Source organism: Benincasa hispida, chromosome 11 (assembly GCF_027475165.1).
Source record: "Benincasa hispida cultivar pf3 chromosome 11, pf3_genome.v1.1, whole genome shotgun sequence".
Lineage (NCBI taxonomy): Eukaryota > Viridiplantae > Streptophyta > Magnoliopsida > Cucurbitales > Cucurbitaceae > Benincasa > Benincasa hispida.
The window spans coordinates 68,489,232-68,560,257 of record NC_143488.1 but is presented as its reverse complement, the minus strand read 5'-3'; the positions used below and the strand labels follow the sequence as shown (position 1 = coordinate 68,560,257).

Sequence of the window (71,026 nt, the reverse complement as noted above, 5' to 3'; positions counted from 1 at the left end):
TATCAAACAAGTTCGTTTCTTAAAAAATGAAAAACAAAAATAGAAAACAGAAAAAAAAAAAAAACGTTATCAAATGGATCATAAATTTGTAGATGAATTTGAATTCTTTATTGATGCTATTAGAGACAAATATCGTCTCATTATGAGATTTGTGCTCATACTCTAGAATTGAATACTATTGTGAATGAGTTAGACCATTCCAACTCGAAGAAACGTATTGAAAGAAGTTTAAATAGATAACCCCCTCCTCGAGGTTTTAATACTCCGATATTTGATGCTTCTATTGCTTAATTCTTTCAATTGTCACATCTTTTCATTTTGTGTACTATATAAAAAAAAAAAGATATAGTTTTCCTACGTTTAATTATAATTTGACATGCAAATATAAATTTTTGTTAACAGGTTAGACATTTTAATTGACCTTTTTACATGTTCATGAATTTAAAATCTTCCTAAAGGATAAATTGATATTTTCGTTATACCATAATCATTGTTACAAAACTAGAAGTAATTGAACCGAGTCTTTTTTTTTTCAAAAAAAAAAATGTTTTTGAACTAAGTTGTTACATGCTAAAGTTTTGAGAAAGTAAATTGTTATAATTATGATAATGTATGAATTGTATATTAGAAAATAAATTTACAAAAAAAAATACACTTTTGATCTCAAAATTTGAGTTTAATTGCATTTGAGTCTCTTAATTAAGTCGTATATAGTAACCATTTTGTTTCTAGTTTTCTTTTCTATGATTTTCACTTTTCTTAATGAAACATTTGAACTCTTATTTAAAATCTAAGAATTAAAGACGTTTTCAAAAATAACTCTCTTTCCGTTTTTAAATTTTGGTTTGGTTTTTGAAAATATGAATAAAAAATAACCTACACAACATAGATATTTAAGTGAAAGTAGAGAAAAACTATAAAAAGAAAAAACAAAAAAAAAAAACAAAGCCCTGTTTGCAACCATTCAGTTTTTTTGTTTTTGGTTTTTAAAATTAAGTTTATTTCATTCACATTTTTTACAATAATTTGCATCTTTCTTGACTACAATTGTTGAATTCTTAACCAAATTTCAAAAATAAAAATAACTTTTTGAAAGTTACTTTTTTTCTTCCAAATTTGATTTGATTTTTCAAAACCATTAATGAGAAGTAGATAATAAAAAAAAAAAATTGAAAGCGAAAATAATATCCATATACTTAATTTTTAAAAACAAAATCATCACTAAACGGGTACAAAATAATTGAATCTTACTTTTTAAACTTGACATTTTGATAAGATAGTTCTTTCAATCTTTGTGTATGTTTTAGTCAACAGAAAGTTGGTTGGTTTTTTTCCCCTAAAGCTAACGTAACATTTCTTTATTAATAAATATTTTCAAACTATTAAAAAAAAAAATTCAGTATAATTTTTTATTTATTTATTGTCTCTTCTTTCTCTCTCATCTCCACTCTTCAAGTTTCTTTCTCATCTTCCACCGAGCAATCTTGACGTTGGTCGTTGCGGTCGCCATCGCCAATACCCAACGTTGTCGCCCATTAAAACACCTTAAATTTTTAGATTTCTCACTTGTTCGATCTTCCTTGCTTCAAATTTAAAATGAAGCCAAAGAATGGAAGGAGACGATGATGAGACGATGATACAAACGATGGTGATAGCGACGCCAACAACGAGGTTGGTCATGGTGGAGAGAAGGATGAAGATGAGAGAGAAGGAGAGATAAAATTAAATAAATAAAACATTATTTTTAAAATTGGGCAATAGGCTAAACCTAATATATGCTTATTGCTTACTTTTCTTCCCTTATTTTAAATAATAAAATTATTGAAAATAATGAAAATATTTATAAATAATGGGCTGTGCACATATAAATATATATAGTCTATCTATCACGTGTTAGATAGACAATAAAATTTTGTTATATTTTATAAATATTTTAATTTATTTTTCTAGATTTGAACACGGTCCTATTTTATAAATATTATTTATTTTTAAAAAATAAAATAAGGTCACGATGATGAAAGTTTAGCACGAAACTTGTTTTCTAATTCTTGTTAATATTAAAGTCAAAACGGTCCCAACCGTCCAGCGTCCGGCCTTCAGTATCTTTTGATTGTGATTCAATGGCGCTTCCTGTCCGAAGAAAACTTCCTGCCGCCTTCTCTGAAGTGGTTCAGAGCTTGAGACCCAGAGCGAAGCTTTGTATATGTCGCTGCTTGCTTTTGATTCCTCCGATTCCCTCTATATATCCGGCCATAGTCTCACTGTAGAATCTCCCTGCACATTATCGCTTTCGAAGAACAGCTATGGCGTCCGCCCAGTGAGTGATTTTGATTCTGGAAGTGAAAATTTCTTACCTCGCTCGTTCTTCTCCTCTTTCATATTCTCAATTTGATTTTCGTTTCGTTTCAGCGTGGAAGAAATTCCACCTCCGTCGTTGGATGCCACCGCCGAACAACCTCCCCTGTTTGATGGAACTACCAGGTTTGTATTGTTTTGCGCTAATGATCTAGGATTTCACTCGCGCTTACGATTTTGCTTCTTGATTCAACTTTTCTTTCTTTAATTCTAATTGTTCTTTTTTTTCTTCTCTGTTGTTTGAAGGTTGTATACTGCTTACATTTGCCCTTATGCACACCGTGTTTGGATCATCCGGAATTACAAGGTTGTTGCATATTCATTTTTTGGTTGCGAAGCTTTTATACTCTTGCCTAATTGCCATGCCTGTTTCATTATCTTTTCTTAATTATACTTTGGAATGAGGATCGTAGGAATATGCATAATAGGTTAAGTATACCATAATCTATCCGCTTAATGTGATTATCCAAATTAACATCGATTCCAATGTCAATATTAGATCAATTTGGAGTTCCATGGAAATTCTAAGATTGAGGGAAGAGTTGGTGTATGTATAAATTAGTAAATATACCATGATTCATCATTGGAAAAATTATAGCACTATGGTTGTACATACGTCTTCCATTCAATATTTGACACGTTATTTGATGAAATATTATTATTTTTGGTAGTGCTTTAATATTCATCTTCCATTTCAGCTTTTTTGTTTCCCCCTTCCCATGGATCTACTATTCACAGGCATTCGTTTTTGTATTTTATGTAATTTGCTGCCATCAATTGTCATTTTCTGATTCTTTATTGGGTGCAGGGACTACAACTTAAAATTAAGCTAGTTCCTCTCGATCTTCATAATAGGCCTGACTGGTATAAGGAGAAAGTATACCCTTTAAACAAGGTGATTAATTTGAAGAAAATCATATTCTGGTTCCTTTGTCTCATTTGTCCATTCTTTGTTGGTTAAAGATCACAGTTGGGTTTCTGGTAATCTGTAGGTGCCATCTCTGGAACATAATGGGAAAGTCATTGGAGAAAGTCTTGATCTGCTCAAATATATTGATAGCAACTTTGAAGGACCTTCTCTTCTCCCAGCTGTAAGAAGACAGTTTTGTTGGCTCATTTTGTCATCGAGCATCTGCTTGGTGCTCTAATTACTCTATTTATCATTTTGGGTTATCCCAATCAAAATGTAGGATTCTGCTAAAAGAGAGTATGCCGAAGAGTTGCTATCCTATAGCGAAACGTTTAACGGCGCAATAATCTATTCGCTTAGAGGTGACACCGCAAAGGAAGCAGGTAAGACTTTTCAACTTGATCGCTCTCTTCAAACATAATTTTGGTTATGAATATCGGCTGATTAGTTCACAAATTCTGTTAGGTGCTCAATTCGATTACTTGGAAAATGCTTTGGGAAAATTTGATGGCCCGTTCCTTCTTGGAGAAATCAGTCAGGTAACTCGACCTTTCATAAGCCATTTCTTGGTACTGTTTTTCTTTTTTTTTTTTTTCTTTTTTTTTTGTATTTTCAATCTAAAAAGTCATCATGCCCTATGAATTTTATGTAAATTAGTTTGTTTGCTGTGTTTTCACTTTTAAGCAAGTTGTGAATAAGTTCATGACGGGATTTTCTGTTCTTCAGGTGGATATAGCATACATTCCATTTGTTGAAAGGTTCCACATTTTCTTATTAGAGGCTCTAAAGATTGACATCACAGAAGGAAGGCCTAAATTAGTTGCATGGATTGAGGTGCGTTGTATGTTCATTTTGCATTTTAGCTCGCTGTCGATAATTCTGAATCTCTGATAAGCTATGTCGTGAACCAACTTACTTATGATTAAAATCGCAAAAATAACAAATCGAACAAACATCAAGTGTTTTAATTGAACCTTTTTTAAAAAAATGGTTTAAGAAAAAAAATATTTTTTTTAAAGAAGGTATACCATAAGTATTCTAAAATTTGTACTCTTTCATCTTATATTTGCTCTATTACCGCACTTTCTCTTCAAAAAACTTGAACATCTTGCGGAAGAAAGAAACTTTTATTAAAAAAGTATAAAGATGGACACTTTTAAGATAATACTCACATTTTAACCTACAGTTGGGGACACAAGTCCTATTTATAGGTGTGAGATGTTTGGACATCAAACAAGAAGATTTTTTTAGGCTTTTCTTGGATCTAAACTATTTTAGATATTTATATGAGATTATCCTTATCTAATGGAATTTCATAATTCCTTGGAATATAAATAGAGACTAAGATATTTCTAGGTCTTTCTTGATAGATATTTGTCTACATCTTCAACGTAATTTTAGAGAAGTCTATTATTGTTACTTTAAGAAGCTTCTAGAATAGTTAGTGTTGTCTGCTGTAACACATCTTTCATATTACCTTTAAAGTATCGACACTTTTAAACTGGCGAACTGTCAGCCAACAAGTTAGCTGACATGTCCATTATTATTATTTGCTTTCTAAGACGTTGTCCAACGACGTGCCAAGGACACTCAATATGCAGAAAAAAGAACCAAAATAATGAAACAAGACCTATTATAGACAGCCTATTTAAGCAGTTGATTAAAATTAACTATTCAGCTCAATTTTTTCAAAATTCTAGAGAATTTCCACACCTTCTCCCTACCTAACACACATTTCACCTTCAAGACTTAACTCACCGCCTGTTTCAAAAGAGAGAAAAGAGAGAGAGAGGAGAAAAAAAAAAAAAAAAAAAAAAACCACCATGCTACCTAATTCTTCTTTATACCATAGTTCACAATGTGTCAAATTATGCACTCATATATTTATTTTTGTTTAAAATAATAATAATGAATATTATGCCCCAACGTGTCATGTTTTACTTTTTTGTAAATTGACATGCGTCGTGTCATGTGTCAGTGTATGTACTTCCGAACATATTACTATATTAAACTTTAATGGCGTCATGAGTCTTGTATTCTCTTGCATAATTATTTTTTCCAACTCTTTCAAATAAATCATATCTAGTTTGGTTCATGTTGGTCACATAATAAACAAAGTAGTCATATATTTGCTTCTACTTGGTTGTTTATCTTTCAAAACTCAGACATTGTCATGGTTGTAAAAATACTTTGCTGCAGGAGTTCAATAAAATTGAAGCGTACAAGCAAACAAAAGTCGATCCCAAGCTGGTCGTTGAAATTTATACAATGCGATTCTTGGGAAGATTTGATTTACAACGTATCTATCTTGCATATAAATGCCATTTTCTAAAACAATTTATTGTAGGGCAAATTGCAAAAACCATTTTTAAGTATGTGGTAGTTGCAATTATGTCTTCAAACTTTCAATTACAAAAATTGAGCCCTCCAATTTCTACAAGTGTTGATATTAGACTCTCAAATTTATATAATTGTATAAAAAGTAACCATTGTCCAAATTTGAGGGTTTAATTTTTATCATTTGGGGATTCAATTTCTACCACAATTATTGTAAGTTTGAAAATCCAATTTTAACACTCGTGGAAGTTTGAAGACTTAATTTTTACAATTGACAGCGTGAAGGTGTAATTGGAACTACGACCATACTTCATGAATGGTTTTGGCAATTTATCGTTTTATTGTATATGCTCTTTTGTTAATTTTATATATTTGTGTGAATTTTCTTATCAGAGTTAAAAGAATGAATGCTGGAGAGGTCGTGTATTGCCTTGACAAATAAGCAGTGCAACATGTTGACACAGAAGTTTTGATGTTTGTACTTCTCATCTCCTTTCTATGTATTTTGGTAGAATCTAAATGTGACTAGTTCGTGTAAGTTTATGTCTTATGAATAAGATTTGAGGGCCATTAGTTCAAAATGTTCATTCATATTTCTACTCGTTGTTAATACTCAATATCATTCTTTTGACTTCGTTCCTTTCTGTTTATTAGTAATGAACATAGTAAAATGATCACATGCAATATACTTATCATGATTTTAGGGACAATTGCAAATATAAAAATCAGACTTAAAATATTTGCAGATATAATATAATGTAAAAAAATTTGTGCTAACAATTTCTAAATTGTATTTTAGAAATTTACTTATAACTTAAAAAATGAATTCGAAAACTCAATTCTTATTTGTTCTACTGAATTTAAACTTTACCTTTAAAGTTTTGGCTCTCTTAAACTTTGGTTGTTTTCTTTAAACTTGGATCATATGAATATTTTAAGATTGTAAATAACCGTATGCTTTTTTTTTTAATTATTATTATCATACATGCATCTCATTCATAAGTAAAAGAATGCACATTCGATGTTTAATCACCTTCACCTGAAAAGCAACTCATTGCTATTAGTTGTATCTATTAAACTCAATACACATACATTTAAATAATCACACCTCATCTTGCAGAGTTGCATCGGTTGCATTTATTAGACTTAATAAATACCTACAAAAGAGTTATGTCCCATCTAGAAAGGGCAAAATATAAAGTTATTTTAAAAAATAGGTGCAAAAGAGGGGGGGAAATGGTCCCATATATATATCAACACAAATTAATAATTGTATACCTTTTTTTAATTATTTGCAAATTTAAATGTATTAAGGGGTTGTTTGAGATGCTGAGTTGAGATATGATATCTGAAGTTCATATATTTGTGGAGTTCATATATCTATGTTTAGGGTGTAGAGTTATTTGGTCTGAGTTTATATATTTGTGTTTTGGGTGTATAGTTGAGTTCATTTGTTTGAAATATCTTATATAGTTTTTTCAATTTTAAATAATATGTTTTTATTATCACTATTTTTGTTTTGAAATTTTTTTTATTCAATAATTCTACTTGTCTTTGTGTTGAATTAAATATAGATTGTAATTTTTGTTGTTTTAATTTTTAAAGTTTTTCTTTCTTTCTTTCTTTCTTTCTTTCTTTTTTTTTTTTTTTTTTATATATATATATGATGAACAACAATTAACCCACTACATTTTTTTGCATGAATATAGTTAAATAAAATGGAAATCAAAGATAAATCAAAATTTTTTATTCTTAATTTTTAAACATTAATTTTATTATTATCTTCTTCTCATTCTTCTTTTTCTATTGTTACTTAGTATTTCTATTTTGTCATGAATTTTTTAATTGAATCTCTCCCATCATCTTAGCAACCAATGGAATGTCACCACATTTCTTCAACAATTTTACTTTTAATTACTCTAAATTTGGAGGATCATCAGATAACAAATCTCCGTTTTTTTCTATTTCTTACCATAAATTTTTTCAGGAAAAAAAATCTTTATTTTATGGGGTTTTTTTGGTTATGTATTATATATTATTCAACTACATACATACTTTTCCAAATATTATTAACTACATACATACTTTTCCAAATATTATTAACACTCATTTGACACATGAATTTAATTAAATAAAAATATACTTTACAAATTTTTACATATAAATGTTTCACTTATTGTAGACATCAACCACCCTATAACATACTTTAATAGTCATCGGTCTTATAATAGTCGAAAGTGTTTGTCGAAGTTGATTGTCCAAGATGATATTCGTTGGAGTTTGTAGTTGGAGGTGATTGTTGGAGCTTGAAGTTGATCAGTAGTATTGAAGTTGGTAGCTAGAGTTTTGTAGTTGGAGGTGGTTTGTAGAGCCTGAAGTTGGTTGTCGGAGTTGGTCACGCGAAGGTGGTCATTGAAGTTGATCATTGAAGATGATTTTTGCTAGACATTTGTAGTCAGAGGTGGTTGTCGAAACTTGAATTGGTCACATGAAGGTGGTATTGGAATTGATTGTTAGAGTTTTGTTGCTAGAGGTAGTTGTCGAAGCCCAGAATTGGTCGTCGAAGATGGTCATTGAAGATGATTTTTGTTAGATTTTTGTAGTCGAAAGTGATTGTCGGAGCCTACGAAGGTAGTTGTCGAAGTTAGTCATCGGATTTTGTTGTCAGATGTGGTTGTTGAAGCCCAGAATGGATTTTCGAAGTTGGTCACACAAGGTGATCGTTGGAGTTGGGTCACCGGGTTATCATCGGTAGTGGCTATCGAAGTCTAGACTTGGTGGTCAGAGTTGGTCGTTGGAGTTATCGTCGAAGGTGGTTGTCAAAGCCCAAAGTTAGTTCTTGGAGTGTAGAAGCGATAGTCAACAACAGTGGTCGATGGGTAGAGTCATTGGAAGTAGGGAGAGTTGGGGTGAGTTGGTAAAATATACCAACTCAACTCCACCAATATTTTTAAATTGGTGGGTCGAAATTGAGTTCGTATATTATACTAACTCAACTCAACTCAACTCATGTCAGTGAGCCAAATACCCCCTCATAGTCTAATCAAATTGGTTGAACAAAAAAATGGCAATAAAAAACACCTGGTAGCTAAAAACATCTACATTGTACATAAAGCGTTAGAGGATCAGAAGTCTTCAATCCTCTCTACTCCTTATCCTGAATGGTTTTCATTGGCTATGTCTCGTGATATACTTGTATAATTTGTTTGGCTTTGGTTGTTTCGTCTCTGTTCCTTAAAAAAAAATATGTTAGATTAGAGGTCTAAAAATAAAACTAGGAGTAGACATGCCAAAATAAATCAACCAATGAAACTAAAACTCATCCAATATATATATATATATATTAACTACTTTCTAGAAAAAAAAATCATTTATACCTCTAAACCATTTTTTTAAGGTGAGGAGTCGAACCTCTAACTCTGAACTTATAATACGGGCATTATATATCTATAAACTTTATAATTAAAACTTCAAAATAATACTATCATTTTTTTCTATTCAAATCATATACTTAGTAAACTACGAGGTTGATAATATGAACACTATACCAGTTGAGCTACGCTTTTGTTGGCTCTTTCTTCCTTCTCTTTATATTATTAATTTTATAAATTAATAAAAACGGCTTTGTTAAAAGAAGAAGAAAGAATAATGATAAAAAGGGGAGCAACACGAGGACTTCCCAAGTGGTCACCCAATTTAGTACTACTCTCGCCCAAGCACACTTAACTGCTTGTATGTTAGTTAAGTTATGCTTATTTTGGCCTAATAATATTAACCTAACCAATAAACTTTTTTAAGTGAATCAGTATAGATTGTTCATCAAAATTAAAATAGTTAATCCATAACTTTGGTATAAGATGTTTTTATTCATTGAAAAAAAAAAAAGAGATTTTTTTTAATGCAAATATTAGTTTAAATTAGAGAGAAATGGAAGAATGAGAAAGTAGTAACGTTTTCCATTATATTTAAGGATGTTATGAATTTGAGGAGTACAACGGAACCTGGATATAAAGAAAATATAATATAATAATAAAATATATTTAAACTAAAATAAAATAACTAACTAATTAAATTAAATAAAGAAAATTATAGGAAGTGGAAAAGTATGGAAATTTCCTCCAAGCCTTTTGGATTTTTTACTAATATGTGTCTTACAAAACCTACCAAATGCCACTATTTATAGGCAATTTGACAAGTAGAAGGTGGATTACATGGACACTAATAGTGTTTAATCTTGAGACACATGGAAAACACTCGGGAAATGGGGGTATGACACATGACTAATGGACACTAAGCATGAATATCTAATGGGCATCTATTATCATAATATTTATAATACCCCTTTAGATGTCCATTATGTATATGAAATATGTCTCCTTAAAACCTTACTAGAAAAACCCAATGGGAAAAAACTCTGGTGAAGGAAAAAGAGTACATATTTCATATAATATATACTCCAAAAAAAAATACAATATATTTACTCCCCCTCATGAAAACATCACTTAAGATCTTTGAGTCGTCGCATTCCAATATTATACACCGATTTTTCAAAGGTGTGGTTGATAATGATTTTGTAAATAAGTCTGTCAGTTTATCCTTCGAATAATTTGTTGTACAGTAATGTCGCCATTTTCTTCAAGATCATGAGTGTAGAAAAGCTTCGGTGAAATATACTTAGTTCTATATATTTATGTTTTGTTCTATCTCCTTTAATATATCCTTCTTTGATTTGAGCTATGCAGGCTATATTGTCTTCGTATAATATTGTTGGAAGATTTTTATTAGAAGACAAGTCACATATTTCACGAATATGTTGAGTGAGTGATCTTAATCATACACAATCTCGACTAGCCTCGTGAATTGCAAAAATTTCAGCATGATTTAAGGAAGTGACTGTTATGGTATGTTTCACCGATCGCCATGATATAGCAGTTCTTCCACATGTGAATAGATAACATGCTTGAGATATAGCTTTGTGTGAATCAGATAAATATCCAGAATTTTCATAACCAACTAGATCAAAATTAGATTTATAAATAAAATAAACTTATATCAATCGTTCCTTAGAGACAATGGAGTATATGCTTAGTTCCGTTCCCATATCTTTTTGTTGGAGAAGAACTATATCTAGCTAATAACTTTACCAAATATGCAATATATGGTCTTGTATTATTAGCAAGATACATAAGTGGACCAATTGAACTAAAATAGGGTACTTCAGAACCAAGAAGTTCTTCGTTATTATCTTAAAGTTGAAATATATCTTTATTCACATCTAGTGAACGAATTTCCATGGGAATATTCAATGGATGTGCTTTGTCCATATAAAATATTTTTCAAAATTTTTTCTGTATAAGTAGACTGGTGAACAAATATCTCATCTGCTGAATGCTCAATTTGCAAGCCAAGGCAAAATTTTGTTTTTCCGAGATTTTTCATCTCAAATTATTTCTTAAGATATTTCATTGCTTTGAAAGTTCTTTAGGAGTTCCAATAATATTTAAATCATCAACATATACAGTTATAATAGCAAATTCTGACTGTGATTTCTTTATAAAAACACACGGACATATTAGATTATTTTGATATCCTTTTTTCAACAAATATCCACTCAAGAGATTGTACCACCATATAATGATCTCTGTAACTTTATTGAATACAATTTTCGGGAATTTATATGTTTCAGGTACCTTAAATCCTTATGGGATTCTCATATAAATATAATTATCAAAAGATTCATATAAATATGTTCTTACTACACCCATAAGATGCATGTCCATATTTTCATACACGATCATACCAATTAAATATCTTGATATAATTGCATCCACCACCGGAGAATACGTCTCCTCATAATCAACACCAGGTTTTTACGAAAAACCTTGTGCAACTAGTCTTGCTTTGTATCTTATGACCTCATTATTTTCATTTCTTTTCCTCACAAATACCCACTTGTATCCCACAGGTTTGACACCTTCTGATGTTCGGACTACGGTTCAAAAACCTAATATTTTGAAAATGAATTTAATTTTGCCTCGATTTCTTCTTTCCACTGAAGCTTTTCTATGTTGACATTCTTCAACAAAAACCTAAGTTGTCTGTTTTTGTTGGGGTTGATGCCCTAAATCTCGTAGGGAATTATAGTTTGTAAACATTTGTTGAACAAACTCGTACTGTTTTAATAAAATATATGATATTTTATTCATTGTCTATAAAATATATGATAACCTAAATGGTCTATAGTAGATAGATAAGGTTGTACCTTATCCTGGTAACACTATGAGTATGGCCCGCTTTGTAGATGTTACAATTGTTGTAAAGTGCTACAAATGTTCTGATCCTGATCATTTATATATAAACATGTGAGCGGGAATATTTTATACAAAGAAGTTTGTATAAGACTGGACCATGAAATGTTTAATCTCATTATATAACGTCGTTCATAATAGAGATTTACATTTCACCAGGATGACCATAGATAACATGAACTAAATCCCGAGTGAGTTGTGAAGTCCTGCCTATAAGAACAGTCCTTTGATTTGTATGGGTGAGAGTGGCCAGATCGCTGACTCGACAAGTCTACCATTTTGGGGATTCTTTTGATTAGGGAGATGGGAACACAGCTACACAAGATGAAATTCATTTCTTCCCCGAGGCTGGGGTAAGTAGATAAATTGCTCCCTCAAGGGCTGATTCTGGGTCTTGAACAATAGACACCACACCCCCTCCTGGCCCGAGAGGGGTTTAGTCATAATCTGACTATGATCTATTATTCATTAGAGGGATTAGTGGTATTTAAGAAGTTAGATGTAACTATAGGGGCAGAATGGTAATTTCGCCTAGTTATACTTACGAGAAATTTGTGAAGAGTTATCGTACTATTGATTAGTTATATCCAATGGACACAAAAATATATATGTAATGTGAAGAGTGCAGCTATCGGTCTTTAGTGGAGTGTCCGACAGTTAATGAATGGTGAATAATGTAATTAAAGAATTTAATTAATTATTCATGTACCGCTGGAGCTTCAAGTTACAGGTCCATGAGGTTCCCTTAGTAGCTCAATATGATTAATTGAGAACTAATTTTTGGATTAATTTAAATTATTCAAATTAATAGAGAGATTTAATTATATATGATATAATTAAGTTGATTCGATTATATGTGATATAATTGTTATAATGTGTTTGATACATTATAGCTTAATAGGAGGAAATAAATATTTGAATGAAATTTAAATATATTCTCTATGAATTGGATTCATAGTTGTTAAATTTAACATAAATATAATTTATATTAAATGTTATATAATAGAGAAAAGAAATTATAGCTTATATTGTATGTGATACAATATTAAAACTATAGGATATATGTTATATTTGATATAACATATAATTTTATATATATATATATATATATATATATATATATATATAACTTATCGTATTTATATTTATATTATTATTATTTTAATAATAAGGAAGGGAGTTACAACTTCCTTCCCCTTATTTTCTCTCCACCCAAGTGGTGGTTATTTTTGGCAAGTAGAAAAGAAAAAGTTTCTTCTTCTTCTTGCAAGTGTTGTTGAACAATTGAGATAGTGAAGAGAAAACAACATAAGTATTCTAGTGGTTTTTTTTTTTTTTTTGTTGTAGAGAGTTCTTAATCTTTCCTCCATCCCCGTTAAGTTTTCACTCATAACCAAAATAGCCAGAGCCCATCACTCCTGGATTCTCACCCTGAGAATATCGAGGAAACATTTGTGGTATTGTTCAATCTTGTTCAAGGTTAATCTTGAAGAAAGTCTTCAAGTTGTTTGTGATCTGTTCGAGGGAAAACGTGAAAAAAGGTTTTCAAATGTGAGGTTTCTTGAAACCCATTTTAAAGCATGTTGTATTTTATAGTTAAATGTGAAGGAAATTAAACTCGAGATTTCCATGAGCAGCGGAAAATAGATCTTCAAATTATAATCATGAATGAACATTACAAATTACAGTCGTACACAAAACATACAGTTATGTAATCAATACAGAAGTTACAGCTTGAACAACTATAAATAAACAAGGCGAAAGCTACAAACATTTGTAGACTTGTCTCTACGCTCTTTGCTCTCGAACACAGCAACCTCGAACGCTAAAAAAAAACGACTGCAATGCTGCACGAACACTTCGCACTCGTCCTCAGCAATCGTCTTGGTCACGAACTCCCCAGCAATATGAACGGTCTCCACAGAACCTCAACGGTGTCAAGTTAAGTATGACACCACCACAAAGGTTACCTTGGTATTCTCGGTGTGAGAATCCAAAGGGTGGGCTCTGTGTGGACTTGGTATGAGGCAGACGAAATAGGATTCAACAATCATGTACATGATTAGGCAAGTAGGAGAAGATAAAAATATATCGCATAGGTCGATGCCCAATCGTTTAGCTCATCGTTTAGCTCAGTGTCTGTCCCCTATAAAACACTACACGATCGTTTACTAAAACACATTGCTGCTTAGTAAATTGGTATTTACTTGACAAGTGCCCGTGAGTTTCTTTTTGCGAGAGAGGAAAAAAAAACTCAAAATCAATTTTCAACATTTTGTAAAAACTTACTAAAATTAGGAAAAACAATTTTTCTTTTAACTTACGGTTACCATGAATTATCAATAACCACCCACTTAATTGGTTATTAAAGAAAAAGAATTAATTATCCAATAATAATTATTATTATGAATATAAATGAAACCAACTTATCATATTATATTTATAACCTATAGTTTTAATATTTCATCTCATGAAACATATAAACCATAATTCTTTTTCTATTCCATGGTACTTAATGTAAATCTCATTTACATCAATCCTCTACTAGATGTATCTCATACATCATACCGATTATATCATATACAATCAAAATATCTCTTGTCAATTTGAACATTTCAAATCAACACCAAGAACTAATCCTCAACTGAATCCATTGAGCTACAAAGGGGACCTCATGAACCTGTAGCTGAATCTCCAACGGTACGTGAATAACTGACTAAACTCTTTAGTCACGAGATCCACCATCCGTTAACTACCAGGTACTCCACTAAAGACCGACAGTTGAAATCTCCTTACCACAGATATATTATGTATCCTTCTTAACCAATCAGAAGTACGACAACTCTTTACAGATCGTTCGTAAGTACAGTTGGGCCAATAACCGTTATATCCCTATAGTTATATCTAACTCTTTAAGTACCACTGATCCCTCTAATGAACATAAGTCATAGTCCTACTATGACTAAGTCCTCTCTTCTAAAGAGAAGTTGTAGCCACTATGTTCAATCCCCTGAATAAGCCCTTAAGGGAGTAATCTCTTTACTTATCCCTGCTTCGGGAAATGAGTGAATTCCATCTTGTGGATTGAGTTCCCAGCTTCCAGATCAGACAAGTCCCCAAAAAGGTAGGCATGTTGAGTTGGAAATCTGGTCACTTTCACCCATACTAATCAAAGGACTGCCCTCAAAGGCAGGAGTTCCGAAAACACTTAGGATTGAGGTCATGTCATCTATGGTCGTTTAGGTGAGATGTAAGTCTCTAGTATCAACGACGTTATATACAGAGTCTAATCATCTCGTGGTTCAGGTCTTATACAAATTCTTTGTATAGGACATCCCGCTCGCACGTCTCCACATGAATGGTCAGGACCTACCATCTGTAGTAGTTTACAATACTTGCAAACCTTTACAAAGCGGGCTGTATCCGTAGAGTCACCAGGATCAGGTATCCCACCTTAATCCTTATACTACAGACCTATTTAGGTTATCACTTAAGGCATGAATCACATATACATGCTTAAGTTCATATAAGATAACCGAGGAGCTTTGTTTATTGGATATGAGTAAATGCCAGAATTAAATAACACTTATTTTATTTATTAAACAATGTGTATCTTTACAAAAAACGAGACTCTGGGAGAATTAGGACACCAATCCCAACAAAATGCATATCTTGTTTATTGTTTACTGTAAAATTTGATATTCAATGAAAATGGAATTTGGTCGATTCGCTTCCGCTCAAGGTTCTCTTCCCCATAGAGTTCCTTCAATTGGAATATATATTCAACATCTAAAAAATTCTTAGATGGAAAATATTTTCCTCGTGGCCATAAGCTAATTGTGATGGCAAATACTTATGATAAGCTACTAATCTAATGCGTACAAGTGACGCAGATGCAAAATAGCACGTCCCTCATATAGATATAGGAAGCTTAGCTCTCATAAGCAATGGTCTAGCAATTAACTGCAAATGTTTTATGAATGATTCTGCTAAACCATTTTGTGTATAAATATGAGCTATAAGATGTTCAAAACTTATCCCAATTGATATACAATAATTACCAAAAGCTTGGGATGTAAATTCACCAGCAATATCAAGATGAATGGTCTTAATTATATAATCAAAAAAATGTGTTTTAACTTAATTATTTGAGCAAATAATCTTACAAATGCAAGATTTCGACATGATAATAAGCACACGTATGACCATCTGTTGGAAGCGTCTATTAATACCATAAAATATCTAAATGGTCTACTTAGTAGGTCAATAGGTTCACATATAACCATGAATTTGTTCCAATAATGCGGAGGGTTCAATTCCCATTTTGGCTAGTGATGGTCTAACTATTAATTTGCCTTGAAAGCAAGTTGTTGAGGTTGATGCCCTAAATCTCGTAGGTCCTGTAGTTTGTAATTGTAATGTACAAACAATTTATTTATTTAATAAAATATGAGATGTTTTATTCGACATCCAGTAGCATTAATCCACAAACCAATAAACTAACATCCAAGGTTATCTTCTGTAGCTTAAACATGTAGGTAAAGACATACATGTGGATCATGTTTAAGTGATAATCTAAATAAACTGTAGTAGATGGATAAGGTTGGATGTCTTATTCTAGTGATACTGTGAATACGAGTAGCTTTGTAGATGTTACAATTATTGTAAGTGCTACAGATGATCTGATCATGATCATTCATGTAGAGACATATGAATGAGGGTGTTCTATACAAAGAAGTTTATATAAGATCGGACCACGAAATGACTAGTCTCATTATATAACACCTTTAATAATAGAAACTTACATTTCACCAAGATGACCATAGGTGACATGACCCTGAATCCTGAGTGAGTTGTGAACTTCTGCCTATGAAGGTAGTAATTTAATTTGTATGAGTGATAGTGGCCAGATCGTCGACTCAATAAGCCTACCATTTTGAGGATTCGTCTGATTGGGGAGCCGAAAACACAACTACACAAGATAAATTCACTCCTTCCCCAATGTTAAAGTAAGTAGATAGATTGCTCCCTTAAGGGTTGATTTCATGGCTTGAACAATGTGGCACTACACCCTCTCTTGGTCCGAGAGGGATTTGGTCATAGTGGGACTATGACTTATTGTTCATTAGAGGGATCAGTGGTACTTAAGGAGTTAGATGTAACTATAGGGGCAAAATGGTAATTTTGGCCTAATTGTACTTACGAACAATTTGTGAAGGGTCATTGAACTGTTGACTGGTTATATTCAATAGACACAGAAATATATCTGTAGTACGAAGAGTGTAGTTGTCGGTCTTTAGTGGAGTGACCAACAGTTAATAAATGTTGGATCATTTAATTAAAGGAGTTTAATTAATTATTCAAGTACCATTGGAGCTTCAATCTACATGTTCATAAGGTCCCCTTTGTAACTCAACATGAATTATTGAGAATCAATTTTGGACTAATTTGAATTGTTCAAATTAATTGAGGGAATTAATTATATGTGATATAATCAATTTAACTTAATTATATATGATAAAATTAATATAATGTATTGATACATTATAATATAAAGTTTATTTTTAGAGGAAATAAATATTTGAATATGATTCAAATACGAGTTATATGGATGAGATTCATGTAATCAATTTAATATAAATGTGATCTATATTAAATACCACAAATGATTGAGAGAGTTAAAACTATAGGTTATATTGTATTTAATACAATATAAAAACTACAAGTTATGTATTATATTTGGTATAACATATATAGATATATATAATAATTTATTAAATAATTTGTTATTTATTAAATTGTTTTTTATATTGTTACATTAATTTTTTAAAATCAATATGGGAGGGAGTTCCATCCCCCTCTGTTCTCTCTCAGTATTATGTGGGTGGTATGGGTGGTTTTTTTTAGTAGACCTATCATCTTCTTCACAAGGAAGATTTTACAAAAGTAATCGATCTCTTTGTATTAACCAACATTCACATAGAAGAAAATTTCCCCTTTATAATCTTTCCTCCCTCTCCCAAAACTCAGAGTCCACACAACTCTTGAGAATTCTCTTCCCTATTGAGAATATTGAGGAAGATTTTGTGGTTGTGGCCATCTTGGATCGTGATTGTTCGTGATCATTTTGGCTAGACATGAGGCTTTCGTGAAGAACAGTTCTTCAAGGCACTACAAGGAAAAAAAAAATAGTGACATTTTTTTTAGTGACATAACAATTTTCATTGGTAAAAGTTGATTTATAGCGACGTATTAAAAAAATGCCACAAAATATTATTATCGGCGACGCGACTTAAAATTGTGTCACTAAAAGATTCTGCAACGTGTCAATTCATGCCATTAAATATTTATAACTTTTAGCAACATAGTATAGTGTTACTAAAAATGCACAAAATTTTATAAACTAGGGCAAATTTTCAGCCCTTTTGTTTCCCTCCACCGTTCACCCCCTATTTTTTAGCTCCCTCCCTTTCCCATTTTGTTCTCCCCTCTCCCTTTTCATTTTCCCCTTCCTTGAAACCTTTCCCCTTTCCATTTTCTCCAACCTCCTCCCTCGCTTAGCGCATGCAGGCTCCCCTCCGAACCCATCTCCTTCTGTTTTCACGTGGGAACCCATCATTGCCTGGGAACCACCATGGCCACCTCCGAACCCATCTCCCCCTTTCCATTCTCGAGTGGTGATGCTCGTATTTATGAAGGGAAAATATGGATGATATGCACTGATGGATTTTTGTTGTGCACTCAAGTTTCCCCAGTGGAATTCAAGTGTAAATTCCTCTAAGTTTCCTCGTAAGTCCAGGGTCGAACACAGGGAATTGTGAAAATAGATTGCGTTGGTGATTTTTATGTCGGTAACCAGTTAAATAAATAAATTGTTGGGTTTGTTGTTTACGTTGATGAAAAATAAATAACAAATGCGGCGGAGTTTGAAAAGAGTTGATAAACGGGAAATACGATGAATATGCGGTGAACGGGTTGAGAAGGGTTTAATACTCCCTAGAATGCGTTCATGCTTGCGATCATGCAACATGCACACAATAGTGGTGATTGTCTAAAAATTGATAGCGACATCAAATTTATGCTGGCTCCCAAATCACACAGGGCTTGCCCAATATAAAGTCATCCTATGGAGCAAGGAATAGTAAAGCTCCCAGGATCGCTCATCTCCGGTGGAATTATGGATTTGGAACTTTGCGTTAATGCCACCGTGGCAAATTTTCCAGCTCTCCTCTTCTTAGTTACCATATCCTTTAGAAACTTGGCATAGGCAGACATTTCCTCAATCGTTTCACTGAAAGGAATGTTAACATGTAATTGTTTTAACATAGATAAGAAGTGTTGGTACTGTACCTCTTCGTTTTTCTCCTTCCTTAGTCTATGAAGGAAAGGTGATAACTGAACTTTCACGGTTCCTGTTTCATTAGGCTTCAAGGTCGATGCAACCTCCGGTTCTACTACTTATTCTTCTTTTTCTTCTTTTCGTGTTACCGCAATCTCAGGTTCAGCTGTAATGGAAGTTGTTCTACTATGCTCCTTCTTTTCTCCCTCCACAATCTTTCCACTGCGCAATGTCACAACCTGGCATTGCTCCTTCCTTATCCCCCCGAGTTGCGTGGAAGTTCGGTTGAACTTGGCAACACCCTTGCGGTCTACTTTTCAGCTTATTCGCAATTTGGCCCATCTGTAATTCAAGATTGTGGATGGAGGTGGCCTAACTTTGAAGCACCGTCTCGTTTTTCTCTATATATTGCTTCAATAGGCTCTCCAAAGAAGAAGATTGCGGTGGTTGTTGTGAGCTACTTGCTTGATTGCTTGGTTGACCATTGTTGCGTTGAAAGAATCCTGATGGCCCTTCTTTTTGCGCAACAGGTTGAAAATTTTATTATTGATTCTTCCAAGCAAAATTGGGGTGGTTTCTCCACCTGGGGTTGTAGGTATTTGAAAAGGGATTATTTTTCACAAAGTAGACAAATATTGGATTTTGTGGGCAATCTTCCATCGCATGCCCATCACCACAAGTCGCACACCTTGCGGTGTTCTAACCGATTGTGTTGATTTGCCCACCTTGCAGTGTTGGGCTGCTGATCGCCATTCCTTGGATCAAATTCATCATTGCGGTCATTTGGTTTTATAATGAAGTAATAATACCATTCTTTGCGTCAGAGTCTTTAAGTCTCAATATCTGGTCACTCTCTCTCAGTCTTCATGGTTCTTGGAGATGCGATTCAGGATATTCTTCGCCTCATCATAAGTTTTGTCTAGCAGACCACCAACGGCTACCCTGTTGGTAGTGGTCTGCGAAGCGGGATTCAAACCATGATAGAAAATCTCCATTTGAAAGCAGTCTGGTAACCCATTATACGGACAATCCTGGACCAACCTTTTAAACCTCGTCTAAGCATCGCTTAGCGATTCGCCCATATCTTGTTCAAAATTTGTAATCAGTTTCCTTCGTCTTGCGTTCTCGGTAGGTGGAAAATACTTCTTCATAAATTTCTCCACTACCTGCTCCCAAGAAGTGATCTCTTCTGGTTCGAGTGAATATGCCCATTTCCTAGCCTAATCACAGAGAGAAAATGGGAACAACATTAAACGAACTTCTTCAGCAGAGATGTTCGGGAACACAAAAGTATTGCAAATTTCAATAAAACTTCGGAGGTGAGCGTGCGGGTCCTCGCTACGCCTTCCTCTAAATTGACCTGCAGTTTGGATCATCTATAGTATCATCAGTTTCATTTCGAATCTGCTTCCGTCGAGGGCAGGCCTCATGATTCCCAGAGAGAAATCATAGAGGTTTGGCAATGCATAGTCCCTAATGAGCCTATTGCGATCGTTTTCCTACAGAATCGGATTCACCATGATATTATTATCATTTGGTGCTCCATTTCCAGGCTGCTCCGCCATCTCTTCTTTGTCTGATTGTGGTTGCTGTTGGGTCGTAATTCGCCAGAGATTGAGAGTTCTGCAAAGAAATAAAAAAAATTACCGTTAGCAAACTATCTTGCCGAAGTCCCCGGCAACGACGCCAAAAACTTAATGCTCGTATTTATGAAGTGGAAATATGGATGATATGCGTTGATGGATTTGCATTGTGCACTCAAGTTCCCCAACGGAATTCAAGTCTAAATTCCTCTGAGTTTCCTGATAAGTTCAGGGTTGAACACATGGGCTTGTGAAAATAAATTGCGTTGGTGATTTTTATGAAGATTTTGCGGTAACCGGTTAAATAAATAAATTGTTGGATTTGTTGTTTGCGTTGATGAAAAATAAATAACAAATGCGACGGAGTTTGAAAAGAGTTGGTAAACAGGAAATGTGATGAATATGCGATGAACGGGTTGAGAAGGGTTTCGGCTAACACTCCCTAGAATGCGTTCATGCTTGCGATCATGCAACATGCATACAATAGTAAACCACCTCTCGGTGCGAATACCATGGCTTCTAAGGCTAGAACGCATGCGATATATGCGATAAGTCTACAGGGTTTTCACATAAACCTCTGTTTCTATTTATGCGATGACAACATGACGTCCACACAAATATGCGACCACATAATATCATTCCCATCTCTAGAATGCATGCAATGCAAGTTGACAAACAGAGTTTATCTCTAAGTCCCCATCTCTTGTTTATTAAGCATAATCTTGCTCTCTCTCGAATCCAGATTCTAACCTAGCTCTCTCGAGACATTAGGTTCTTTCTTTAGGCTCTCTCTCGAGTAGCTCTAAAGGGTATTTTGCACAACATAAAACAAGAAAATCGCAAGCAAAGAACTTCCTAGGTCATGTTAGCTTAGTTCTTCTCAACCCATTCGACTAGTTTAGCTACTCATGCGTATTACGAGAGTGAGCAGATGTAGAAATAGAACTTCCATTGAATAGATATGAAGATGAAGTACAAAATAACAATGCAAGTATAATAAAGAGCCTGGTAGCAATTTCTTGCTGTCAGGCGTTTATACTGTTTCTACTCGTGCTCTAAAGATAATCTCGCTCTCTGCTCTTACGCCCCAAGGTTCTCTCTCGAGTTGCCCTGAACGATCTCCGGCACCACCACTCTTCTCTTGCTCCACCTTAAAATAGAAAGGAAAACTATGGACAGAGGCGTGAACTAATCAACTGGTTAACTCGCCAACCCCTTCTCTGAAGAATGCCCTTGGTATTTATAGAGTATCCATGGTGAAAGGCGACTTTTCTCTCCTGGTTGTATTGATGGGACAACTTTAATTCCTGACTGATGCGCCGGATAATTGTTACCGATAAAGCTGAATGTATTTTGTGACCGTTATCGACTGTCAACTTAATTTGAATTCGACTGTCATCAGCTTTCTGTCTCATCGCTCTTAATTATCCTTTCACCCGGATGCGCCCACCATGTTGCGCTGAACAAGTTGCGGCGATCCTTCTCGGGCAAATGTTTGCGAGCACGGGCTTTGCGTTGAAGTTGCGCTCGACCAATGAATTCCTATGATCACAATCTTTGCATTGCGTTAACGCATATTCTGCACAAAAATACAAAAATAAATTGTTTTAATGCGTTGAACGCACGCGACCGCAATATTATAGAATTTATGCTTAATGGACGCAATTTAGCATATTTCATCAACGCAATCCAATATTGTTTAAGAACTTAGCACTATGATAACGTGCATTTCTACCCGTTATCAAGTGCCAACCACCGCCTCTGATTGTCGCAACCGCCATGACCGTCCAGTTGAAGCTCCGCCAATCATCGTTGGTCACCGACATTCAGGCATGGAAGAAAATTTGTTGGTCTTCATGATGGCTGTTGCAGATCATGCCACTGTTAATCTATTTGTGATTACTCTCGCCACTCTGTTCACGCCCAGATCTAGTCACATCATCGCTGTTTTCATCATGTGTTGTCGTTGATCTGTGGGTTTTTAAGTAAGGTATGGTTGTTTTAGGTGAGTTTTAAGGATTTCTTTGGAAAATCTTGGATGCCCATGGAATTTTGGCATTACTTGGTTATTACCCATTGAATTTCGATTTGTAAAATGGGGTTTTAAGGGTGTTTTAGGTCGCTGTCTAACAAGACTCGAAGTGTTTTGGCACGTTCCTAGTAAGTATTTAAAATTTTGAAACTCTTTAGATTCAATTTGGTTGCTAGAAATTTAGCTTTGGAACCTTTAATTATGGTTATGTTTAGGTTGGAAGCTTATTTCAAGTTTGGAGTTGAATTTGGATCCACCACTAATTTTCAGGAGATTTTTGGGCACAGAAGCGGGTTGTCCGACACCTGTAAAGGTTAACTTCCATGGATTTTGGTAAGATTTAAGGCTTTACAACTCTTACGAGTTGAGAGTAATTTCTACAAATTAAGTTATTAAGTTTTGTTGGTGATTTTTGGCATGCATGATTGAGTATCTAGGAGTTTGAACCCAAAGATTAAAATTAATTTTGGTTATTGTCGTAGGATCTAATTAAAAAATTGTGGAAACTAGAAGGGTTCAATTGATTGGATTGTGATCAACCAAAACATGTTATGTTATGGTTAACATTGATATTTAGTGTATGCTTTTATAATTGTTTGTTGAAATCACTTTAATGCCTTCAAGTTTGTAGGAGTAAGTTTATTCTCACAACTACCATAATGGTATCAGGGCTATTTGGTTATGCTTAATAAGTATCAGTTCATTTGGAACTCATTCCAACTTGTTTAAAATATTTTAAATTGTCCCAAAAATTTGAAAATCTTTGCTGTAGGTGCAGTCTAGTTCCAAACTTTGGATTCATTTCAAACTTATTCATACTTTTTAGCAAGGTCTCAAATCATTTTTGGTAAGTTTTCCAAGTAAATTTGTTGTTAAGTTTGTTTGTGGTTTCCATTGAGTTGTATGTGTTTATAAGTCTTTTTTGTTTATGTTTATATATTTTGCCAAATTCTAGTTTGTTGTGTTTTCTATTAAGTTCATGAGTATCATTAACTTATTGAGTTTATGTTGAATCATTTATGTGTATTGTTGTGTTTATGTTTATGTTTATGCATTTTGTCAAATGAATTTGGGATTTATTAGTCTTTCCTCTTATTTTGAAAACATTTAGGATGGAAGGAAGAAGACACTTGAGTTCAAGTTGGGTGTGGTGATGCTAACGCCTTCCTTGGAAAAAAACTAAGTGTGGTGAAACTGACGATGAGACTTCATGAAGTATTTAAGCTCAAAAAGATAATTATTTATGGTTAATTTTAAGGTTTTAGAGTCTTGTGCTTATTATAGTTACCAATTTTGTTTATCTTTATAAGTTGAATATAGTTTGTGATGGGACGAATAATTATATTACTTTTGTTAAAGTAAATTAGTTAATTATTATATTTGTTGAAAGTTGTGTATATAAATATCTTATATTAAATTGAATATTATTTTTAAATTAAAAAAATACCTTTAACGACATTTACATATGTTGCAAAATATACTTGCAATGACCATTGATCCACATTTAGCAACAATCTTATATGTTGCTAAAACTTAACTTTTAAAGATGAATTTTCAATATCGTTGTATAACACAAATAGCGACAAAACGAGTGTTGCTAAAAGTACGCTTTTAGTAATGCGATAACATTAGTAAAAGTCACGTTTTAGCGGCGCGTAGTAAGTATGTCACTGAAACTTTCGACTACACGGCTACCGCGACATTCACAGCGACATGCCTCTATGCGTTTCTAATACTTTTAGCGACATTTTTTTTTCTACTTTTAGCAACACGTTTTACTCGCCACTGAAAGCTATTTTTCTTGTAGTGAGGGTAAGTCACGGTTTTAACCCTTCTCCTTGTTTTTTCTATGCATGTTGTAAATTATTTTTTGTTGTGCTGCATAATTTTGGTTTTATAAAATTTGCTATTCTGTGAAAATATTTTTGGGACCAATCCTCGCTTCTATAGTGGACCTTAAGGTTCTTTCACAAGCATCATATTATAATTAATTAGATTGAAGAATCTTCTGGCTTTTCAATGGATATCCATGTGAATTCTCAATAATTCTCCTCATCATTATAGATCATAGATGACCTAATCGGTCATTCCAAATTGTAAATATTTCTGGATTCATGAACTTCAAATTCATTGTTGCATATATTTCAATTACTCGTATATGAGTATAATATAATCCAGAAGATAAAACATGCAACTTTTCTAATATATGTTTTTCATTTGAGACAGTAGAGATAATATATAGATATTCCACATTATTTTTATTATCAGTCTCGATATGATAACCATTGCAAAGTATATCTTTAAAACCAAATAGATTTATCTTTGATTGACTAAAGAACAATGTACTGTCAATTGTAAATTTTGTTTTTTTGGGCAAAAAATTATTTGTTTTTCCAAATTCTTCAACCACGTTTGCATAACCTAATTTTGTATTTACTTTTGCTTTCAGCATTGTTAATTTGAAAAAAATATTTTTTACTTAGAAGTATGGTGTGTGTAGTTCCACTGTTTGCAAAACATAGATCTACTTTGCTTATTTTTTAATCACCCAACATATGAAAATGATACAGGTTTCTTCATTAAAAAAAATTACAATAAGAAAAACAATATTTGGATTATACAAAAATTAATATTTATTAAGAGGAAAAAAACATTAATATGGATAAGAAAAACAACAACATCAAGTCATATTTTCAAAATCAAAAGAAACACTTGATGTTCCATCAACTGTGTCGATTTTCTCTTCAGGAGATTCAAAGAAGTTCGTCACAACCAAATTTATCATATGAGATGAGTCAAATATGTCATTATCTTGAAATGCAAAATTTGCTTCCATATTTTTCCCTTTTTCCTTCGGGGAGGCTTGATAGAGATCAACTAAGTGTTTTGATGTATAACAAGTATATGACCAATGCTTAGTCATTCCGCATCAGAAGCATTTGTTTTTAACATTTTTTGAACTCTTATCTTGTGGAATTTTTCCTTTATGATCATCATTTTGTGTGGTTCTTTTGAAATTTGAATGATTATAACAACTACCATGAAAATAATAATTATTTCTTCCTCTGCCACGACCACGACCTCAACCACGATTATTAACATTCGTAGCATTCACTTGAAAGAATGGTATTGTTTCAATTGGTCGAGGTTCGTAGTTCTTCATCAATAACTCATTATTTTGTTCGACCACGAGAAGACATGAAATTAGTTTAGAATATTGTTTAAAACCTTTCTCTCGATATTGCTGCTGCGTGAGCATATTCGAGACATGAAATGTTGAAAATGTCTCATCTAACATATCAACATCAATAATTTTCTCTCGCATAACAATAATTTCGATCTGATTTTAAATTATGTAGAATTGTAATAACTTAGGAGGTGTTTAGGGCAAAAAAATTGTTATTACAGTCTTGGGTTATTATAGTTGGATTATAATAATTTGTGTTTGGTGCGTATATTATTTTAGTTTAGGTTATAATAGTATATGTTTTAGGTGTAAACTATTTTAGTTGATAATAAAATAGTAAACGTTGTAGCAAAGAATAAAAAAAAATTATGAATGTTAAATAGTAAAAACTACATTAAATAGTAAATACGGTAGCAAATGGATGTTTTGAAATAGTGTTGACTGTAGTTAATTGGAGGTTTTGAATTAGTATTTAGTCCCAAACACGCCTGATTTAAAATATTGTAGCCTCAAATGCATTCACTCATAACGAGCTTTGGGAAGAATAACTGCTTTTTGATGATTATATCTTTCTTTCAAATTTTTTCACAAGATATATGGATATTTTATTGTAAAATACTCAATTTTCAATTCCTCGTGAAGATGATGACGAAGGGAAATCATAGCTTTTGCTTTGTCCTGACTAGATGTCATATTTCCTTCTTTAATTGTTTCCTTAAGTTCATAGCATCTAGGTGAATTTTGGTATCGAGCACCCATGACAAATAACTATTGTCATTAATGTCAAGGACTACGAATCCTAATTTTGTAAGGTTTGTTATAGTAATTTTGCCACAAAATATTGTATTTATATTAAAAATTTAATAAATATTAAATATGCAAAATAACATTAAACATTAATTATAATGAAGAGGAGAAAAACAATATACCTTTAGGACCTACCTTCAACGGGGAAACGACAAGAGCTCGTGTTGATAACGTGTTGTGAATTTGAGGAGCACAATGAAAATCCAGATATGGAGAAAATATAATATATTTAAAATAAAATAAATAACTAAATAATTAAATTAAATAAAGAAATGATATGAAATGTGAAAATATGGAAATTTCCTTCCAGCCTTTTGGATTTCTTAGCAATATGCGTGTCTTATAAAACCTACTAAATACGGATAATTTGACAAGTAAGAGGTGGATCACATTAACCGTGTATAATCTTGATACACGTAGATAACACTTGCAAAAATGAAGATATGGCACATGATATATGAATGCTAAGTATGAACATATAACAGGTATTTATTATCGTAATATTTATGATAAAAGGATTTATAACCTACCCTTTTCATATAACATCCATAATTAATGCCCAGATATCGAAATAAAGTTTAAACCGGTTAATTAATTAAACATATACTATTATTCGGTCAAAGATTTTCAAGGCACTAGAACCCGACACGTGGCATTCTATAAAAGTTCAAGCTTTTGATTTGTCTGTTTTATGTCTCGTATAAGGGCACAGTGTAACGTTAGCAAAACCCTCCGTACAGTAACGCATCTCCTGATGAACGCTGTAACGCCGTCCATTTCCATCTTCGCGCCATGAATTTTTTTCAGAGCTTTAGAGAGAGAAAGAAGAAGAGACCGAAGAAACCGATCTGTTAGCGAAGATCAAGTTCCATTTGAGGATCCTCCATATTCGTAGAGAAAATCCCGAAATCTTGCCGACCTTCTCCACCCGCTAATGGCGGAGAGGAGCATTCACATGCTCCACATTCTCGAGCCGAGAAGGTAATATTGAAATTAAATTAAAAAAGAAAGAAAAAATGAAGCGAATATGTTACTTGTCGACGGTTTAATTCCTTTCATTTTCATGCTCTGCCTCTACGTGTCCTCGATTGCTGAAGTTTCGTACAATTGAACTTTGACGAATTCTAGTTCTTACCGTCTTAGATTCTATTGTTTATGTTCAATGACATTGCTGGTAAAGATGGATTAGGATTGTGTGTGTTTTCTGGTTCGAATTTATTGATACTTCAGTTAGGAGTAGTTACTAGTGACGTTAGATTCAGCGAGAATGCACATTGTTGAGTAAATGCTAGTGTTAGGGATGCACTGAGGAATGGAATAGAATGATTCCGAGTCCGGCGTGATGCATCCTATAACTATGGGTAGTAGAACTGCAAGTTTTTTTGAAGCATGTTGTTGTCCTTGTTGAGCAAGCGCTTATTGGAGGTAGATTCCAGGTGGGTCGGTATATTGGGTAGGCTTTTGGTAACGATCCTTCAGACTTAATTGTGCATTTTGTAAATATTTTACAAATTCAGTTTCGGCGATCTTTAATTTTCTATTTTTCTTTTTTGAAAAAAAAAGTTGTCTGTATTCCTTGAGATTTGAATCGGGTGTATTATTTACATCTGCTCACTCGTAATCAACAAATTTTCTATGGGAGCAGGGATGCCTATGGATTTGCTCTGAGACCTCAACACACTCATAGATATAGAGAGTATGCTAACATTTACAAGGTATTGTTTTAACATCTTAGTTCTTTCCTTTGATCTTTTGGTTAAAAGAGGCATGTGGTATGTAAATTTTGATATTAAAGGACTTATTATTATGATTAATTGGTTTCTGCAAGAAGTTATGGTCTACGAAATTGAGTTTGGGAATGCAGCAATAGGCAGCTAGCTAAATCCATGTCTTGTTTGGGTCTGGGAGACTGCAGCATGTGCTAGAAAGTTTACCCTTTATATATGTATATATATATGTATACAAGAAGTCATGGTCTACGAAATTGAGTTTGGGGATGTAGTAATAGGCAGCTAGCTAAATCCATGTCTTGTTTGGGTCTGGGAGACTGCAGCACGTGCTAGAAAGTTTACCCTTTATATATATATATATGTATACAAGAAGTTATGGTCTACGAAATTGAGTTTGGGGATGCAGTAATAGGCAGCTAGCTAAATCCATGTCTTGTTTGGGTCTGGGAGACTAACATGTGCTAGAAAGTTTACCCTTTTTTAAAATATTTATCTATCTATCTATCTATCTATATATGTATATATATCTTTTATGGTGGACACAACCTAAGCTCAAGAAGTTCTCCAATAATTTTATCTAAGCTCGCAATTTTAACATTTATGGTATCAGGAGGAGGAAGAGGAAAGGTGTGATAAGTGGAAGAACTTTCTTGATCGAGTAGCTATATCATTTCAAGTTTGTCCTCTCGAGGAAAATACACTGCAGTCTGAACCTACCGAGCATCAAGAAGAAACCAAATCGGGGAGGAGTAGCACAGGGAATGACTCAACTGGCTCAAAATCTGATTCTGTTGACACAACAGATAGTGGTCCTACAAAACTATTAGAGCCTCCAATTGAAACACAAAAACGTGTTGTTCAGACTTGGTGTCAAACTAGGCCATCTCTAAATGCCATTGAGATTATGATGAGCTCTCGTGTTAAAAAGAAGATTATGAAAGATGAAAAGACAATTAATGGTGGAGATCATCTTCCACCGCTAGAGGAGGCAGAATCTTTAGAAGGAACATCTGTGGCAAACTCTGAAGATGAGGAAGCTTGCTTTAGTGGATCACTGAATCGTAGCCCATCTGCTACTGGGGCAGAAAGTAGGGTGGATGAATGCATTTCTAACAGCATGAAGCCCTCCCGGAGAGATGGCATTGTGGGTGATGGAGTTTCACAAGCTCACTTGTTTACATGGAAGGAAGAATTAGAATGCCTTGTTCGTGGGGGGTTGCCTAAAGATCTGAGGGGAGAGGTAAAGTTGGAATTTTGACTTATCTCAAGCTCCTTTCTTAGAAAGATTTTTGTAGCTCTAATAATACCTTACAGGTGTGGCAAGCCTTTGTAGGTGTAAAGACCCGTCGAATCGAGAAATATTACCAGGATTTGTTGGATCAAGAAACTAATTGTAGTGCAGATAATGAGAACAATATCCCATCTGGTGTACCAATAAAATTGAAAAAACAGATTGAGAAGGTCATTAGATGCATGCGCCTTGGACTTTATCATTCAATCTTTTTAATTTGTAGGTGCTACTTCTTTTTCCTTATTTTGCATTTTGGCAAAGACGGTGCTGTAATTCTTGCTTTTTGCTTGCAGGATATACCACGAACATTTCCTGGTCATCCTGCCCTGGATGAGAATGGTAGAGACTCCTTGAGGCGTTTACTTTTAGCATACGCTCTTCACAATCCCTCTGTTGGTTACTGTCAGGTAATTCATGTGTTACAAGTCCCACTTGGCAAGCAAAGAGAAACTTAACATATTGATATTCATCAGTGTACGTTTATGAAATAAAATAAAAAATATCCACAAGATACGACTAGTCTTTGTGAGTGTTATCATTAAGCTTTTGGTGACACATTGCAATGCTTGAACACGATAGAAAAATGTTAAGCAATAACCGAAACAATTTGCATTCTGTTGACATTATATATTGTTTGACCAATTTAGGTGTTTTGGATGTTTGTTTGTACATTTTTCTATTGCTGTATATATTGGGAAGTTTATTCTTTAATTTTTTATTTCTTGAATGAAATTTGTTTGTAGCCTTATTTTATTCCTTTACTATTATTATTTTATTATTAGTAGTAGTAGGTGTTAGCATTATGATTAATTTTTTTTTACTTAATATTTTCTTCTTTCCAAAATGATGCAGGCAATGAATTTCTTTGCGGGCATATTACTACTTCTCATGCCCGAGGAGAATGCCTTTTGGTAATTGATACCAGAAACTTTCTTCTCACATTACTTTTTAAATGATGTGCTCTAAATAGATTCTCGTTTACCTGTTTGAGCGTACTTGTTTGAGGTGTTTCAGATGCATAATCTTTATTCTTCTCTGTTTATAACTTTATTTACTTATTTTTGTTAGGTAGACTCTAGAGTTCTTAATCAACTGATGTAAACCAATGCTTTTTAAATGTAAATCCGATATTATATATGTTCTTTTATTACATGGAACTTGCAAGTTGCAAATGAATGCACCTGAGAGGTAGTTTTAAGCAAAAGCACAAGTTCTCAATCTGATTTTAGGAGGCAACTACAATTGAATGTCTGTGTCCCTCTAAGATCATCTCTTCATTTACATGCTAATGTGATTTGGTGCCTAAAGATATCATGGGTGAACTAATTACAAAAAATTTTCAGGACTCTGGTTGGAATAATAGATGACTATTTTGATGGATATTACACCGAGGAAATGATAGAATCACAGGTATTGCTTAAGAATTCATAATTGTTTCATTATTTTGCTTTTTTAAGCTATTGCTTCGAAGTCTTTAGGCTTTAGTTAGCATTGGTGTGATTATCAGCTATAATTTTCAGTTGTTTAATACGTGACTTAAGTGTAGAGTGAAACCTTTTTTTGTGTGTGTTTTTCACTTAGTTTTGGGGACAATAAGTATAAACGTGATTGAGCCAATGTATTTGAATATGGATCATGAAGTTGGCAATTCATGTATTTGACAAGAGATTCATCCTCATCTCACACACGAAATTAGATGTTAGCATTTCATTGTAACCTTGAAATATTCTCAAATCTTCTATGCTCAGTGGTAAAATCGGGTCATGGGTTGCCAACCTAAGCTTACTTTAACAGGTTCAAGAAAACATAGACATGTGTTGGACACGGATACCTTTGAACATTCTCCAGACTCATGTCTAACACGTGAATTACGTGTCACCTTTTTTCATTATTATTATTTAGTCTCAAACACGTGGTGGACACGCTATGGACACGACATATGTCATAGTAACATTTAAATGGTACATCAAAAACTCAAATCCTTCAATCAGTTGGTGGTGGCAAAGTCTATTGGAGGTATAGGGAGGGAATCGAATGAAGGGAGAGGTGGAGGGAAAGGAGAATTGGGGGGTTGAGCTTAGTCTTTTTTCAGTTTTCATTACATCAATGAAAGTTTCATTTTTTCGTGTGTTTGACTTCTGTTTTTGGGGGTTTAGGCTCATGTGGCTTACTGGGTTTTATGTGTACCATTTAAATTTTAAACTAAATTCAATAGCTATTTAAATCTTTATTCACGTTTTTTTTTTATTTTAATTATTTTCAATAGTTGGTAATAAAAGATCAAGTATTTTGTGTTTGGTCTTTTAATATTATCTAATAAAACAAAAAAAATAATGTTTCCTCAACGTGACTCTGTCCTACATTTTCAGAAAATGGCATGCAGTTGTGTCTATGACGTGTTGTGTTCGTGTTTTGCTACTTAAGTTTAGGCATATTGCCTGAATCAAGAGCTTAGATTTGAAGCCTCCCACAGGCAATTCTTGTTGAACTTAAGAAAGAAAAGGCCGTGTGTTGAAAACACCTCGGTGGCCAGAATGGTTGAATTTTAAATATTTCACAAGTTTCAATAAACATTTGGGAGTTCAGAGTTTTGATGTTATAAAAATAAGAGTAACATTATGGCACCCAACCAAAGGCATCTTCTACTGTTTTCCAGACTTTTACTTCATACATAATTATGTGGTTTTTAACTTCATTTAATCATGTACTTATGTAGTATATAAGGCATGGCGTTATAGTTTGGTAATCTAAAATTTATACATATACAATATAACCCGACATATATTCTACTTTTTTTAAGAAGCTACATTTTTTTTTTCTGTAATATATCCTATATCCAAGCTCGTGCTTCCTATGTAGGTTACAATTGAAATAAAATAGCCAAGATCTTCATTTCACGTGTAGAAAATCTGCTCTGCTAATTTGTACCTCATTTGAATTGTGCTGGCCTACTTGGTTTTTATATTAATCTCTTCAATATTGTTTCTCTTGTCAGGTGGACCAGCTTGTTTTCGAGGAATTAATGCGTGAAAGATTTCCTAAATTGGGTCATGCATTTTATCTTTTTCCACATCTTTCATTTTTCTCTGGCATGTATTTTCACTACGAGACGTCAGGGTCAGTTTGCTCATTTGTTGATATTTCTGATGCAGTTAAACATTTGGATTACTTGGGAGTTCAAGTGGCATGGATCACAGGACCTTGGTTCCTTTCCATTTTTGTAAATATGCTTCCGTGGGAGAGTGGTGGGTTTCTTTTATTATTGTTTTTGAGATTGCTGTTTATTTTCTATTAATATTTGGATTCTAGGTTGACCAGATGATTTCATGGTTTTGCATAACTTATTTTCAAAGTGTTGCTCTTGACAGTACTCCGAGTTTGGGATGTGCTTCTGTTTGAAGGCAACAGGGTCATGCTGTTCCGGACAGCACTTGCATTGATGGAATTATATGGTACTTTGGTATTGTAAAAAAATATTGACTGCAATTTTTATCAATTCGCAGATGCATGAGAAGAGGGTGTAGTATAATACTTCTATTATATTTCTCTTCCTTCAGGTCCTGCACTAGTTACTACAAAAGATGCGGGGGATGCCATAACTCTGTTACAATCCCTTGCTGGTTCCACATTCGATAGTAGCCAGCTTGTGTTGACTGCTTGCATGGGCTTTCTGACTGTAACTGAAGTAAGACTAGTAGAGTTGAGAGAAAAGCTCCGGCCATCTGTACTAGCTGTAATTGAAGAAAGAACAAAGAAGGGTCGGGTTTGGAAGGACTCCAAAGGGCTAGCTTCCAAGCTTTATAGTTTCAAGCATGATCCTGGATCACCTGTAGAGAGGAAAAAGACAGCTGCAGGAGCCGATGTAGAACCCTGCACCCCTAATCTTGATGACTTCCTTAATGGATTAGCCGGTGATTCAGAAACAGAGTCAGTCCCAGACCTTCAAGAACAAGTAACTATCTTTCTCATTGGTAATTTGGTGTCCCCAAATATCTGTTTGCTGATATTTATTTCAAGCTTCCTTCATTCTGAAGGTTAATGATACAACAAAAAGGATGTGTGCTTCAATAAATAACTTGATTGTGATTGTTAGCGATTAGCTTCAATCTGCACTTGAGGAGAGTCTCGTCCCTTGTAATTTTAGAATGTGGATCCTTTAGGAACATTTGTAGGAGCTCTTAGAGATTTGATATTTCTTGTGTCATGATATTTATTTCACAAGGACTTGTCAAGTTAAAATGTTATCCATTTATCTTTGGTGCATCTCCTTTCCATGTAGGATTTATATTTATCTGGAGGTTATTTGCCAATTGACTAATAATCTACACCCATCACATATGGTCTGCTTCAAGTCCATGTTATAGGTGTATTTTTCAATTTGGAAGGCCTTCTTTAATTTCCCCCCCCCCCCCCTATAATCATAAACCAAGAAGTTCATCATCGTTTATTGCGTTTAATTCACTGAGTGTAATTTCCAATTGCAATGCTTATAAAATGGTACTAGAAATTTAAGGGTTTCCCTCGTTTGAGTTAATTTTAATCACAAGCGGCTTTTGTGCAGGTAGTATGGTTGAAGGTTGAGTTGTGCAGGTTGCTCGAGGAGAAAAGATCTGCGGTTCTAAGGTTATAATACTATGTTTATTGGACTTGGCTTTTCTTCTTATCTGAGGATTTATATTGGTTCCTGGGTGATCACCACAGATTCCATGAGGGAGTGACCGATATTCACTTTAGGAAAAAATATGTAAAAAAAAAAAAGAAAAAAGATCCAATGATTCTGATTTCTTGAGAGTTTGCATCACCTTCTCTTATTGAGTTCCAGCCATGTTTATTCGCCTCCTACTCATTATATCCGATCAGCACGATTACTTCAATATTGCTTCCTTGAGGGCTTTTCAAGATATTTTCCATTTTTAATGTGTATTGCATGGATTATGGCTTATTAGCAAAACAAGCCTACCTCTTCTGTAGAACTAACTCTATATATGATTTTTTAAAGAAGATGGTTATTGAAGCTTCTGTTTCTTTTGCTAATCTTTCCCAGAGCTGAGGAGCTAGAAACGGCACTCATGGAAATGGTTACCCAAGATAATCGACGACTATTAAGTGCCAGGGTATAAATTTCTTGTTTGTGAGGAAAGCTTCCTAATGCTTGTTGTTGTCGTGATTGCATTTTGAAAACTACAATCAAGATGAACCAATTCTAGTTACAATGAAAAAGAAAACCTGAGTCATCTTGTGTCTAAATTTTGAATATAGGCGTTTTTTCTTTCTGCAAGAATTTTTGACGTCCCAAAATATTAAATAAAAGCTCTAACCTAAAAGTTGCATCTCTCCTGATGATATACTTCAATAACTACTGCATTCTTTAATTTGCAATGTTCTAGATCCCCAGGGGTTACCCATGAAATCAGTGATTTCTTCATCAGAACCAAGCAAAAAGTGATTCCTCCTGCACCCTTTATCATGGAGAACCTTTTATCTTTTGACTTATAATCTTTTAGGTACACAAGTGGAGGCTCGGTTTATTGAAGTGTGAATAGTGGACTTGCTTCTATAACTCTCCGTTAGGTTTCTTGTCCATACTTACAATTTTGCTTATATTCTCCAGGTTGAACAACTGGAGATAGAGGTAGCTGAGCTAAAGAAAACTCTAGCAGAGAAGAAAGAGCAAGAAGTTGCAATGCTTCAGGTGTGTGTTACCTGACATCATATTCACTTTCTGATGGGGAAGCCTGATCCTAAACCAATAATTAACTGTGTCTTAAATTTTAACCACCAGTTGAACTACTTCTGTAAACAATTGATTTCGATCATTCTACATTGTAGTTGTTGATGCGTGTTGAACAAGAGCAAAGAGTAACTGAGGAAGCTAGAATAAATGCCGAGCAAGACGTAGCAGCTCAGAAATATGCTGTTCATATGCTTCAGGTTTGGTCTTTATTCAGATTATCTTTTGTTCTCTGATATTACTGGCTGGAGTCTGATATAGCAAAGTTCAAATTTTTTTTGGCACCCTAGAATCCTCGATTGCTTGAGTTTGTTTAATTGATAAAGTACATGCTACTGGTTTGTGCTGATTGTTATCTGTAGATACTACAAGATACAAACAAATACTAATCTGATAAATTCTGAAGCTCATCCAGTCATCACCATAATCATGTCGAGAATTTTTTTTCCTGTGATTATCTTTCTCTATAATTTAAATACAGGATAAATACGAGAAAGCTATGGCTTCACTTGCTGAGATGGAGAAAAGGGTGGTGATGGCCGAATCCATGTTGGAAGCTACATTACAATATGAATCTGGCCAAGTTAAAGCAATGGCATCTCCCGGGTATGAAAGATATTTAAAAGAATATTTGATGTTACATGCATGAGATTGATTCTTAATTCTTATAGTCTTGCATTTGTTTATGCTAAAAACTAGGGATGGAAAAGCTTTCAAAATCTAGATCAGTTTTCCTTGATATTATGTTTTCTGGATAGTGTACTAAGAATTTATAAATGCTATGAATGTTTCATTTTGTGCACGCCAAACTTCCCCTTAAGGATTTCATTTTTATGAAGGTTTGCCTGCTCTGTAGGTCGCGTAATCAAGGATCTGCACAGGAAAATCAAAGAAAGGTTGGTTTGCTGCCATTTGCACTAGGCTGGCGAGATCGAAACAAGGTATAATTTTAGTTTAACCATAGAATTACACAACACCATATATACTCAAGCAAAATAATGAACTAACGACGAACGCTGTTTGTGTTTTTCCGCTACTTGTAGTATTGATTACAAATCATTTTCCGCTAAGTATGGATTACATTGTATTTGGCAGGGTAAATCGACCGAAGAACCTTCTGAATAGAAGACGGTGGCACACAATGGAATCAAAAGCAAATAAAGGTAGTTTCCAAGCCATGAAACTCATCGTTTATGCATACACAGTAGTGTTAACAGAACACCACCCATTTGTATCACATCGTTAAAAGAAACATATATTTTCTTCACTTTTTCACTTTTCGATCTTTTCCTTCTATAAAATGCTGTTAAAATCTGACTATACTTCAATCGAAATTATTTATTAGCTGTTCATCCTTGAATTTTGGCTCAAAATGGACGTGTGTCATTCCCAAATCCGTGTTAAGTGGGAAGGTTCAGTTTGGATTTTGACCAACTTTGTAGTTGAAATCAACTTTTTGAAAATCAAACCAACCAGTGGCTAGCGATATTTTAGTTTCGTATTTTGTCGACATAAGTATGGCTCATCTAATTAATATGTATATCCTCAACTAAGTGGTCAGAAATTCCAACCTTGTTAGTTCTATACTGAAGCAAACTCGGGTTTGTTTTCCAGCTTGAATTTCTATTCTCAGATGGGTCGACAGGCGTAGCTTTGAGGATCTTTGTTTTAGTTTTCTTCACATTAGCAGAAGGGAAAGGCTTTTTCTTTAGGTGAAGAACCTCATTTCAAAGTGAAGTTCAACAACACAGTGACCCGTTCAGGTAGTTTTAAATTATAATATGGTAGGGTTTTTTTTCCCTCTTTTTTTAGTGTTGTGGACAGGCGGGGATTTAATGTAACGATGTAAATTATTTATTTTCAATTATAAGTTTTTATTAATGTTTGATGAACAAATATACCTTTTACACAGGAGACCCACTAAAAGATACTGGATTCAACTGTGTGAACATTCACCTTAAATATCCCATTAACCTTCATCAGTCCAAGTACAAGTACTTTTACTTCTATTAACACTCACTTCCTTCTCTCTCCCCCCCGCCTTTTGTGAAAATTATTTCGTCAAATTTGTTTTTGAAAAAACGGGCATTTTAGTATATAATAAATATTTTATTTTTAAGGTTTAAGTACTACTTTGAACCATATGCTTTTTTTTTATTTAAGTTTATTTTGGTCTTTGCTTTTAAAATATTCATTTTGAACTTTGGATTTTCAACTTTCACTTTCAAATTATTTATTTTGGTCTACTTTCATCTTTTGTTCATTTTAGTCAATATTAGTCCTTTGAAAATGAGATAAGTATGAAAAATGAAGTGATCAAAATGATCACTTTTAGAAGTATAAGGACCAAAATAGATATTTTGGTAGTGATCATAATAAACTAAAGTTGAAAGAATAATAATAAAAGTAGTATTTAAACTTATATTTAATTAAAAGATAAACGATGAGAAAACAAGTTTTAAAAATCTTTAGAGGGGTTTGGGGGCTTTGTTTAAAAAATTCTGCCTGGACTGACATTTTTATTTTCGATTGTTTTCTATTTTGAAAATTGTTTGAAATGTTATTTTCTTGTTTGTTTGTTTTTTTTTTTTTTTTATTATATCAAGTTTTTTTCTTTTTACGGCTTTTGATTATATCAAGGTACATTTAATAAAATCATGTTTTGTATATGCAATTATAACTCTGTTGAAACATGATTTTGAAACGAATCAAACCCGTTAATTGTGAAAATGTTAGTCCGCAATTCATTTTATGAAATGAGTAAATGTTATTACTATATCATGTTGACCGAAAAATTATTTATAATAAAATCTTCACTCCTTGGGTACCGCCTCAGAGTCTTGAATTACATATAAATCCAAAATACTTCTCTTTTTTTTTTTTTTTTTTCCTTTTTTTGGAAACTAAATCCAAAGTATTTGTAGAAGAAAGGTTTTGCCGGTCCTTTTTTCTTAGAGGACGAAAAGAATTAGTTATAACTAAATTTTGAATTTCAGGTGAGCTATGAAATATCACTCATTTATTTATATCTTCAATTTCATATTTAATCCGCAATCGACTGATTCCATCAACTCTTTTGTTTTGAATGGAACAATTACGTGGGGAGATAGAACAAATGCAACATATAAAATAAAGCACCAAACCATATAAACCAGCCCAATACGTAATTTTGTTTTAGTTCAACACTTCACTTTTACAGATCTCTCGTACCAATACACAAAATAACTCTTCAATTAAAGAAGGGAAAAAAAAAAAAAAAAAAAAAAAAAAAAAAAAACGCATCGTGAATTCGGTCCATTTATCAAGTAATTATACCTAACTTAATATCGAAGGGAAGAATTTATATATATAACAATCCACATTTTTCTTACAAAAACCAAGTAAAAATATATATACTCTATCTATATTCTATAAACAAATGCAAAATGGAGCATAGAAATGCACCTGACTTGATGATGTTTGTGTAAATAATCGAGCAGGCACCATCCAGTGCATTCAATCAAGCTTTTGAATCACCTTCGGTACTCCTCGTTGTAGTATATCCAACGGGTATGGCTGGAAAGCTTGTCACAGAGCGAAGATGAGCATCATTATAGTCGTTTAGTTGGATTTCTGTCGTATCTTCTACCCCCATTAAGCTTCCTATCAGAATCTCTGTTGGTTCTTGGAGGAGTACAGGTAGATCCAGGGGAGTCGTGGGGTATGTTCGTACCAGGGTCATATCTCTGAGACGCAAGATAAGATAAAGCTGTGACGACGTCGGCAATCACAGGTCGCATATTTGGCTGCTCTTGAACACACATTGCTGCAATTGCAAGAGCCTGGTATAAACCCCTTGAAGGGTATTGGCCTCTAAGCATTGGATCTGCCATTCGAGCAAATCTCAGACGGTCTTTAAATAATGGTCTTGCCTGCAATAAGAGAAATTTTATAACAGATATGATTAATCTATTAGAACATAAGCTTCAACATATTAAAATTTATCACATACTGAACACATTTGTAATGGTGCTACAAGATTAGTGTCCTAATCGGTATCAATGTTATATAAATGTATAGATATAGTTCCTAACGATATAGTCTATGTAATTTGTTTTGTTATATTTTGTTACTTTTGTGAATGTTCATGATATTATGGTTAAATTATATGAAAAACCTGATGTGATGAACCATGGAAACTAACATCGCGGCAGTTCAATTTAGGCATTATGCAACCATATATTAAAGTGTCATATTAATTTTCTTGTGGTGTCATGTTCATTTCAACTTGCTCTTTATTATTTATCTGGATAATTAATATAGATAATTATACTGCTACTTAAACAAAATAGATAAAAGTATAGGGGCCAAAATGATAAAAATATTAAACTAAAGAGGTTATCAAACACACAACCTATTTATACCTTCTACTTTCTGGGACAACTTTCTCCAGATATGAAAGATGATAGATTCTTTCAACTACTGTTACCTCTAAAGTTATATAAAAACGAAAAACAATGAGTCCTATTATTATCAGACTATTTAAGCCAAAGAGTGATGTAGATATGTAGATATGGGTAAGTAAATGTAAGATCTCGTACCCAAGAAACAAGATTCTGCTCCCCTGCAGCTCTTGAATCATCAATTGCTTTCCTGCCTGTTATGATTTCTAGAAGGACAACGCCAAAGCTATAAACATCTGATTTGAGAGTTAACTGACCGGTCATTGCATATTCGGGAGCGCAATATCCGTAAGTACCCATAACTCTGGTAGATACATGTGTATTATCCCCAACAGGCCCAAGTTTGGCCAATCCAAAATCAGACAGTTTGGGATGATAACCTTTATCAAGCAGAATGTTGGAACTTTTTAAATCTCGATAAATAACCGGCGGGCTAGCTTTGTCATGCAAATATTCCAATCCTCGTGCTGCCCCAGCAGCTATTTTCATTCTTGTATTCCAATCTAGAACTTTTGTACCAGGTGAAATGTCTGCAGATAAAAGATAACAAAGACTAAGCAGAGGAATTTTTCTATGCACTAGAAGTATACATGGCATGTAGAAATTTCTATACCATGTAAATGGTCATCTAAAGATCCTAGAGGCATATATTCATATATCAGAAGCCTTTGATCTCCATCGGCACAATAACCAATCAGATTAACTAGATTTGGGTGATGAAGTAGGCTTAACATCAACACTTCAACAAGAAACTCTCTGTTCCCTTGTAATCCATTGCGATCAAGTTGTTTGATTGCCACGGCCTACAATGAATGAAAAGAGTGATTTTAAGTCGAATGTCCAACTTCCTTTCGAAGTACCACAAACTAAAATGGGTTCAATATTTGGGTAATAAAAAATTTTCAGCCTTTGAATCATGCATGTGTCCTTGATAATTATACAAATAATCTTCTTTTTCTCCCCTAAACAAGACCAACCTGATTGATGCTTTCCAATTTTCCTTTGTAAACTCTACCAAAACCTCCTTCTCCCAAAAGACAGTCTGCCCTAAAATTCCTGGTAGCAGCTGCCAACTCCCGGAAGGAAAATATCTGTGCCTTGATAGGATCAGATCCTCCACCTTTGGAAGTTTCACTGAAAGAGGAACTTGTCTTTAGTTTCCCTACAAAATGAAAAACGGATCAGACAAGAAAATTCCCAAAATTTTAGAACAGTCACTGGGTCTGGTTCACATGATGGCAGTAAGCCTAAATTCTCCTGTAAAACTAATCTAAAGACAGAATAGAAAACAAGTGAGGATCAGTTGACAGCGAAGAACAGAAATCAAGGAAACTCGCGGACATGATGTACTCCAGTTTAGCAAATAGATAAACATCTCGCTACCGGACTCTATAAGTAAGTATGTCAGGATCCGATTGTGTATTTCTGGATCAATGCGATATAGTTTTTTAGCTATATTCAAATCGTCAGTCTTGAAATCGCCATTGTAGTGAAGAATTTTAGTATACAGCTTCAATGCAGAGCAAAATTCAAAGTAGATTTCGAAAACCAGATAGCTGATTGAAGTACCGCCTAACTGGATCGTTGATACCATTACTAAAAGGACGTTTAGCAACCATAAATCCCTCAATGCAAATCAGACGTCCAACGATTTGTACTAAACAGGAACCTGGTTTAGTTTTATACTCTAGAGAAACGCAGTTCGTTTGAAAATCAAAGAACGAACTACATACATCGCTAACCAAATTCAACGGAAACTAAAGTCAAAGAAAGAAATCGAAAAACTCGACCGAATCCATCCGAACGAAGTGAATTCCAAATACAAGCAGAGAACAAACAAATTGAATCAAAGAATAGAAGAAGACATAAGCGTACCGTTGATCGGATCAACTCGAGTCTTCTGAGATTCCAACTTCTTCAATTTCTTAGACTTGAGTTTCCTGTTTGAATTTCCAGAACAAGGAATCCAAATCATGCTGAATTCAATCTCCTTTTTCGCAGTGTTTGATGAACTTCCGCAGCAGCATCAAACCAAAAAGAGGGAAAACAGATTGGAAAAAAGTATGAAAAAAAAATTGCGAAAATCCAAAATCAATTTAAAAGGCAGCAGTTTCTTTAGAAAGCTCCGAGGAACTTGAAATCAGAAATGGCCTTCAGCTGTCTCCTTGAAATGTTTACTTTGTCTTTTCCCGTTTACTTTCTCTCTCTCTCTCTCTCGTCAATATTTTCTTCTAAAAATTACTTTAGTATCCCTCCAAGATATATATACATTTAGTCCTCAACTTTTTAAATATATTTTTAAATGCCTTCTTTTCGTCTTAAAGAATTGAGTTCATTTCCCGATAAATTAAGTTATGAAGTACGAAATTACTATGTTAGAATTAGTTCATACGAAATTACTATGTTAGAATTAGTTCATACGAAATTACTATGTTAGAATTAGTAAGCCTATGTTTAGATTACAGATTATAAGATGAACTTCTCGTTTGATAATCATTTAGTTTTTTGTTTTTGTTTTTTAAAATTAAACATTTTTCATCAATGATTTGCATCTTTCTTTAAGTTCAATAGTTAAATTTTTAGTCAAATTTCAAAAACAAAAATTACCTTTTTTAATTTTCAAAATTTGACTTATTTTTTAAATAATTGGAGAAAAATAGATAACAAAAAAAGAAATTTGGAAGTTAAAGTAGTATCCATATGCTTAATTTTAAAAAATAAAAACAAAAAAAAGAAATGGTTACCATAGAGGGCAGAAGTTTTTTAATAAAAACACAAAATAGAAAAAGAGTAAAAGATGAAGTTCCTTTTAAATATGTAAACTTCTTCAGCGTTAATTATTCAAGTCGAGTTATTTAACACCGACTTATGAAATAAGTTGGTGGTCAAACACTTTTTGAATTTTCTCAATATATATCTTTATAGTCTTTGAGTTGTTATGAGAAGGTTTAAAAGATACCTAAAATTATCTTTCTTACCATTTAAAATTAATGGTAAGAAATTATCTTCTATGGCTAAAATTACTTCTCTAATTTGAAAATATCATATAATTATTTAAAAGTATAATAAACAATCACTCAATTTTTTTTAACCTATCCTTAAAATCTAGGAGACTAAAAAAGTTACATTTTCAAAATTTAAAAATTGATTACACCTACATTTATGTTTCAAAACTCGAAGACTGAAAAATGTAGAGGTTAAAAAATTAGGGATAAAACACATGTATTCTTTAAAATAAAATTTGGGGGGGAATTTTTCCCATTTTTTGAGTTTTTTTCCCATTTTTTTAATTTTTTAAAGCTATACACGCTAATTTCCCTATTAGTTATAGGCTGATATCCGGACGTTGAAAACGAGGTCGTATTAATCTGATTCTCAATTGGGCTTTTCTTATTTTGTTGGGTCGGTTTTGGACTTTGTTGGGCTGAATTACATCAGCCGACGTGTCGTATGGGTCATCTCCAGTTTTGTCGGAGTAGTTGAGATCACGTTGGATTAAAATATTGCTTAGAAGCTTCATTTGACAAACCTACGTGGCATGTATTTATTTCTCATTTAAAATATCGTACTTTCGAGTTTGCTTTACTTTCCATGAACCTTAAATCTTAATTTTTGAATTTTTTATACAATACAAAATAATACGTAAATATATTTTAAAAATTTATAATGAAAATGTTAATGAATAATACAAAGATTTGAAAAAATCAAAAATGAATTAGTAATATGGATTAAATTTAAAATTTATTGAAAGTGAAGAACTAAAATCATACATTTAAAAATACATAGATTAAAATGGAATAACTCTAGAAAAAATACATGACCAAATTTTTTTTTTTTTTTTGCCTTTTTGAAACAAACGTGGCATGTATTTCAATGTGAGGGGATGGCAACAGTATCTTATTATTGAATGTCTTATATTTGACCAAAGAAGGTTGAAAATTTTAAAATTAAAAAAAAAAAAAAAAAAAAAAAAAAAAACGTGTGGATGTGAATATTAAAGTATACATTGTAATATGATTATGATTTTCAATTTTCATTATAGATAAATTCTTAAATGGATAATTTCACACATAGAAAAATATCAAAGTATTTATAGAAATAGCAAAGAAAAAAACATTGGACTTCTATCAGCATCTATCACATAGTATCAATGATAGATTTTCATCAATTTCTATTACTGATAAACAATAACAGACCTCTACCGGTCTCTATAAAGAAAAAAAAAAATTTACTATATTGTATAAATAATTTTCCTTATTTTTTTATTTATGAAATCCTCCCTTTTAAAATGTTCAATGTTATTTATTTGTAATATCGGTATTCAAGAATACATGTGAAGATTAGACATTTTTCGTGTTAAAAAATGTATTTGACATGATTCAAAGAAAGAGGAATTCTTGCTTCAAATCAAGAAGATTCCCCCAGAAAGGATTTAGCTTTCTTGTCTTCTTTCTTTCTTTATTGAAGTATTCAAATTTCAACCATATGAGAGAGAAAACATGATGAACTTGTATTATTTTGATTGATTTTTAAAGGACCTATGAGATAAAGATTCAAAATTTCAAAAGCTGGCCAAGACAAGTTGATGTCAGCAATGATTTAGTTGACTTATTTTATTTTCTTATAAGCAAGAACATATATAGTATAATAGTATATGCATAAAAAGCTCAAAAGGAAGTACACAGAGTTCTATAATTGAAGGAGAGGAGAAAAAAATAAAATTATTATGTTGGTTTGATGTCTACAAAATGATAAAAAAAAAAAAAAAACTCGATGAAAGTGCTTGAAAATTTACTCAAAACTCTTGTATGAATATCACAATGGACAGAAGGTATTAATTAAGAACAAAAATGAATTGGAACTTGAAAGACTTGGTTTGAAGCATAAAAACTAAAAGCAGCACAATGAAGAGTAGTCCAAAGGAACTGCTCGTTGAAGACGACATGACAGGCCAATGCAGATGTTCGTAAAAGCTCTTGAACGTCTCCTTTAAACTTCCACATGCTGGCTTTGGTCTGCTCCACAACTGAATCAATTCATTTGCTTCTACTTTTTGGTTTATTCCATTTCAGGAGCTACAGGCTTTTCAGTTCCGAGTGAAATACCATGATTGTGTTTTCCTTCATAAGTAGTGATAAAGGAATCTGGATCCTCAGATGCTCGTTCGACATACTTGCGTGCTTTGCATTTGAGGCCAGTACATCTATAGTAACTTCTGCAAGGTGAAAGCTTACGTGAGATCGACTCGGAAATATATTACTCCTTTTGACTAGCAAATTTCATTGGGAAGTTATTAAAAACTAAAATCTATAGAAACAAGAAAAGAAAAGATCAGAAGAATCTCCATTGTAACTAGCATTAGAGGATGCATACAGTGATATCAGGCAACTTCGCAAGGATGGAAACAAATCGTCTGAAATAACGAATATGGAAAAAAATCAAAATGAAATCGAGTTTATGCAGAACACATCAATGCAGATTTTTAACTCCGTACCGAGGATATAGATTACCCTTCACAACTTTCTGCCCATATTTTCTCCAGCGAATGCTTTTGCCAGAGAACTCGATGCCAGTGGACCCTCGAGCCATTGCGTGATGATCATTAACATCTTCAATTGATGTATCAGCTTCATTTGTTGGATTTTTGCCACCCCTTTATTGGAAATTGAACATATAATATAGGTCATAAGAACCCGGAAAAAGAAAAGGAAAAGAAATTATAAGACAGACGTGCAAGCAGGCTCAGATGCTGGATTCTATTAAGATCCCTTGCAAAAATTTCCTTATTTAAGATGCAAAGTTCTTCTCACAACTATAGGAGCAGAAAGGCAGAGTCAAATTTTGTATAAAATGACCATAGTTGAAATAGCTTTTTCTTACCTTCTTTTACTTCGCAATTTATCATCCATGGAATCAAGTCCCTTGCTTCCTTCTTCACATTCTATGCTTAGACCACATGAATTATCAGAGATTCCACATCCAGCATTCACTTCTCTAATTGCAACCGGTTCGAAGGGTAATGTAACTCTGCCTTGACAAGTGTTTTCAATGTGATTCTCAAGCCTACTTTCACAACCTTCTATACGTCCATTGAGATAATTGAGCCATAACTCCGGATTAGTATCTCGTGTAGTTCCATTTGATATCGACCCTTCCCTTTGTGTCCCGGATGAGTTGTGCTTTAGAGGCTGAGGCTTTGGGTGGTTGTGCTCACCTTTGTAAACTATTTCAGCAACCTTCCCATCCAATGATCTTTCAACCTTCTTTTTGACAAGACAACTTGGATGTGTGCACTTGTAATAACTCCGTGGATACTCGCTTCCTTTAACTTGCTTTTGCCCATATTTCCGCCAATTATATCCGTCATAAGAAGGCTGAGCACAACTAATTTGAGGACGAAGCGATGTTGGATCCTTTTTGCTATAACTTAATGTCACTCTTGAGCTTTCGATAGATTGACTGTTTTCAACGGTGGATGTGATGTTCTGGGGAAGATTTGAGGTCAGTGCAGATTGGAAATTGTCTTTATCTTGATTCGGGCATTGAATACAGAGATTTGAAGTCAGTGCAGATTGGAATTTGTCTTCATCTTGATTCGGACATTGAATACAGACCTCCACTGGTGGATGCAGTAAACGGTTTTGCAAATTGGTGTTCCCCTGGTAAAAGATAAGCCAGCGAAGTCAGTAGATTCTCAAGTGCTCAAGCCTTCTCTTTCTTTCTTTATATACCATTATTTAAAGAGCATCAAATACATAAACTGAACCAAACTCAATATGCTAGCATCTTTTCCCAAGTATGTACCAGCAAAGAAATAGAAGTACATGTATAAACAAATCTAATTATGAAGCCACTTACAATGAGTGACAGCTGAGAGACGGTCCTTTTTGATACATGCTTTGCCAAAGGTTTGAATAAAACAGTGGTATTGCTGTCTGATATAGCAAGATTATCAGATGAACAACGAGAGTTCGTTCCAGGGGCCGTTTCTGATATTTTGGCCTGAAAATGTTGAATGTCAAATCATGAGGTGCAAAGTTCTAAAAAGGAAAAAGAACCATACAAGTAAATATCAGAGGAACAAATCACCCTGGATGATGGAGCAGGATTATCCTTCAGCTTAAACCTCACCGTCTTTGGTCTAATGGCAGCAACCTTGGTTTCGGATGACATATTAGGTGAAGAAGTATTGAAGGCACATGCAAGGATATCAGAGAATGACTTGAAACTGGAACATGTTGGCCTTGAAGCAACTGGTCTGGCAATAACAACTCTCTCTGCTGCTTTATTGTCCATTATGTACGAGAAGTTATGTTTTTCTCAGAAATGATACACCTATGAATATTCAAGATAACTTTGATGACCAAATAATTGTTTCCCAGAATATTGTATCCAATAGCATTTGGAGTTAGGAGCTTGAAAGATCCCAATAGACAATCATGACTGGATGATTAAGCAATGGCTTTTCTTCATTGTTTGCTGTCAAACGAGACTGCATACCTATGATACACAGAGAAATGTAATTGTATTGTCTTATGTTCACAATTGAAATTAATGACACTAGTTTTTTCAGCTCTAGACAAGAAAAAACATTTGATGATTTAACTACTACTATATACCATGAAAAAAGGTTGATCGGTCATAAAGAAATGAAAGCGGGTGTGCGCTATTTATGAGGTTCGTCGTTGAACTGTACAAAGCATAACAAAGCCTAAAATATATGAACTTTTATATAAGATGACACATAATTGAAGATGTGAAAAAATGTTATCCCATTGAATTCATGGTAGATCACAATATAAGAAATATTCATTTCTAATCATCATCTATTAGGACAATGGCCACCCATATCTCTGCAATATTACCATATTGTCCATTTCTGGTCTAAGTCCACATACATTTATTATTAATTTCTATCCAAGTAGTCTTGTAACTTCAATTTTTCCACCTCAACCCAATGTAGGATTATGTTGACACCTAACAAACATGTTGGTGTTAGGCATCCAACATTTGCTTCTTAGTAACCTAAAATGATTTATAAAGCAGCGAATTGATTTCAATCAAGAAAGCTTATGATGCTTATCATCCTCATCCAACTTAGTAATGGCAGAGAGTTTGATAATTGTTGCAGGTTGGATCTTTTCATTGAGGAAGATCATAAACCACCAAGTAAAAACTCTTGCTGAAAGTTTCCTAGACTGCAAGAACAGTGCAAAACTCCCAACAAAGAATGTCTCAACACTTGAAACAAGTTTGCCAAACAAGTAATAACTGTTCCTTAAACACTATAATAAATACATTGACTGAAATACACAATGAAGAACCATTAAAACAACAGAAAAATTCAGGCACCAGAACATAACCCTCTATAATCATACTAAAAGAAATGCATTAAAACCCACTTTAAAATGACGTCATCAAAATGTAAAACTCCAACTCCAACCAATCTGCAAATCCTTGAAGGAGGGGGAAAATGGGGAACAATTAATCAAAATACTCAAACTTCAGAAAGAAGAAAAGCAGGACAAAGACAAACCAAATTGCTTCAATCCCATCTATGGATTCTCGAACCACTCATTCTCCAAGACGATTCTTCACTTCCATTGGGTTTTCACTAACAGAAGATTGGAAAACGAAACAGGAGAAGAAACCCCATTTGCTCAAAGAATCACTCAAGTGTAAGCGAAGATCAAGAAGACAAAGAACAGAAAGCCGAGGCAAGTGAAGGAAAAATGGGTCGTCGCCATTTTGATCATTGAAGAAGAAGAGATTGAAGGTATGGGAGATTATTGGAGGGGTTTTAGTTAGTTGTGGCCTGTGGGTGGGGACGAAGAGGAAGAGAAGCGTCTCGCCAATCCCGCCAACTGAAATTCTACACAGAAGAATGGTAGTTGAATTGGGCGATGCACGTGCTGCAGCGAAGGGAAAGAGTCTGAAGAATCAATTATGAAATTTTTGGTTAAGTGGAGCTTCCAGGTTTACAGCATGGCTTGTAAGACCCTGCAGATTTATTTATTTCAATAATACCCAGATGGGATACTAAGAACTTTTCAGCAATAAAGTTATGGTTAACTTGGGTTAAAACTTATTTTGAATTTTCTTCTACTTTTGCATTGGTTCAAATTTCCATTTTATATTTTCAAATCTTTAATATCTTTTTACTTTCTTAAAATATTATTTTAGTATCTATAATTTAAAATTTATCAAAATTTACTCTTTATGTTTTCACATATCCAATTCTAGTAATTTTTAATAAATTTAGTCATTTGAAATTATTTTTTTTATCAAAATTGGTTAAATAAGAATAATAATAAATTTCATCAAAAAAAAAAATATAACATTTGAATATGTTTCAAACATTCATGGGCCAATGGATTACTATATATATATATATAGAGTATATATTTAGCAGTAGTAACTAAATTTAAGTTTTATTAAAGTATCACTAAATATTCAAGTGAAGTTTGACCAAAATGCTATTCTATTCTCCAAACTTGGAAATATAGACATTGGTCCAAAACCTAATGTATGTCTTAATCTGAAAGAAACAACCATTTTACTATTTTAGTCCTTACTATCTAAGAAAATCCAATTTGTCCAGTGTTCTTGTACACATCCTCGAAATCATGTGATAATCTATTAGAATTAAAATACAGATGAGGGCTAAATTAATTGTTTTCTTTTTAATTTAAAAAATGGAACTAAAATGAACAATTTAAAATTTCATAACAAACTTGAAAGTTAATAACAAAAATGGAATAAAGTAGTTTTATTTTAGAAGTGATAAATTTGAACATTCAGGAATATGCTATGATTTAAAATTTATATCTTAAAAAGAGTACTCTTCATCTCTAGACTTCAATGAAAGTAAAAACTGACACTTATTTTTGTTAGACTGTTTCACAATAAGGATTTAATTGTTATTAAATTTAATTTATGAAGACTAGAAAGCAAATCATAACATGCATAATCTAGTGCAAGGTAGGCATTTTCCCAGAGAAAGCAAGCAAAACAGATAACACAGATTCCATTCAATTTCCATACAAATTTACAGACCTTCCTCAACTGAATCTCCCTTTCTACAATCATTAACATCATTAGAAGAATATAAGAAGAAAGTTCAATAGACCAGCAAAAATCACTTATTAATTGGTGCAAGAATGGTGTAGACCAACAGAAATGTGACGATTACAATTGCACCAGCTAGAGTAAATCTTGGACTAGTCCATAGCATTAGGTTTGATCTCTCTGTTCTTTTTATGGGATCTACTTCTTCAGACAATGGATAATCTGACCTTCGCGGATTCCAGCTTACGTATTTGTTTGGAGAGAAATCAGAAAAGATCGTCTTTTTTCCTCGCTTTCTGAACTTGGACCAAGCCTTGTCCCAATCTGTTGAGAGCTTATCACCTGATTGACATAATTGGTAATTCAGCAAATTGTAATTCAAATACCCTCAATCCTAAACATCAATTGATCCCACAGCATTTGATATTGAAATAATCAAATAATTAGCTTATAAACTCAATGCACTCGACTTACTCCCAATGGTGTCCTAATCTAAGGGCTCTGGATGTTCAAACATACCCTTCAAGTCTCAAATTCAATTCTCTAAATTGACAGCTTAAAATAATTAGAACTCTTGTTGTCTCTTGAAATTAAACTTAGAGAAGACAAAGCCTCCAAGAACCCTTTTTCTTAAGAAAAATGTTCAAAGTTCATTGGGTTATATAAACCAACTTACACCAAAGACAACGGAGCCTCTACATATATTCACAATGGTACAATATTGTCCACTTTCAACATTAGCCCTCTGTTAGGATACCTCATAACTAGAATTAAGATATGGAATATATTGAAATATAAATGAATTACTACAAGATAACCTAAGTATATAGGCACTTGGAACCTCCCTCTTGAGTGCACACACCCAAGTCCTAGATCACTCCATAAAATTGCCTCCATGCACTCACTCCCCCTCCTATTTATAACAAGATTCAGTAACTAACTTCCTACCTAATTACCCTTATACCCTTAATAATACCTTACTGATATTCTTATCTAGGTACTTACACCCTCCTGGCATTGCTTTTGATTTTTCCCGATTTGTTTCATACTTAAATCGAGATGATTGTCCTCACTTCGATCCCATGAATTTCTTCCTTTTTTAGCCAACATAATGTGGGACTTTATTTGCACTCCTAACTTTTGAGAGTTGAATCCTCAACTACTCTTGAGAACCTAGTAAATCAAAAGCGAGCTGATGATACTGAAAATAACACCCGGTTTTATCACTTCTCTTGAGAATCTATTCATCTTGCTTGAGATGCTAGGACATGTAGCTCTTAATGATTGAGTAGACCGACACTCGGTTCAGAATCAAGGAAACAAAAAAATGCTGTTGTGCATCCTGTTAAGACATGTGAAGGAGAATCGGCAGCTTCTCTAAAGTTAGAGCAGGCAAATTGGAAGTAACATGCATTTATCTGAGCGATCAAGAGCGTTATCAAGCTAAAGCATATTAAAGCATTGAAAAGCAATTTGATCGAGAGCATTATCATACTTCGCTTGATTTAGCAAGTCAGAGATGGAAAGCTATTCATCTTGTGATACCCGTAGACAAGAGATTGAGAAGGAAATTGTTCTACAAACTTTTATAGACTAAGTGAGTTTTCCCTGTAATTTGGACGCATTTATGCTTTTATCGACAAGAGAATTATTTAAAGACCTTCATCGGCGATGAACTCAAGTTCTAAACCTAATTTTAGACGAAACGGAAATTTAGTTCTCAACGCCAAAATGTAACTTCATTCTAAATACATCCGATCAGACTCAAAATGGCAGGAAAAGGACGGAAAACATTTCTTAACATTAAATTACTTTCAGCCTCTAAGCCATTTTGAGTACTTTCTTAAAACAAAGTTTCCAGTTGATTCTTGCCTCTCTCCCTCACAGCTCAAACTGAAATCCAAAGTAGCTAGAGAGATCATCAACGAAGCAGAACTCACGATCAAACTTAAAATCAGTAAAAGAGAGAAAAGGATACAGATTCCATACGTGTCTGATCATCATTATCATCATCTTTTCGAGGATCTTTAGGCCTTCTCCCCGAGCACAGAGGAATCACCGGCGAAGAAGAAGACGATGACGATGAGGACGAAGATGATTTCTGTTTGTTTCTCGAGAAAAAACTACGAGGTGCGATTATGGTTCCGATTAGCATCGTCGCAAATATTCCAATTCCAGATTGAAACCAAGAATTCGTTCCCTGGTCTGCATCCACCGATTCACTTCACTGGCCCCCTCAGTTCGTTGCTTCTGATATTCGTACCCAGCGAACCTTTGCAAGCCTCAGAATCTGCCACGTCATCCGAATCATCGTCTTTTGTGGGCCCTCTGTATCCCACGTCAACTAATTTGGGCTTCTGAGGTGAATTGGGCCGGTCCGTCCAGCTTCGTTAGTTTCTGGCCCAACTAATTATAAATAGGGTGTCTTAAAATGTGTTTTTAATCAATAAAAAGAAGTAATAAATAGATTACTCAAACTGGATTGATTAGAGAATTTTTTTTTATAAAAAATATGTTTTTATTTAAAATACACTTGTAAAGTGCTTTAGTAACTATACTTGAGTGGTTGTCAAATACTTCTATTTTTCCAAAATGACTTGTTTTTAAAATTAAACACTTGAAAAGTTAAACCGCACCTTATATTAAAAAATAAATAAATAAAATATCATAGTTTGAAATATAGACTATTATTTTAAATTATTTGTTAGAAAAATCTGAAATTAATATCGTTAATGTCAAAATTGGAACAGAGAAAAGAGTATGGTTTTTACATGACAACAACAGTAAATTTGTTTAAAGGGAAAAAACATGACTTGAGTAGAAAGGAAACCCTACATTTTAGTGGGTACTTGTCACACACATACCGATGAATCAAGAAGTGAATAAGTATAATAAGTTAGATGTCTAGAGGTGATAGTAGATTTAGTTGCCTTAGTGTTATAAAGACTTATATACCGTGATCATTTGTACATAGGACGTTAGAAAACATGAGTTTTTAAATTAACCCTAGTCAACCTATGGGTCAATAGGTTTGTCGAGGTCAAGCATGAGATTTTTGGGCCATTGGCTCGTTCTCTTAGAGTAAGGCATGCATTGGGCATGCCCCCATATGGTATGAAGCTACCATCCACGTGGGGTTTGGGCCTCCCTCCCCTTTCCAAACCCATTTGGATACTAAGTTTCGATTTTGGCTTCTCATTTCTTTTCTAGTACAATTATCTCCAAACTTCATCAATTGTCGATTATGCCATTTAGTTTGAAATCACGCCTAATAAATATAATTAAAATTATTCATTTATATATTCATTGGATGTTAAGAGAAAATTAAAAAAAAAAACAAAAAAAAAAAAGAAGAAAGGTTTGCTGGTATGGTTTTTAGATCTCCATAACTTTATTTTGTGACTTGAAAGTTGGTTAAAAATTTGAATGTTTACTTTAGAAATATGAAAAACTATGAATTAAAAATTCTATGAAATCAAGTACGATTTTCACAAATCATAAACGAAAATCAAGACCCTATTTGGTAACTATTTCGTTTTTTGTTTTTGGTTTTTGAAAATTAAGCTCATTTTTTTTTTTTACAAAGATTTGCATATTTCTTAAATACAATTATTGGATTCTTAGCCAAGTTCAAAAAATAAAAACAAAAAATTTAAAAGCTACTTTTTTTAAGTCTAGTTGGGTAACCATTTTGTTTTTTGTTTTGGTTTTTGAAAATTAAGCCTATTTTGTCCTTTTTATTCCTTACAATGGTTTGCATCATTCTTAAATATAATTGTCCAATTCTTGTTAAATTTAAAAAACAAAGGCAAGTTTTTAAAAGCTACTTTTTTTTTTCAAAATTTAACTTGATTTTTAAACAATTAGTAAAAATTAAATAACAAATGAAGAATTTTGAAGGTCGAAGTAGTGTTTATAGATTAAATTTTAAAAAACAAAAAAGTCATTGAATTGTTATCAAAAAGGAGTTTTAGTTTTCAAAATTTGACTTGTTTTTTGTTTTTAAATTATTAGTAAAACGTGGATAACAAAAAAAAATTGAAGATAAAAATAATGTCTATTGAATAAATTTTTAAAAATAAGAAAAAAAAACTGAATACTTAACAAATGGAACTCAAACTATTACCAAAGGAACCTTAGTAATTTACTTTAAAATGGTTTGAATTCTATCAAATATGGCTGATTTAGTCCATTTTTTTATTTCATAAAATTTAAATATAAGATGAATCACTTTATTTCAATTTAACAAACAATTATATTTAATTTATTCTTTCAAACTTGTGAATTAAAAATCAGCACATGTGCAAAATGAATGTAATATCTATTTTTGTGACATTTATATATATATATATTGATCGATTATCGTATCATCCCATCCATTTAACTTTGAAACTTTATGATATACTTTTCAAAGCCGTATATTAAATAGGTTCATGAAAGTTCCATTTTAGTCCTAACAATCTATTATAAATCTTGAATTTATGTAGTACGTTAAGGCCAATATGTGTGGTTATTATTATTATTTCCTTAATGAACATGAGAGTGTTAGGTTTTGATAAAATATTAAAAATGCAGGTTTTTCATGTTGGAAAGGTTCGAGAAAATGATGAGTATCAAACACTATAAAAGGAGCATATGTCTTTGACGTCAATTTGTCCCAGTTACAAACACTTTAAATTTTGGTATACTAATTAACTCTAGTTAAATTTCCTCCATGTATTATCTAGTTTGAGAGTGGAAAAAAGTGTGATTAATATAACAACTTTGAAGTGGTGCTCTTGTGATTAGGATTAGGAAATTAAATTATTATATGTGATTATAATAATTTTTCATATAGTGACATTTTTTTGTTCGTGATTTTTTTTACGATCTGAAGTTTTTTCACGTTAGTTATTAGTGGGAGGTTTTTCCCAATAGAGAGTATCAAACAAGTATGAGTATTTATTTGTTTTTTTCCTTTCAAACACTCATAAGAAAGTACCACGATTGAAATCAACCAAAGTTAACAATATAGGGTCCATAACGAACCAAAATTAGAAGTATAAGGATCAAAGTAATATTTAAATTTAAATAAAGCAAGGATTTAACAAGTTAGTGAACTTTTGTTATAGTATTTAATCAGTCGTTGAAGTTTAAAAAATTATATGCTCCTAACTTTTAGTTTTGTTTTTAATAGACTTCTATCATATTCTAACATCTTAAAATTCTACGGTCATATTAATTGCAAAATTGAGACTTAATAACATATTGGAGGCATAAAATTAAAAATTTAAACACTCTTTAAAGTTAAATTGATAACTCAAACCTAGTGATAAATTACAAGTTTGGCAACAATCCTAGTATAGTTCAATTGATGACAACATATGTCATCAACTAAGAGATTAAATGTTCCAATCGTTTGTTTATTGTGTATGTGACGCTTACAAAATATAGTATATGTCATATACTGGTTAGATGAAAAATTGTCAAAGTAAACATAATTTAACTAGTATAATATGTGAAAAAGAATTAGAGTATTAGATATTCTTTTTGTAGTTGGATTAGATCAACACATAACTTCAAGTTCAGAGACTGAAGGCACGTTTAGGAGTCATGCTGAAAAGGTTAAAATCACTTTTAACAGTTTCAAAGTTGCTTCAAAATATGGTTTAAATCGTTTAAAATCAATCTTTATGATATAAACATTGCATTTAAAAATGTAATTTGAATATTAAATTAACTTTAAGTAATCAAAGACCGTTTGAAATCCTTTTGAACAAACAAACATGTCTTTAGGAGTGTTTGGGGGTTGGATTGAGTTAGGTTGAATGACTTTTTAGATTTATCCCAATTGTAACCTGAATAATCTTTATTAAAAAATAAATCCAACAAACCCATTGTGTTGGTTCGGGTTAATTAGGTTATTTATTTAAATTTTTATTATGAAAATAAGTAAAATATTAATACATAAAAATTCGATTTAATTATTCTCATATATTGAATTAAGATTAACAACTCAAATTGAGTGTAGCTCAATTGGCATCCGAATGTGCTCTAACCACGAGGTCTGTGGTTTGAATCATCATATCTTTATTGTACTAAAAAAAACACTCCATTTTAGTTGATAGATTTTTTGAACAACCTACGTGTACTAAACTTGGAAATTTATATAATTCTATTGAGAATATTTTTAAATTACTATTAAAAAAAATGTAATCAATCACTAGAAAATGAAGGGGACATTGTTCCAAAAGAAAGAAAACGAAGGGGACATTTAACTAAAAATGAAAAAACGAAAAAGAAAAGAAAAGGAAAAGAAATAAAAGGAATAAGACAAATAATGAGGCTACCCCATTGCCTTGTTTGGCAAAACACGAGCCACTCGTGTTTCACTCTTACGTCTCCGTTCGTTTTGGCCGTTGTTTGTTAGCTATCCGCCGCTGCCGATCACCGGTGCCGCGCCCCGCACGTAAATTGTCGTTTCAGGAAAAAGTAAAAACAAAACAAATATTAATTCACATGTGGGAGTTGTTTTGACACGTGTCTCCCAATGCAGGGGTGTGGAAAAAAAGTTGGCCGTTGGGCCCACCCCACCCCAAAATCAAATGTGCACCACCAAAAAACAAGTTGGGAAGTACATAAATCTCAGCCGTTGGATCTCGTGGTCACCGTAATGTCCAGCGTGTAAATCCAATCATTATTTTCTTCTCTACTAAAATGACCCGGCAATTCGAATAGTACAGATATCAAATCCAAATTATAAAAATTGTTAGATTAATTTCAGTTTTAGTTTGAATTTTTTATATTTTTCAGATTAGATTGGATTAGAGTTACATTTTTAAAAATTCGGGTTGGCCTATTATACATATATATGTATTAACTTATAAATATGGTAACTCATATATTATTTTTCATGATGTTTGTATGGAATTTGTAATAGACGTCTTGGATTTTGATATTTAACTTTTAAAGAGCCGTTTGAGGGCCCAACATGAGATGGTATATCCCCACATCTTATATCATTTCAGTGTTTTGAGACTCATTATCTTGTCTCACCGATTTTAATTGTTTGTGGGTCCATTTTTGGAACGTGTTTCATATCTCACCGTCATTTTCCTTTCGTGTATAGTATATCATCTCAATGTTTGAATATACTCGATCAGAACTCCCCACATCTTATATCATCTCAATGCCCCAAACAACTCCTAAGTTTTATGAAATTTTAGTTATTAGTATATGTTATACACAAATTTAAGAATTTTAAGTTCATAAAAATGTAATAAAAAATAAAACAAAATAAATAAATAACCCGACAACCCAACCCAAATTTTAAGTATTGGGTTGGGTTAGAAGCTCTATTCCGATAATTCGGATAGCAAATCAACCAACCCAAATTTTCAAGTTGGTCAAAGAAAATCTCTCCAACCCAACCTAATCCAATTCGTATACACCTTACTCCCTACTTTTAAACTCCCAACACAAATACTGTTTTTGGGACATTAAACATGTCAAAAAGGTTGTATTAGTTAAATTTCTGTTTGGTTATATGTAATAAAATTTCCACTTCTGTTTATTATTTTTTTACGAATTAAATCGACAAAATAAATAAATTATCGTTATTTTTTCATCAAAACTGAAATTGATTAGTTTTTCAAGGAAACGAATTAAACAAAAGCGTGGATATCATAATTTTATAATTAATTAACTAGAACATAACTTCCAAAGATAAAAATAAACATTTACAAAAATACATAGGTATTAATATAAAATCTAGAGACAGTATAAAAGCTTGACTCAAAATTCAATGACAAAATATATGTTTTAAGACACGATAATTGAAAGAAGATTATACTTAAAACTTGTTGGTAAAAATATAACATTTTAAAATTTATAGACCAAATAAAACTATGCTTAAAACTCATAGATTTGAATATGTGTTCCTTCCCGAGGTGTTTAACATGCTATCGAGTTTTTAGTATAATTTAATATATCATCGTGGTATTAATATTAGTTTATTTTTTTAGTACAACAAACATGGTGTATGGAGATGTGAATCTTCAGCTGCATAATGAGTATGTGTCAATTACTGCTAAGTCATACCCATATTTACAATATATTGAATTATTATAGTTAACTCTACTTATGTGTCACACTAGGGTATTGGTTGAGAGATAAATGTTAGGTTGATTTTTAATGCATTTATTATGTAATGACAAAATCAATCTAATTACTTAAAAATACCTAGCAATACTCTTATGTTTTAAATTTTGTGTGTAGTAAATTATTGAAGTTAAAAAAATATTATGTGCCTTTCCAAAATTACAATGTTGTCTATAATAGATCTTCGAGACGTCCAATTGTTTGTTAACATTAACAAATCTATTAAATCAAACACAAGTATGAACGTTATTTATACCATAACACTAACATTTCATTTTTTATAGTACAAAAAGCTCATTAAGACAAGATTTAGTAGAAAATATATTAATGGTCCTTAGATTTTGAGTATAATTTCCATTTTATCCATAAGTTTCACAATGTTACATTCTACGATTTAAATTTTGAGTTTAATTTCTATTTGGTCTATATGTCTTAAAATGTTACATTTTTATCCTTGAATTTTGAATTAATTTCTATTTGATTCCTACATTTCACGATTTACACATTTAACCTTGATATTTTTTTGAATACACATATTCAATCTCTAGTGTTAACGTTGATTAGTTAATTTTATTTTTTTTAAAATGTAATTAATTTTTCGAATAATTTTTCATTACCATTAAGTCTAATTTTAAAATTTCATGTCATAAAATTTAAACTCAAGTTAAAGTGTAAAATAATAATATTTAAGGGTCAAATAAAAATTAAACTAGAAAATAAATGATAAGAATGTAACATTGTGAACATTTTGAAAATCTAGTAGAGTAGGAACATAACTAAAAGAAACGATTTTAGTTAAAATAATATTAGAAATTCTCTTTTCCCATAACGACAGAAGTACGAGAACGAGGAGGACAGAGACGAGGAGGTGGAGTCATCGGGGACTCGTGGTCCAGAATGACTTGCTCGTTGCTATCCCAAATCTCTATGGGGCCCACTTAGTGTCCCGATTCCCGATTTATTCGGCCACCTAAAATGTCCAACATCGCCAAAACATCGGCGACATTTGTCCCCCCTCCTCTAGCTTCTCAATTTTCAACGGAGATATAAAACAAATTTGTTTTCTTAATTTATTAAAACAATTCCCATTTATTTCGGTAATAAAGGCAAAATATATGATTTGTTAGGAAGATCATTTCCATACTATCTTTTTTAAAAATAAATAAATAAATAAATAATTTTAGTTATTAAACTTTGAATAATATTCTATTTTGATCCATAAATTTTTAAAAATATTTGTATTAGAACCTGAGCATTGCCTATCGTTTTTTTGGTCCATCAACTTTTAAAACTATTTGTGTTTGGTCAATTGACTTTTAAAAAGTACTTATTTTGGTCAAAGTTATATTAAGATTTTGTTAACTATCGTGGTGACTTATATTCAAGTTAATTACGCTAAAAAATATAGAGTTTCAATTTTGAATAAGGGAGCAAAGCGGAAGAATTTAAATAATATTTTTAATTCAAAATTTTGGTTGTTCATTATTTTGGCGTGTTGGTTGTTGACATTTTACTTCATCTTCATTCTACTTAATATACCAAGAGCCTAATCATAAAAAAAGCACAAGTTTCCTCATATTTTGTTTGAATAGTTAACATAATTTTAATAGTATGGACTAAAATAATTTTTTTAAAAAAATTAGAGAATAAAACAAATGCTTTTAAAAATTTAGGGACTAAAATAAAAAATATTCAAAGTTCAATAATTAAAATAGAATTTAAACCTTCCCTTTTCATCCTTTATCTATAAGTCAAATTTTGGAATTTTTTGTTAAATAAAATATAGAAATACTTTATTGCTAAGTTATGCAATAAGTGGAAGTATATAAATTTGAACTTTTGTAGGTATCAATTTATTGCTAAGTTATGTTCATTTTATAGGTCAAATACTTTATTTTTTGAACAAATACTAAATACACGGTTTGATTTTTGCAATTTACACATTTTTTTTTAAATGGCTAAACTTTAATTTTTAAGGTCCCATTAGGTAAATTTTGTTTTTTTTTTTTAAACACTACTTCCACCATAAATTTATTCATTTGTTATCTAATTTTTACCAATAATTTTAAAAACCAAACTAAAATTTGAGAACTAAAAAAAATAGCTTTCAAAAATTTGTTTTTATTTTAAAATTTGATTAAGAGTTCAATCACCGAATTTAAGAAAGATGCAAATCATTATAAAAAACATAGATGAAAAATATTTAATTTTAAAAAATAAAAACAAAAAACCAAATGGTTTCTAAACGGGATGTAGGTTAAATTAAAATTTAGTATGCAATTTAGATTTTGTGTTATTGTATTAGGTTTACTATGTTATATTCATATACGTTAACAAATTGTTTTTGAAATTATTTCTTATTATGTAATCCAAACAGTAAAATCTTTTAACATTTCTTGTTTTGATGTATTAGATTTAATTTAGATTTGTTTATATTCTATAGATTTAAATCACACGCTAATTTTTTTCATAATATTTTGGAAGTTTGTCGTATATTCTTTTGCTCACCTTACTATGTGATTAGACTTCACATTAATTATGAAGGAAACCTTCTGAAATTTATCTCAATGTATAGAAAATCTAATTTAAACAATCATTTTATTCTTAAAAGGGATAATTACACTAAAAAAAAAAGTCCGATAAATGTATTGTTTCAGGTGATAAATTCATTTCATTTTCGTTAAAATTAATATTTTCTCTAACATCATGTATTATAAATTGTATGGTCTTATAAAATACAACTATGCAATAGTTTAAATATAAAATAAAATCATATATTAATTACTTACTATAAGTATTTTTTATCGTATACAAATATAAATAAAACTTTAACACTTTTAAAGTTAAGATTCACGTTTTAAAATCTACCGGTAAATCTATTTATAAACATTGGAAATATGAAATAAATTTTTTTTAATCTCTTGTTTTTTATTTTATTTTTTAAATTTTTTGATGACTTACCAAATACAAACATTAGTTTATAAATTTTCATGATTATGTCTAAGAAATGTTTGAACTTAAACATGTTTATTAGGTCTACAAAATTTCGATATCATATCTATTAAGTATATAAATCTAAGGATGTTTAATGAGTTTTCTTTAAAAGTTGTATTTGACAAATTTAAATATTTATAAACCCATATTTGGTATATAATTGAGACATGATATTTCAATCATATGAATTAATCAATATTGAGGACAAAGATGGAAATGTCCACGTCAGTAAGACAGATGGAGCAATCAGCCTACCTGGAATGACAGTCAGCAGATGAATTGGCCAACTAATTTTGTTATGTGAATAGATTAATTAACTTACTGCTGTTTGACATATTTACACTATTATCCATGTCTTCAATTTATTATTTTACCCTATTGATTCTAGGGTTTGTGTATTAAATAAGAGGTCAGTCGAATAGCCACTACACAGATGAATTAATATTGATAATAAAACAACCGTTGGACCAAAGGTCCATTCATCTTCTTCTTCTGCATTCTTTGTGCTACTACCTTCATTGTGTCCTTTTGTTTTCCTTTAAGTTTTTCCAAACGTTAACTTGGTATCAGAGCCAATATTATGGCCAACACCAATTCCAATATAAGCTTCTCCTTGAACCCTTCGAATACCGTCTTCAGCAGCCCACCATTAAATCAACTCCTTAACCAAATCACCCCTATCAAGCTCGACCGGAGAAATTTCTTGCTATGAAAGAATCTGGCTCTACCAATCTTAAGGAGTTACCGACTTGAAGGCCATTTCATTGACCAAAAACCATGTCCCCCAATGTATCTTCAACCTGCAAGTGGAGATGCAAACGTCTCAGGTGTTGCGTTGTTTGGCGAAGCTGCTGTCGGAGTCTCCACATCTGATGGATGCTCAAGTGGAAGTGTAGGAGGTTCGAGCTCAACCTTGGTCACTGAGGTCAATCCCCAATTTGAAGTCTGGATGGCAGTCGATCAGCTACTACTTGGGTGGCTATATGATTCCATGACCCCTGAAGTTGAGATTCAAGTCATGGGATGTGAGAGTGCTAGAATGTTGTGGGATAGCATCAACAAACTCTTCGCTGTCCAATCGCGTGCAGAAGAAGATTATCTCAGTCAAGTTTTTCAATCCACTCGGAAAGGAAATTTAAAAATGGAGGAATATCTAAGAATTATGAAAAGAAATTCTAATAACCTTGAATAAGCGGGTAGTCCCGTTTCTACGAAAGCTTTGGTGTCACAGGTTCTCCTTGGATTAAATGATGAATACAATGCAGTAGTAGCCACCATTCAAAGCAAAACAGATGTATCATGGCTAGATATGCAATCAAAACTGCTTCTGTTTGAGAAAAGGTTGGATCATCGAGCTGTGCACAAAGTGACAACTGGTTTTAACCACAAGGCCTCTGTTAATGTGACCAACACAAGAGGTTCTCCTTTTAACTCAACTCCAATACCTCAAGGAAACAACAACAATAATACTGGGGGAAATCAGAGAGGTAATGAAGGCAACAGAGGTCGAGGCAGGGGAAGAGGAAATAAACCAACCTGCCAAGTGTGCGGTCGAGTCGGTCACACGACCTATTATTGCTACAGGCGCTACAACAAAGAACTTGCACCATCAAACTTCTCACAAAACAGGGGAGGTCATGTGAAACAGCAGCAAAACAAGGTGTCCCCTCAACAAAATCAATCTGCTCTTGTGACTTCCCATGCTCCTCAACCATACATGGCAGGTCCTGAAATTCTTACTGATCCAAGCTGGTATGCAGATAGTGGTGCATCAACCCATGCAATAGCCGACTACACTAACCTGGGGAACTCGAATGAATATGGAGGCAAGGAATCAGTTATAGTTGCAAGTGGTGACAGTTTTAAGATCTCTCATATAGGTGATACATCTCTTGGGAATTAACATATTAAGTTGAACTTGAAAGATGTGTTATGTGTACCTAACATTACCAAGAATCTTGTGAGTGTGTCCAAACTTACTAAGGATAACAATATACTTATTGAGTTTCACAATGGTTTCTGTCTCATTAAGGACAAGGACATGGGGCTAGTCATGCTGAAGGGGCAACTTAGAGATGGTCTGTACCAACTTGAGGATGTTAAAGTTTGTTCGAGAGGAAGTTCCACTGAAGAGTCTGGTCGGAAGCATACAATGCACATAAATAATCATCTGTCTGTTTTAAATTTGTCTAAGTTGAGTCAGTCCCCTAGGATGAGAATGTCCAAAAATGTATGGCACAAATGGCTTGGTCATCCTGCCTTGAGAACTTTAGAGCTTGTCATTAAACAATGTAATCTTCCTACTACTATTAATGATAAAGTTCAATTTTGTGACTACTGTCAATATGGAAAATCTTATGCATTTGCATTTCCAAACTCTAAATCAAGATCCAATGCCATATTTGATTTAGTTCACACTGACTTATTGGGGCTTGCACCTATCTTATCTTCTGAAGGATATCGTTATTATGCTATATTTGTAGATGATTATAGTAGGTACACTTGGATTTATCCTCTGCGGTTAAAAAGTGACACTGTGGCAGCCTATCAACACTTCACCAACATGATTAGACAACAATATAATAGAGTTGTCAAAGTACTTCAATCAGACAATGGGGGTTAGTTTGTCAAAGTGCATCAGTTATGTGGAAAAGAGAGTACTCTCTTAAAATTCTCTGCCCGTATACATCGACACAAAATGGCAGGGCTGAGAGAAAACATAGGGATATTGTTGAAAAAGGGCTGACTATGCTGGCTCAAGCTTTCATTCCTCTTACTTATTGGTGGGAAGCTTTTGCATACGCTACCTACCTCATAAATGGTATGCCAAATTCGGTTCTACAAGGTAAGTCTCCCGTTGAGGTATTGACTGGTACACGATAAGTGTTTGAATATTTGAAAGTGTTTGGGTGTGCTTGTTTTCCTTGTTTAAGATCGTATAACAGTCATAAATCGATCTATCACACGGACAAGTATGTTTACCTTGGGCCTAGTTTTCAGCATAAAGGGTATAAATACCTTAACATGTCTGGGAGAATCTTTGTATCTAGAAATGTGATTTTTAATGAAGATGACTTTCCCTTTCAGTATCATTTTACAAGTACAACAGGAACATCAACACAACCGACTGCTCCTGTCTTATTGCCTGCTGCCCCTGTGCCTTGGCTACCTACTACCCCTGCTTTATCGCCTACTGTCCCTGCTCCATCGCCTATTGCCTCTATCTCCCTTCACCCATATACCAGTGTCCCTGCATCAGTATACACTCCACCCCCTCCAATATATCGACCTCTGTCCCAGCCACAAACATTTTCTTACCAGCCATCCCTACAACCATACCTTTGCCTCCCAACCAGCCGACTGATCAAACTTCACCATCTACATCTCCACTGTCCCCTGCTATATCTGATACAACCAGTCTATCCCTGCCTTCTACAGCTGACCCCGCACTCGATACTAATCCACCAGCTCCAGATAACAAGAATGAAGGCTATAATTTTCAAACTTCGAATACTGAGTACTCAGTCAAAGAAGGATTGGTCCATTGTCGAGCCTACACGGGTAAAGTATGCGGCCCTAATGAAAAATGGTATGTGGAATCTTGTTCCCTATTCTCCATCTTTAAATGTTGTAGGTGCCAAGTGGGTCTTCAAAATAAAGAGACATCCTGATGGCATGATCCAACGCTACAAAGCACGGTTGGTAGTTAAAGGGTTCCATCAGACTCCATGTGTGGATTTCTTTGAAATGTTTAGTCCAGTCGTTAAAGCTTCAACCATTCATGTAGTGCTTACTCTTGCCGTTGCTTATGGATGGAAATGAGACACCTTGACTTCAACAACGCCTTTCTAAATGGCAAGTTACAAGAGGATGTATACATGAGCCAACCACTCGGGTATGTTGACCCTCAATATCCTCAACATGTATGCAAACTGAATAGGGCCATTTATGGTCTCAAACAAACCCCTAGGGCTTGGAACAACACTCTTAAAGAAGAGCTTTTGTCTTGGGGCTTCCAGAACGCAAGGTCAGATACTTCCCTCTTTATTTTCAGACAAGGACCAACTGTCTTATTATTGTTAGTGTATGTGGATGATGTGATTCTTACTGGAAATGATACTGCTCTCATACACGACTGGTCACTCTGCTAGATAGTCGATTTGCTCTTAAGGACCTCGGTCCTCTTCACTATTTCCTTGGTGTACAAATTAAGTATTTAGAACAAGGGATCCTACTTAGCCAAGAAAAATATATGGAAGACCTTTTACACAAGCTAAGCATGTCGGATCTCAAGGCTGCTCCTTTACCAAGCATAATGAATAAACAGTTGTCTCTTAACAGCGACACTCCTCTTACCGATCCCTTATTGTATCGTAGTACCATCGGGGCCCTTCAATATCTCACAAACACTCGACCGGACATCACATTCATGGTAAACCAACTTAGTCAGTTTCTGAAATGTTCTACCGATACTCATTGGGCTGTTGTAAAACGACTCATTCGCTATCTTAGCGGCACCAAGCATTATGGCTTCTGTATTCAACCAAACTCTGATCTGTCCATTTCAGCATTTTCTAATGTTGACTGGGCAGCAAATGTAGATGACCGAAAATCCATCGCTGCTTATTGTGTTTTTATTGGTGGCACACTTGTATCTTAGTCGTCTAAAAAATAGTCAGTTGTGGCCCGTTCTAGCACTAAATCGGAGTACATGGCACTTGCTCATGCTTCGGCAGAGATAATATGGATTCAACAACTCCTTGGGGAGATTAGAATTCCTCAACGTAGCAAACCAATATTGTGGTGTGATAACTTGAGTGCTGGTGCATTGGCGGTTAATCTTGTTTTCCACGCCCAAACGAAGCATATTGAGATCGACATCCATTTTGTACGTGATAGAGTTCTCCAAGGTCTCCTAGATGTTCGGTATGTTCCATCTATTGATCAAGTAGCTGACCGTCTTACTAAAACTCTTACACATAGTCAATTCTTCACTTTTCGAAGCAAACTCGGAGTAGTTGAACTACCACCTCGTTTGAGGGGGGATATTGAGGACAAAGATGGAAATGTCCACGTCAGCAAGATAGATGGAGCAATCAACCTACCTGAAAGGACAGTCAGCAGATGAATTGGCCAACTAATTCTATTATGTAAATAGATTAATTCACCTACTGCTGTTTGACATCTGTACACTATTATCCATGTATTCAATTTATTATTTTGCCCTCTTGATTCTAGGGTTTGTGTATTAAATAGGAGGTCAGTCGAATAGCCATTGTATAGAGGAATTAATATTGATAATAAAACAGTCGTTGGACCAAAGGTCCATTCATCTTCTTCTTCTGCCTTCTCTATGCTACTGGCTTCACTGTGTCCTTTTGTTTTCCTTTAAGTTTTTCCAAACATTAACTATCAATGAGTTTTAAAATAGGATTAATAAATTGTGGGCTATAAAAAAATTTAAATAAGTTCAATATTTAGCAACATTGTTTAAAATTCATTTGAATAATGATGATTCCAACGATAATTCATCTGTTATAACTTGCCAGTTATAAAAATACAAGGTAGAAAGAAAAATAAGAAACAAGTCATAAATATCGAGACTTTGTTTGAAATTACCCCAATAAATAGAACAAATAAAGCTTAAAAACATAGAATTTAAACTATTATATTGTTTAACGTAATTTGAGTCACACTAGATTTTGAATTTACAGAATTTATTAATTCTTAAAATTAGTTCACACTATTAGTTAATTGCTAATTTTTCAAAGGTCTTAAAACATTTTCATATGGTATATTTTTCACCATTGGTATTACGACAAAATTTAATTTAAAACCAATAATGATGATGTGATTCAAATCTCACACACCAGAGTAGCATTTTAAAGAACAATTTTGGATTTTTTTTCATCTTATAATTAATAATAATAAGAATATAGACATTTTTGTTTGTTTGTATATATATATATTCTGAAAAACAATTTGTAGGAAAAAACAAAAACGAAGATGTAATGAATATTCATATAATATTCACATATTTAATTCAAAGTCTCTTAAGCATTTTAGGGACGGACAAATCTAATTTCTACCCGTACTTTATGACCGTGAGTCTGCATTAGGTTTTAATTTTAACGAATTAGTCTCTAAGCGGGAGTAATAAATAGAAATTATACGCTTATTAGTTGAATAAAAAAAATGGGGAGCTTAATTATAATTGTGTTAGGTTTTTGGTTGAGTTAAGTTTTCACTTTTTCCTTGAATTATACATATATATAATTTGATTTTATGACTTGATTTTTATTGAATTCAACCATGTAAAGAGTGAAAGATTCAAACATTTGAACCTATTGGTAAAGAGTATCCAGTTGAATTATATTCACGTATATTGATGTTTGACATGTTTGATTGTGTGTGATTATATTAAAGATAGCTCGTTTTATGGAGGTAACAAAATTAATCATTTTTTAGTATAAAAAAAGACAAAATAACTCAAACTACTAAAGCCTACATAAGCAAAACTGACTTGAACAAGAATTATATTACTGGTATTAATGTTAGAAGTTTGATTTCCCAACTCCATATATTTTCAACATAAAAGAATCAAATTATTAAATATTATCGTATTAATAGTCATCTTTCAATATCGAGGGACTATAAACCCATCAAAAGATTATCGAAGTCTCCCTTGTTGCTGCTCTAAATTGACATATATTATCTTTCTCGAAGTCAAATAATCAAACTTTGATGGTCCACTGTTATAAATAAAGTGGAATATATTTAAATACTACTTTTGTCTTTATTTAGTTTATTTTGATTCTTATACTTTCAAATCTGTTATTTTAGCCATATATTACTAGTTTTGGTTCATCTTGATTCATATCTCCATTCTCCATTATATTAAAAAGGGTAAATAGGGAGAATTTTTAATGTCTCTTTTGTCCTTACATTTTTCACAAATTCTCATATTGCCCTCTGTCAAGTGAGTGTGACTTTTCGTGTGTAGGTGTCTTTTTGGAAGATAAGTGGAGATTAGTTTACAAAATAAAACAAAATATTTAAAAAACAAAGACTTAGGCGAGTAAGTGTAATTGATGTGATAGGACATGACTCTTCAAGATAAGATGTAATAGTTGCTAATTGGATGCATGTTTGGTCTAGAGGTGGCTATACACATCGAATTGGTGTCTTGATTCTTTCAATGGAATATATGATATAAACGTGTAAAAGGAAAATAAATAAATACTTGCATTTACATTCTAAAAAAGAATAATTCTATGAGATCAAAATTGTATAGAAAATATGAAAAAGAAAAAAAATTAGAAGATTTAATTGAATGAAAGTAGTAATTAATACGATGAAATAATGCATCATCTTATGAACTCACAGAAGATATATATGACATTAGAATAAAGTTATTGCATTATATATATTACTATATTGGAATATTAACATATTTTTCTCTCTGTATTAGATATAAGTTTTTTTTTTTTTTTTTTGTGTGTGTAAAGATAATATGAGAACATTAAAATGAAGATTGTTACATCATCTAACTTTTAAAAGTTGATAGTAATTAAAATAAAATTGTATAATATTCATTTATTATATGCTAAAAATTACTATTTAGAAAAATAATTAGAACTACAAGATTTCATGTGCATTGCACATGTTTGTTGATTGGTACTTTGAAAAGACATCATGTTTATCCCTTAAAAATGAAAACCAAGTGACCAATGGTCACCTTTTAGAAGTATGTAGGGATCAAAATAAATAAAAATTTAACCAACAATGCTATAAATAAAAATTTGAAAGTACAAATGATCAAATAAACCAAAGATAATACTAACAGTATGGAAGCCAAAATAATATTTAAAGCAATAAAATAATAATAGAAACCAAAATTTAAATCCATAATCCAATTTAATTTAGGAAAATTTTCACATATAAAAAAATGTCAAACTATTTACAGAAATAGAAAAAAAAATACAATAAATATTGATAAACTTTTATCGACGTCTATCACATAGTATTATTGATATACTTTTACAATTTTTATTACCGATAGAGTTCTATAAATATTTATAAAAAAATATTAAATTCTATTATTTTATATAAATAATTTATCTTATTTTTCTATTTTTGAAAATTCTCTTTTATTTTATTCAAGAAATTGGGACGACTAAATTATGGCATTTAAAATGGAGTCTACGACGAGGAAGAGAATGTACGGCAGGCGATTAAATCGTTTCAATCGAACGCTCCCTAGTGGCCAACCAAACGAAAGGCGTCAAATTTCGCTCCACAAGTTTCCATTTCACACCTTGCCCGCCATTGTTACCTTCCTCCGTCTCTGCTCCGATTCAGCCTTATCATGCTCTGATTAACCTCATGAACTCCAACGCTTCGAATCCAAATCCTTCTATGGCGACTTCCACTGCTGCTGATTCCTCCGGCAAGAAGGTTCGCAAGCCCTACACCATTACCAAGTCTAGAGAGAGCTGGACTGAAGAAGAGCACGATAAATTCCTCGAAGCTCTTCAGCTGTGAGTTTATTATGTTTGTTACTTGCAATTTTCTAAGAAATTTCGTCTACTTTCTCTCTGGACTGAAGAAGAGCCCGATAAATTCCTTGAAGCTCTTCAGCTGTGAGTTTATTATGTTTGTTACTTGCAATTTTCTAAGAAATTTCGTCTACTGATGTTTATGTCGAATTCTACCTCCCGAAACCAATATTCAAGTCTGATTTACGTTTTTTTGTTTTTTGAAATCGGAATTGCTTTATAACTTCCGGAGGGAGCTTTATCTTCCTTATTGATTTTAGTTTTCATGATTCTGTTGATTTTAGTTTTCATGATTCTGTTCCTCGTTTTCCGGCTCCGATGTTGATGCTGTGTGGTTTGAGGATTTAAACCTTCGAGTTTTCTTAACTTCGATGGTTTAAGTTTTGTTTTCCCGCTCTTCGTCATTCCACATCGCTTAATTTTGTTTCATTTGGAGCTTTTTCATATCATCATTGTGGAGCTATCATACTGTTCTGTAATCGGCGTTTTCTGTTGGTTAGAAATCCATTGACTTAAAATCAGAGTATTGAAAGCTCTGTAGTTGTGGTTTTTCTATCCTAGAATTGAGGTGTTAGGAGGCAATTTACGAGTTTGACATGTAGAAAATATACTAGTATAGGAACCGAAGAAAATTAGAGGGGAAATTTACGATTTCTGCAATTTTAGTTCATATGTCAAATTTTCAGGTTTGATCGTGACTGGAAGAAAATTGAAGATTTTGTAGGTTCAAAGACAGTTATTCAGGTGAAAGACGCTCGATTTGGTTTGTTGGAGCTTTTGCTCTTTGATTTCTTCCCACAACATGTTCTTTACTCTACAGTCGATGCTGCAGATTCGGAGTCACGCCCAAAAGTACTTTTTGAAAGTCCAAAAAAATGGAACGATAGCACACGTACCTCCCCCACGCCCAAAACGCAAGGCTTCACATCCTTATCCACAAAAGGCATCAAAAAATGGTACGGAAATCTGATTCATAAGCAACGCGCACACTTCAAAGCTTTAACTACTGATATAATTAACTCATATTCAATAGTTTTGTTGCCGTTGCAAGCATCAATGGGTTATCCTTCTTCAGTTAATACCCTAACACCTGGATATTCTCCTTGGGACGATGCGTCGATAATGATTAACCCTTCTTTGAGCAAAATCATGCAACCACAAGATGAATTTACAAATTTTCACAGATCTGAAAGTACGTATATTTATCCCCTCACC

At 33.0% G+C, this 71,026-nt stretch overlaps 6 protein-coding genes across 32 annotated transcripts in view; 3 read left to right on the top strand and 3 right to left on the bottom strand.

Moving 5' to 3' along the window:
• Positions 1-2,002: 2,002 nt before the first annotated feature.
• Positions 2,003-6,183, top strand: LOC120090213 (glutathione S-transferase L3-like). 3 transcript variants are annotated; one of them, XM_039047758.2, is made up of 10 exons: positions 2,003-2,317; positions 2,410-2,481; positions 2,602-2,662; positions 3,164-3,250; positions 3,348-3,446; positions 3,546-3,648; positions 3,731-3,804; positions 3,992-4,099; positions 5,465-5,564; positions 5,996-6,183. In XM_039047758.2, exons 1-10 carry the CDS (start codon positions 2,304-2,306, stop codon positions 6,007-6,009), a joined length of 732 nt encoding a protein of 243 aa, XP_038903686.1. In that variant the 5' UTR covers positions 2,003-2,303; the 3' UTR covers positions 6,010-6,183. The 3 variants fall into 3 exon arrangements, with proteins under 3 accessions (XP_038903686.1, XP_038903687.1, XP_038903685.1); XM_039047759.2 differs by lacking the exon at positions 5,465-5,564 and having other exon boundaries at positions 2,085-2,317; XM_039047757.2 differs by lacking the exon at positions 5,996-6,183 and having other exon boundaries at positions 2,123-2,317; positions 5,465-5,964.
• A 21,409-nt stretch (positions 6,184-27,592) lies between these two features.
• Positions 27,593-39,765, top strand: LOC120091064 (uncharacterized). 5 transcript variants are annotated; one of them, XR_016524547.1, is made up of 20 exons: positions 27,593-27,839; positions 28,504-28,573; positions 29,199-29,828; positions 29,903-30,049; positions 30,173-30,286; positions 30,732-30,790; positions 31,223-31,289; positions 32,875-32,926; positions 33,032-33,124; positions 33,248-33,331; positions 33,437-33,831; positions 34,441-34,502; positions 34,924-34,993; positions 35,491-35,571; positions 35,709-35,810; positions 36,092-36,216; positions 36,467-36,551; positions 36,706-36,773; positions 37,225-37,373; positions 39,090-39,765. XR_016524547.1 is itself a non-coding variant. In XM_039048872.2 (19 exons), the coding sequence occupies exons 1-18, from the start codon at positions 27,793-27,795 to the stop codon at positions 36,733-36,735; spliced, it is 2,313 nt and encodes a 770-aa protein (XP_038904800.1). In that variant the 5' UTR covers positions 27,593-27,792; the 3' UTR covers positions 36,736-36,773; positions 37,225-37,598. The 5 variants fall into 5 exon arrangements, 3 of the variants coding, with proteins under 3 accessions (XP_038904800.1, XP_038904801.1, XP_038904798.1); XR_005485644.2 differs by lacking the exons at positions 37,225-37,373; positions 39,090-39,765 and adding an exon at positions 35,267-35,383 and having other exon boundaries at positions 36,706-36,757; XM_039048872.2 differs by lacking the exon at positions 39,090-39,765 and having other exon boundaries at positions 37,225-37,598.
• LOC120091065 (putative serine/threonine-protein kinase PBL7) lies at positions 38,758-42,285 on the bottom strand. Its single transcript, XM_039048874.2, has 5 exons — positions 41,928-42,285; positions 41,030-41,214; positions 40,666-40,855; positions 40,191-40,582; positions 38,758-39,521 (listed from the first exon to the last, which is right to left on the bottom strand). Exons 1-5 carry the CDS (start codon positions 42,025-42,027, stop codon positions 39,201-39,203), a joined length of 1,188 nt encoding a protein of 395 aa, XP_038904802.1. The 5' UTR covers positions 42,028-42,285; the 3' UTR covers positions 38,758-39,200.
• A 2,462-nt stretch (positions 42,286-44,747) lies between these two features.
• Positions 44,748-49,066, bottom strand: TTG2 (WRKY family transcription factor family protein). 9 transcript variants are annotated; one of them, XM_090307151.1, is made up of 7 exons: positions 48,589-49,066; positions 47,142-47,552; positions 46,911-47,054; positions 45,933-46,711; positions 45,547-45,705; positions 45,426-45,465; positions 44,748-45,267 (listed from the first exon to the last, which is right to left on the bottom strand). In XM_090307151.1, exons 2-7 carry the CDS (start codon positions 47,346-47,348, stop codon positions 45,256-45,258), a joined length of 1,341 nt encoding a protein of 446 aa, XP_090163277.1. In that variant the 5' UTR covers positions 47,349-47,552; positions 48,589-49,066; the 3' UTR covers positions 44,748-45,255. The 9 variants fall into 9 exon arrangements, with proteins under 9 accessions (XP_090163277.1, XP_038903391.1, XP_090163276.1 ...); XM_039047463.2 differs by having other exon boundaries at positions 45,563-45,705; positions 48,589-49,032; XM_090307150.1 differs by lacking the exon at positions 45,426-45,465 and adding an exon at positions 47,672-47,742 and having other exon boundaries at positions 47,184-47,552; positions 48,589-48,700.
• Positions 49,067-50,054: 988 nt separating this feature from the next.
• Positions 50,055-52,397, bottom strand: LOC120092168 (2,3-bisphosphoglycerate-independent phosphoglycerate mutase). Its single transcript, XM_039050398.2, has 2 exons — positions 52,110-52,397; positions 50,055-50,462 (listed from the first exon to the last, which is right to left on the bottom strand). Exons 1-2 carry the CDS (start codon positions 52,273-52,275, stop codon positions 50,191-50,193), a joined length of 438 nt encoding a protein of 145 aa, XP_038906326.1. The 5' UTR covers positions 52,276-52,397; the 3' UTR covers positions 50,055-50,190.
• Positions 52,398-69,463: 17,066 nt separating this feature from the next.
• RVE8 (Homeodomain-like superfamily protein) overlaps positions 69,464-71,026 on the top strand; it is a 3,717-nt gene continuing 2,154 nt past the window's right edge. For 3 of the 13 annotated variants that reach the window (XM_039050133.2, XM_039050136.2, XM_039050135.2), the window contains exons 1-4: positions 69,464-69,793; positions 70,498-70,555; positions 70,632-70,767; positions 70,845-71,003. In XM_039050133.2, coding sequence (XP_038906061.1) covers positions 69,639-69,793; positions 70,498-70,555; positions 70,632-70,767; positions 70,845-71,003 — 508 coding nt within the window. In that variant the 5' untranslated portion in view covers positions 69,464-69,638. Of the gene's footprint in view, positions 69,896-70,497; positions 70,556-70,631; positions 70,768-70,844; positions 71,004-71,026 lie in introns of all 13 variants that reach the window. The other 10 variants (XM_039050132.2, XM_039050130.2, XM_039050134.2 and 7 more) reach the window with 10 other exon arrangements.

What these genes read in the sequence shown, in the direction of transcription:
- LOC120091064 (XM_039048870.2), top strand. Translation starts at nt 27,793, where the DNA reads ATGGCGGAGAGGAGCATTCACATGCTCCACATTCTCGAGCCGAGAAG. An exon ending in CCCGAGGAGAATGCCTTTTG is followed by an intron (nt 30,791 to 31,222) that starts GTAATTGATACC and finishes AAAAATTTTCAG; the next exon opens with GACTCTGGTTGGAATAATAG. An exon ending in AGGAAATGATAGAATCACAG is followed by an intron (nt 31,290 to 32,874) that starts GTATTGCTTAAG and finishes TTCTCTTGTCAG; the next exon opens with GTGGACCAGCTTGTTTTCGA.
- LOC120090213 (XM_039047757.2), top strand. An exon ending in TGACACCGCAAAGGAAGCAG is followed by an intron (nt 3,649 to 3,730) that starts GTAAGACTTTTC and finishes AAATTCTGTTAG; the next exon opens with GTGCTCAATTCGATTACTTG. An exon ending in TTCTTGGAGAAATCAGTCAG is followed by an intron (nt 3,805 to 3,991) that starts GTAACTCGACCT and finishes TCTGTTCTTCAG; the next exon opens with GTGGATATAGCATACATTCC.
- LOC120092168 (XM_039050398.2), bottom strand. Translation starts at nt 52,275, where the DNA reads ATGCTAATCGGAACCATAATCGCACCTCGTAGTTTTTTCTCGAGAAAC. An exon ending in TGATAATGATGATCAGACAC is followed by an intron (nt 50,463 to 52,109) that starts GTATGGAATCTG and finishes TATGTCAATCAG; the next exon opens with GTGATAAGCTCTCAACAGAT.
- TTG2 (XM_039047463.2), bottom strand. Translation starts at nt 47,348, where the DNA reads ATGGACAATAAAGCAGCAGAGAGAGTTGTTATTGCCAGACCAGTTGCT. An exon ending in TCTCTCAGCTGTCACTCATT is followed by an intron (nt 46,712 to 46,910) that starts GTAAGTGGCTTC and finishes ATCTTTTACCAG; the next exon opens with GGGAACACCAATTTGCAAAA. An exon ending in CGAAGTTGCCTGATATCACT is followed by an intron (nt 45,268 to 45,425) that starts GTATGCATCCTC and finishes TTCACCTTGCAG; the next exon opens with AAGTTACTATAGATGTACTG.
- LOC120091065 (XM_039048874.2), bottom strand. Translation starts at nt 42,027, where the DNA reads ATGATTTGGATTCCTTGTTCTGGAAATTCAAACAGGAAACTCAAGTCT. An exon ending in TCGAGTTGATCCGATCAACG is followed by an intron (nt 41,215 to 41,927) that starts GTACGCTTATGT and finishes TTCATTTTGTAG; the next exon opens with GGAAACTAAAGACAAGTTCC. An exon ending in TTTAGATGACCATTTACATG is followed by an intron (nt 40,583 to 40,665) that starts GTATAGAAATTT and finishes TTTTATCTGCAG; the next exon opens with ACATTTCACCTGGTACAAAA.